Below are 70,702 nucleotides of genomic sequence, written 5' to 3' on the forward strand. Positions count from 1 at the left end.
CGAATGACTATGGAAGAGATGGTATTCAGATGCTACGACCACAGGTACTAAGCCCCTCAGTGGTGATCAGGCCCCAGGGTCCAGAGACAACAGTAGGGACTTCTGCTTTATGGCATCACAGCGGGGGGGAGGGGGTTGAAATTTATGGGGGAGGGGCATAGAAAAGATGTGACCATGTGAGAGGACAGGCTGGTTGGTAGGTATGAGACCTGGCTAAGGTTGCCAATTTTGGTTGGACGTATTCCTGGAGGTTTCATCACATGACATAATCTTTTAATTAAAGATGAATCTTTAATTCCTGGAGACTCCAGGACAGTCCTGGAGAGTTGGCAACCCTAGACCTCGCTGGAATATTGCAACGACAAACAGGGATCTAGCTATTGCGCTGTTTGCTGCTGGAGGAGCCATAGGCACGTGTGAAAAGTGTCCTCGGAAAGTAGGCTGGGGGCAGGGGTGGGTGCACTGAACATCCAGGGGAGGAGGAGAGAGGACAAAGGTGCCTGAGATCCAGGACTGAAAGGGGTGAAGTTCAAGAGTCTTGTGTTAAGGGTTAGTCACCCTATAACATCTCTGCAAATGTGCCACAAGGGACCTTCTGTGATAATCTCAGAGCTCCCTCCTGTGCCCCAGAGGGGTACTACGGCTAATGTCGAGCTACTAAATTGTCCCTGAGATTTAGTCTTTGATTCTGTTTTAGACTTCTTCTTTTATGGTGTTAGGAGTTATCCACAATGTAACCACCATCATCTTGGTCCCTATAAAGGGCTGAACACAGAACTTGTACCACTCCAGGCCTGCATTGCTACACGTTGAGCTAAAGTCCTGTCTCTCCCAGGTGGGCGATGTCGCCGACTCATCTCGGTAATTCGGGCACATACATAACACACCCTGAACAGTGGGTTGCATTAGAAAACCCAGTCCTCTTCTCAACGATGAGTTCACCAGATAGGGCCAGGAAGAAAAAGTCTTGGGCTTGGTAGCCTTTGCTAACTTCCCCACGCAGTCAGTCTTCCATCTTACCCCCATCCTTTACCCGTTTTCTGCCTACTAGGCTGCAAATTATCGGCGGCATAGTACAAACAGGCACCGTGGGAGGTTCTGCCAGACAGCTCTGCCAGAGCACCGCGATCCCAGCGTGCCGTTCCCTCTGTTTTTTGGGGATGGCCTATGCAATCTAATCAATTTTTGTTCATCTCTGATTTCTATAATTCCAGCCATCAAAGCACACAGACCTCAGTCACTGCATCTCAGTATCTCGTCGCACCATCCCAGCCCTACCTTCTACATAGGTGCTGGAATGAGGGGGGCAGGGGTGCTACTGCACCCCCTGGCTTGAAGCGGTTTCCATTATATACAGGATTTACAGCTTGGTTCAATGGCTCTCCACACCCCCACTATACAAATTGTTCCAGCCCCCCTGACCTTCTAGCCAGAGACCCTTTCAAATATCAGATGGTGTCAAACGGCAAGGACATGTGGTCAAAAGCCAATGAGGGACGTAGGCTGAGGCCAGCTAGCATGCTCATCACTGTTGACCTGCAGTTATCAAGCCCCCAAAGGCTGCAGAACATCAGCACGCTGTCCAACCAGTCGTCCCCCCACGAACTCCTGACCGCCCCTTCCATCCGTGGGAAATAACGGAGCCATGAAATCCTCATCAGCCTTACTTGTCTTTGGCGCTGGTTCCTGAATCTGTTTTACGAACTACGAGATGTTTAGATAGTCCCTTGTATTACGTAGTGTCATGGAGTTTTAATGTTACTTATGGCGGGGGGGTTGAGGCGCTGTCTTTAAAATCATGCCCTATTAAATATAAGAGAGTGAGCTCTATAGCAGTAAAAGGAGACAGTGGTGGGTACACACTGTATATAAATGGAGTATATTCGTTGTATATATGAAATAAATCTCAGATAATTTTTGGCTGAATACTGTGTTGGAAGCTTCCAATACTTTTTCTATTTCATTTAATTCTGGGGTTTCTCTATTAATACGTCCCTGCAAAATTTCCGCCCGGTTCACACACACCACCATTGAATGGGTAGGTGCCTAATAAACGATCAACCAGTCATACAGCCGCCTAGCACAACCGTTTCAAGCCATTGCCACAGTACAGAGGTGCTGAAGGGAACTGGCCATTGAGGGCTAGACTAGATGACTTAATGACAACGTTTTTTTTCAATCACTTCTCCCGGCACAGCTTGGAGAACACTCGCTACTGGGGCTTGATCAAGAGAGGCGCTTCTTTAACCTCCAACTCCTACTGCCATCGGGGCCCGGGAGAGGGGTTCTCTTCCCAGACCTGCTTGGGTGTATCCCTTCCCAAAGAGCCAAGGAAGGGATTTCGGGAATGAGGAGTGGGGGGGAAAGTCCATTGCATGGTTCTGGCTCAGAGTAGCCACTGGTCTCAATTCATCATCAAGTCACATGGGCCCATTCGCCGTGCTTTTGGCAGGGCGCTGTTCTCCAGTACTGCAGTAGAACGTGGCGTCCAGTTCTGCACAGTTATCCTGTCTAATCTAAATTAAATCCAACCCAGCAGTGAGATGGTCTCTGCAGAACATCATGAACTAAATAAACATACGGTACAGCGCGATACCAGTCCCGCTTGGGCCAACAGCAGGCCTCAAACCCACAACCTTTGGCACAAGCAGGAGAATCTCATGATTTTAGCATTGCAGAGCTATTCGGTGGAAACAGCAGTAGACTCATAAACCGCATGTGCGAACCGACTACTAGGAGGGGACAAAACCTCACATGGTCCTCGTCTGTGTTACAGAGACACACAAACTGGGGCCTCGATTTATTCTGCCCCAAAGACTGATCAATGGGACACTCCGTGACACTACAATACAAGACCCACGGCTGGCCTGGCTCAGCTGACGGGCTCCCGGGGATCAGGCTATGGGGGTATACATTTGCAGTGTAGATGCTCGGGCTGGAGCCCTCCCCTCTCACGAGGTCTCAGAGCCCAGGCTCCAGGTGAGCCCAAATATCTACACTGCCATTTTATCGTCCCGCAGCCTGAGCCCCACGAACCTCAGTGAGCTGCCCCGGGCTCTGAGATCGCAGTGTAGACATCCCCGCCTAACGGACAATCATTTTAAAACAAACACTACTCCGGGTGGGGTGAAGAGAACAATGAGATAAACATTCCCCCTAGGAAACCTCCGGGCTGGATACAAGTCACACAGCAATGAGCCCCCATAATGTGAGACACAAGTCAGGGATCCAGGCCCTCCTCCGATGGATACAGCCAACCACCGCTACCTGAGTTCTCCTGTCTGCAACGGCATCAGCGTCCAGGCCTGGGTAATTGTGCAGACACGTCTCCCTTGAACAAACGGTAACACTGCAGGCGCTAGGGGAGTTCAAACATTCGCATATGTTCAGTTTCACTGTTTACCCAGCCAGAACACATTAACCGCGCCGCCCATTTTCAGTGGCAGGTGGGAATACAGAGACCGCAGCATGGTGGATGGGTAATGGGGGTAACAGCTGGAGGAATCCGACTATTTCATTATCCAAGGCTTTCCTGGGAGACAGTAAATAACACTGGTTTAAAAAAAAAAAAAAATCAAAGCTGGGGGGTGGGGTGGGGTGGAGCGTCAGACAGCTCCTTCCGCTGGAAACAGAGTGTGTAGCGTTTGCTAAGTCTCCATACACAGTATTTTGGTTCTCCCTGCTCAGGCCCTCAGGTTGCACCAGAGGCTGCGTAGATGGCATCATTAATGCAAGAATAACCTCTAACGGCTCCTCTTTGGGCTTTTCATTATCCTGATACATTTTTTTAACCAAATCACCAAAATCTGAAGGGAATCAACGTTCTCCTTTCCACCCCAGGCAAGAACCGTGTACAGCACTCCCACTGGCAGGCACCATTGAGATGTCTGTGATAAACAAATTAATGATCGTGCAAACTATCACCTAAGTAGTGGGGCAAATCTCCAAGAGGTTGGGAATTCTGCTTTAGTCTGAATCCACCACCTAAAATCTGGCTGCTTCTCTGAACTCTCCAAACCTCTTAGGTTTGTAAAGCTGGACAGGAGATTGCACTAGAATAGGGGAGGTTTCTGGTACCTATTTTTTTGATCCTGGCCAGAAACCTGAATGTAATAATTTTTTTGGAATTCTTCAGACCCTCAGAGGAGGTTTGGCCCAAGTTGGGTTCCAAACCTGGGCAAAAGGTTGGCAGGGAAGATTTTGATTTTTTCCATATGAGTTTGGTGGTTCTTATCCCAACTTCCTACACGTGCAGGATTTTCAGTTACGTTATGTTCCTTCCAATGGCTCTGGTCTGTCCTAACCCACGGACGGGATTGAGTCTGCAATGCGGATGCTGCTGGCTCCATTCACTGTTTCGGTGCCTTGTGATGAATGAGTGAATTCAATCAACTGAGGCCAGATCGGAAAACTTTCGCTTCAGTGCGCAGCTGGGCCTTTTGCTGAATCATTGCTAGAGAGTGACCCATTTGCCCTCTTCCCCGCCCCAGAGCTAAAGGCATGGCTTCTGCAGGGCTCCCAACACCTGCCCCATTGCTCTCTGCCCTTCACGTGACGGTGCTGTCAATTTTCTTAAGCTGAGCACGGCTGGGCTGGCGCTGATGGGACAGCTCTGAGGAAAATTCTAGGGATTCAGTTCTGCCACCTTGCATCATCATTTGCAAATACTTTTGATTTGGCAGCATTTCCCACTCCCTCTGCACCGGTGCAAATGATAACATAAGGTGCAAGGCAGTGGAGGCTCGCACCTTAGGTTCTGCAGGAAGCTGAATGACTAGAGGACACGCTTTCCTCTGAATCCCCGTTGAGCCCAGGACCCAGAGTCCCTGGAGGGGCTGCTGTACTGCTAAAAGCAGTAATCTTCCAGATGAGATGTAAAACCAGATGCCTGGCTGTTTGAATAGCTCAGCCTGAGAAAATCAATCATAAACATGAGAGCTGGTGCGGATCGCAAAGCTATTCCCCCCAAATTCTGGTCCCTACCGTTTAAGACAGAGGTTGATAAATTGGAGAAGGTTCAGAGAAGAGCCACAATAACGATTAGAAAACCTGCCATATAGTGATAGACTCCAGGAGTTATTCATAGATTCATAGATTCTAGGACTGGAAGGGACCTCGAGAGGTCATCGAGTCCAGTCCCCTGCCCGCATGGCAGGACCAAATACTGTCTAGACCATCCCTGATAGACATTTATCTAACTAGTTCAATCTAGTTATCTTACCAAAGAGAAGGGGTGACTAGATTACAATCTATAAGTACTTACCTGGGGAACAAATGTTTAATTATGGGCTCTTCAGTCTGTCAGAGAAAGATACACAGCAGAGCCTCAGTGTTACAAATACCAGCGTTACGAACTGACCGGTTAACCACACACCTCCTTTGGAACCGGAAGTATGCCATCAGGCAGCAGAGACAAAGAAAGAAAGCAAACACAGTACAGCACAGTACCGGGTTAAACGTAAACTACAAAAAAAAAGGGAAAGTTTTAAAAAAAGATTAGACACGGTAAGGAAACTGTGTCTGTGCTTGTTTCATTTACATTAAGATGGTTAAAAGCAGCATTTTTCTTCTGCATAGTAAAGTTTCAAAGCTGTGTTAAGTCAATGTTCACTGTAAACTTTTGAAAGAACCAGAACGTTTTGTTCAGCATTAGGAACGTTTCAGCATTACGAACAATCTCCATTCCGGAGGTGTTCGTAACTCTAAGGTCCTATTGCAATATGATCCAATGGCTGGCAGTTGAAGCTAGACAAATTCAGACTGGAAATAAGGCATCAATTTTTAACCATAAGAGTCATTAACCATTGGAACAATTTACCCAGGGTCATGGTGGGTTCTCCATCATTGACCATTTTTCAATCCAGACGGGATGTTTTTCCAAAAGCTCTGCTCTAGGGATTAGTATGGGGCAGTTCTTCGGCCTGGGCGCTGCAGGAGGGCAGACTAGATAATCACAATGGTCCCTTCTGGCCTTAGAATCTAGGAAAGCCAACCTAGGGGATTCAACCCCAGGACACCACTGAAATAAATAGGAGTTGTGTCTAAATCCCCTAGTCAGCCTTGAAAGTCTCAACCGTGGTGATCCAAAACACACTAAGCTTTTTCAAGAACAGAAAAAGCACCTTCCCTGCCCTGCCGAGTTAGATGTAACACAATGAGTGGGGGTTACAAACAACAGGGTGGGGCTGGAAGGAATTGTAGAATATCAGGGTTGGAAGGAACCTTAGGAGGTCATCTAGTCCAACCTGCTGCCCATGCAGGACCAATCCCCAGACAGATTACCCCCCACCCCGATCCCTAAATGGCCCCTTCAAGGATTGAGCTCACAACCATGGGTTTAGCAGGCCAATGCTCAAACCACTGACCTATCCCTCCCCCCACCAGGGTTACAGCATGAGTAGCAGGTGTTTACTGAGTGTATGTATGTGCAGTTTTTGGGTTTTTTGCAAGACCAGGACTGCTGGCCCAGACTGTAATTTGGCCAGCTCATTATCTCCTGCCATTTTAACTGGATATGGCCCTCGTTTATTCCCCCGGTTCTACCCCAGAAGTAACAATATTCCAGTGGTCGCTAACATGGTCACTAGCTCTTTATGGGCCAGAATCAAACGCAACTGTAGTCAATGGGAGTCTTTCAATCCAAGCTGTACAGAAAGGTTCACATTTTTACCAGGGAGGGTAATTTATCATTGGAACAGGGATGTGGTGAGGGGTTTTTTTCTATCACATGAAAGCTTCAAATCCAAATTGGAGGGATTCCTAAGACAATAGGCTCGGGCCAAATCACAAGATATGGGCTCAATGCAGGAATTACTCAGGGAAATTCTGCTCAGTGTAAAATTCTATGGTCAGAAATTCTATGAATTAGTGGCCTTTGAATCAGGTACGTAAATATCTTTAAGGATCTGGGTCATAAGGCCTAACTGCCACTGGTTTCAATGAAGATCTGGGCCTAGATGCAGAAAGCACTTTGAGATCTTTGCTGTAGAACAGGGGTTCTCAACCGTTTTCTTTCTGAGCCGTGTCCTCCCCACAACATGCTATAAAAACTCCACAGCCCACTTGTGCCACAACGACTGTTTTTCTGCATATAAAAGCCAGGGCCGGAGTTAAGGGGTAGCAAGCAGGACAATTGCCCAGGGCCCCACACCACAGCTAAGTTGCTCAGGCTTCGGCTTCAGCCCCAGGTGGCGAGCCTCGGGGTCCCAGGCTTCAGCCCTGCACGGGGCGGGGGCTTTGGCTTTCTACCCTGGGCGCTAGTGAGTCTAATGCCAGCCCTGCTTGGCGGCCCCCCCTGAAACCTGATCATGGCCCCCCGGGAGCCCTGGTTGAGAACGGCCGCTGTAGAAAATGCCAGATAATCAAGATGTGATCACACTGAGCTGGGTTCACATGCTTTGCGGCTCCTTTTGTATTCTACAGAAGGCTGAAGAGGGTGAAGTGAATAACTAGAGGATAAATGCCTCCTACCCTGCTGCAGAGCCATAGGAAAGGAGGGGCCTTAAAGTGCAGAAATCAAAGTATCAGAAACCATAGCCAGTGTCGGGGGATAAGCTCTCGGAGTTGGGGCCAGACTTGAAAGATCAGCAACCTCTCCAGTCTCCTAGAGGGAAAACCAGCCGTGACATGCCTGTAATTTTCCTGCTTGGTTTAGTCAATGACCTTTTACACTCTGTAGTCTCCTCCCTCCCGTACCACTGACAGGTCCGCGAGCCAATATCCTGCCCTACAACAAGGAAACAGGAATGACCGTCTTTTGCAAAAGCAGGGACCACCACAATAGAAAAATCAAGACTCGGACCCACGGAAAAGGTCATTTCTGTTTCACTCTGCCAAAGAAAGTGGCTTTGCTGAAGTCTGGAAATGCCAGGTGGGAGACATGCTACCCTACACCATGTCCTAACCTAGCGTGCAGCTCCCCATCTGACACCGCATCTTGCCAAGCAAATGAAAAAGTCAGACAGGTGCACGCTGAATAATTACCTCCTCAATTCAGCTGCCTTCCGTAGCAGCCTTCTTCAAAAGGGCCCCGTTATACAATGTAACACTTAAGCTGCTGGATGGGAATAGATCCTGAATTTCTCTCTTCTACAGCAACCAATATAACAACAGCGCGGCCAGCGAGATGTAGTTCAAGCAATAGCCCCGCTAATGAGTCATCTGACCACAATAAAATCAGAGCATAGGTTCCAGCGGAAATTTCTGCTCGGTCGCTTTCCAAGACATTTGCCTGGACCACCGGGGCTTCAAAGGGATTGGAAAGCAATAGCTGTCAAATGATTTCAAGCCAGCTCTATGAATGGCATTTGCTAGCGAGCCGGCAGATCACCCTGCTTATGTCCGAGTCCTACAGAAATGACGGCTGGCTGGTTTTTACTTTAAACTGCTCGGCTACTGAAAGGCAGCTCGGACTAACAGGCCGGGGATATCTCCCTAGCTCCTTCCATGCCCAGGGCACCAAACCTACAAAGTGACACACAGAGGGGTCACGCCATCCCACTCTGGAGGAGCTGAATGGATCTTCATCATAAAGCCCTCAGGGAACTGGATGAGGGACATCCCTGGGCTTTGATGGGGGGAAGAGGAAGTGGATTTAGCCTTGGTCAAAGCAAAGGGGAAAGACCCTTGGCTTAATGGGCTCTTCTGCGATGATGCAGCAGCCTTGTTCTGTTCCTTCTTCTCCCTGGTCTCGAGCGGCATGGGAATGAGGCCAGGCCCCAGTTCTTGGTCCTGCTCCCCACCGCTCAGACTGAGTCTTCTGGGAAAGCAACTTCCTATCCCATCCGCACCGCCACCCGTCCCTCTGGCACCCGGCCCAGCCCACTCCTCCTTGGCCCAAGGGCCGTGGGGGGGCTTTAGTGTTCTTCACAGCAAAGGGCAAGTGCTGCACGGCGTAGAGGCAGAGTAGGACTTTAGCAGGAGTGCGACGACTCCGGCTTACGAGAGCCCTGCAGTTATGCTTTGCACTTAGAGAAGCTTCCATTAGCCAAGGATCTTAAAGCCTGTTACCAATATGAATTAATCCCCCCAGCCCCATAGGAGGCCAGGTCCCCATTTTGCAGGTGAAGAAATTGAGGCGCAAAACGTTGCATGGACTGGCCTGTGGTCACAAAGGGAGTCAGTGGCTGAACCAGAAGCAAACACAGGGCCCTTGAATTCTCAGTCCCCATAAATACCAGATGATGCTCCCTCCTATGTACATAGTACAGTAGCTCTGAAAAGATTGCTCTTCACCTCTCACACAGCAGAGAGGGGAACAAAATGCTCTCCCACGTTCTCAAAGGAAGGTAATTTATTTCTGCATGGTCCAACAGGCTGCAGAGCCCTGACAAAAAGAAGTGCTGAATGTTCGTTCAATTAAAGCCACACATTAATTCTGAGAGCATTCACCACTCCCTTTCACGAGCATTCGTGCGAGCAACATGTTCACAAGGACATCGGTGGAAAGAGAACACGGCACATAGCCTCGTGCAAACGTCCACTCTCATGCAGCCCTGTTCAACACTTAGTGGATTTGGGAATCAGCTAATCAGGGGGCAGAAGCAATAACATAAGATGAGGCTGACCAGTAACACCGCATTGATAGCACTGAGATAGCTAGTGTTACTTTAATTAAACGCTCTATTTATAAACCTTGGACTGGCTGAAAAACGTGTCGGAGAGAGAGGTGGGTTTTCAGTCACAAGAGAGGAGTATAAGGTAGAGCTTGAAAATATACCACTGCAGTCCGCAATAGCAGCTCCCAACAGCTAAACAGGGTCAGGCTGGGTCAGTAGCTCCCAGGAAAAATCTTAGGGGCTGCAGGAAATGGTTTGGTGAAGTAGCAGAGATGGGCCGGTGCTGTGAATCTTGGATTGGGATCTGAGCTTACCCACTGTTTTGGGGGCTGACTGGGGACCAGTTTAGGGCTCGTCCACCCACAAAAGTGCTACCACTTAAACTAAGCCAGTATTATTAAAGTGGTACAACCCCCTCCCCCTGCTCCCCTAAGTGTGGAGTCAGATGCAGTTACATCAATATAAAAGTGGCATATTCCTATATGGGAAAGGGAATAAGCTATACCAGTATAACTGGTCCACAGTCGGGTCCGTACCGTTGTAACTATTTGGATTACAAAACAAAGCCACCCCCCTAACCAGCCTAGTTCTATCAGGGCAAAAATGGTCTGTAGCCCAGGTCTTAGAGATCAGTTGAACAATGACGTTCCAAGCTGGGGGCTTCAGTTCCACAGTGGGTCTCTCTCTCCCCAATAGCTGGCACTACTCCCTTTCGCTAGCACTGAACTAACAGCCCAGAATGGCGTGAAGGGGCAACAGCGTCAGAGGTTTTGTCTTTCAGAAGAGACATATGATCAAGGCCCTGGCACTGGGGTCATTAAAGCCCCATGGCATTTTTTTGCAAGGTTACCCAGCATGGAATATGGCCAAGATATCACAGTTATTACATTCTGCCTCACGCTATCCTGCCTGCACTTGCAACTGGATAAGGTAGGCTTCCTTTTCTATCCTGCTGGGCTACATTACTGTGTGCTGTTTCAGGATTGCCAAGTTCCACCCCAGAGATGGCTGTATTTCAGTGACAGGGGGATAACTCCTAATCTCCCATCAATCAGCTGGCTGCACAATGAACGCAGTTTGGTGGAATCTTTTCTGTAGAGGGAGAAACACACTAGATTTTCACCACCATCAAATCTCTCTCTTTGACAGGCCTTTTCTACAGTACCCGGGTCTGCAGTAACTAAGGCCCAGATTTTTAAAGCTATTTAGGCGTTGCTGCGCTCAGCGTCACAATGCTTAGTTACATTAGGAACGTAAGTCTCGTTTTCAAAAGCAACGTGGGCATTCAGGTGTCCAAATTCCATCGACGGTCGAGCACAGCAGCACCTAAAGAGCTTTAAAAAGCTGGGCCTAAACGCTGACCCTGAGTTCACTCTTCCAGTGCAGACATTGTCCCGGCTCCTCCTTACAACACTGAGCTGCATGTTTTGAAGGCAGCCGCACTCTCTTTTGTATACTCAAATCAAGCAAACTCCACAAGAGAGGGGGACCCAGGTAAAAAGGTAACATTTCTTTAAGAGTCTAAAGGCTAAGAGCGGACTGTCACAAACAGGAAAGGAAAAGGGACTCAGGTTTGAAAGAACAACAAGAGACGTCTCCATCAGGAGCAGCAGATGGGTAGAGACAGGGTGACCTTTGTAAAGCCTTGTTCCAGGCTAAACCCACACACTGAGTTTCTTTAATGTCCGCTCGCTGTCTTGAGAACTGGAGCTGCTTCTCCCTTTTATGGACTTCAGAGACGAACCCATGGCCTGACCTACCGTTCCCAACCTGGAGGGACAAACAAGCCCGGAGGGACATCTAGATCCTCAAAGGTATTTAGATGCCTAACTCCCACTGATTCTACCTTGGAAGATCTGGGTCTGTCCTTCAGTCCACGCACCCAATGGGCCTGGGACTTTATTTCTACTCAAAGCAAAGCTTCCACCCAGAGGTGAAAGTAAGCCGGTACGGTCCGATACGGCGTACCGGCAAGAGCCAGTACACCGTGCCGGACTGCACCAGCTTCCGTGGCAGGGATTTAAAGGGCTCTGGGCTCCCCGGCGGGGAGCCCAGAGCCCTTTAAATCCCGCCTGCAACTCGGCGCCCGGGCTGGGGCTGGGATTTAAAAGGCTCAGAGCTCCCATGGCTGCGGGGAGCCCAGAGACCTTTAAATCCCCCACCTCAGCTCCGGCAGCCGGGCTGGGGCCGGGATTTAAAGGGCTCAGAGCTCCCCGCCACAGCCGGAGCTGCGGTGGGGATTTAAAGGGCCTGGAGCTCCGCGGCGGCCGGAGCCCTGGGCCCTTTAATTTGCCCCTGAGCCCCAGGGGCTTCCAACCATCTCTGCAGCTGGGAGCCCAGGGTTGATTTAAAGGCCCCGGGGCTCCCAGCCACAGCCGGTGCCCCAGGGCCTTTAAATCTTGAGAGGCCCCACCTCTTCTGGTTGAGGCCCCGCCTCTTCCGGATGTGGCCACGCCCCCCTCAGGACTCCGGCAGTACTGGTAAATCCTGTAAGTTAATTTCACCCCTGCTTCCACCCAGAATGCCTTAATTGATTTCCTTCCCCCTCCCACCCTGGAAAGGAGGAAGATGTTACAGTTAGACGGTACAGTCACAGCTGCTGTAGAATGCTAGATTAGTTTGAAAGACTGAGAAACAAGAGAGAAAGAGAAGGTGCCTCTTGAGTGAAATCCACTCCTGTGCAAATGTTCCGCTAACGGTTTATGCATCGCTTATGATCTACTTCAGCTCCTGCTGGCCCTCTGCAAGTTTCCTGTATTACTGGACTGCAGCCAGCATAACTGATAAACTTCGCAGGCAGGCAAAGTGACCCCGGTCAGTAAAATCTGTTGAGCAATTTGAATTCTTTGACGGATACTTGCAAAGCACCTTTCCAGCCGAAAGATTCCAAAGACAGCAGGGCGAAACAGAGTCTGTAAACTCTGGAGTCCCAGCCTCTGGCACGAATCCCAACTCCCGAAGAACACACTAGAGAATTTGTTCCTAGATAAGGTGTTTGCACATGACTGATCTAAACTGAGCAGCGCAGGCTGTTGGCAGTTTGAAAATTCTTCCTCCAGCTAGTGATTCAAAGACTTAGGGCGGGTGGGGAAAAGTTATTTTGTCCTTCAGGTGCTGGAAGGAAGGACAGCGACACAGAGAAAAACCACCAATCCCTCAGTTAAACCAGACGAGGACAAACCGAGACTCAGTTCTGAAGACAGGTGTGTGTATTATTATTAGACTTGTACAGTCTTGCAGAAATTGACCGGAGTACTTTACAGTCAATTATTTGGATACATTGCAATCACTGCTATTATATATATAAAAATCTAGAACTTGAAAAAGGTCTTTGGTTTCAGTGAACACAGCAACATTCAGTGAGCCCAGCTGTATCCCAGAAAACTATGTGCCTCTGACATTCCCCAGTGCAATTCTGTTCATAATAAATAGCTCCTCTCAGTGTTAAGTTATTATATATAAACCCTCCCAATAGGAAAGTAAACCTGAAACAAAACAAAAACAGCTGGAAGACCCAACCATCCCACACAGCACAGATGTGTTGGCAGCTGATAGTCTCACAGTATTGTTCATAGTCCATAGCTACGAAATTAAATAAGTTTTTAACTCACCCACATTTACATATAAAATACAAATATTCCACTCAAAACCTACGTGTAAACTTTGCTTATTACCTTCTAAAAATTTCAAGTACAACAGTCTAGTGGCTTGTTTCACTTCCACCAGTGAAAAAAAGAGATTTCCTTAATACGCTTTGTTCTACAGATTGCTTGGGGAATGCAGGTTAGAATTTGGAGCCTAGGGTAAAGCACCTTGGCTTGCTGTTGACCCTGTATGAGCCAAAGGATCCGATAAAGCTCAGACACTGTCCCCCCAGGAATGATGGTTTTTGTGCAGTGGTCTTCTGCCTTCCCCTAAGGGCCCTGGAGGGGAACTCGGGACACCAGCATTCCTTAGATTATTGGAGCATTCGGCGGATCATGCAGGAGTTTTGCTTAATGATGATTTCCTGCCCTCCCCCACTGCCCAGACATACAAGAGGCAGAGTTTAGACTGAGTTCAGTAAATTTGGAGAGGTCTGAATGGGAGAGAGAGAAAAAGTCTCATGGAGGGATCCAGGGGTATCCGCACCTGGAGAACTCTTGAAAACACATGCCCTTTGGAGCACTTCACAGATAACAGATTTCCTCTTCGTCTCTTTCTCAATGCTGGCCAAGCTATGCAGATTCTTTCATTGGTGCCCATCACCATAGTCTCTGGGCCATCACTGGCAGGGAAGATTGAGCGGTGTCCAGAGACAGAGGTGGACCCTACATGACCCTCCTCTGTTAGCTTGAGCAGGGCCTGTGGATCAGGTGAGGATTTCTGTCTGCCCTATCTCCATTGCCAACTCTGACTTTTGCACTGAGTCAATGGGCTGAGCGCAGTTGTTACCCACGCTGCAGACTTTAGGTGATGGTGAATGTTCACAGGTCTTCACAGACTTGACGCTTAGCGGGGAAAGGTCTGGCTAATCGACAGAGCTCAAGGTTTAAAGGTATCCCGGATGTCGCCAACTAAGCAGCTCCATTGAAAAGGAAAGCGACCAGGTCTCCCGATGCATAGCTCTTTAATACTTAACACACACGCTAACTCGTCCAATGACCGGTTTCTCCTCTTCTATCCCCTCTGAGTCACCGACCTTTCCATACACACAATGTCCTGTTAGCCGAAGGGAGCGTGATTAGGTGCTAGGCTTCTTTTCTACTGCAGGGAACAACGGCTATTCACGAAACCCGGTTCCCTACACAGCCGGGACAGTGGGTTTCTTTAGAGTGCCTAGCGTCCAAGATCCCCCTAGTACTGCCGAAATGTTGGGGGATGGAGAGGGACTTCATTTTTCATTAGGATTCGTAGAGTCTTGTTCATGCTCGTGGGCATCGTATTAAGATTTGGTGGAAGAGTTCCAACCTGAGGAAAACCTGCCGGAGCCAGAGCTCAGCACACACAGGAGACCCGGTCACTGGAGGGATCCTTCCCCCTGCTCATTCTATACACACCTTACACGCTTCCCAGCTAAAAGGCACGGCTGAAAGCAGAGTGGTCAGGGTGGGGCAGGCCTGGGAGTTTTTATGAGCACTGCTTTGGCTTCTTTCCCTCATACATGATAAAACTGCTGGCAGGAGAAGGGCACGGCCTGCCGGATGCCTGACTCCTTCTCCTCAGCCTCCCAGAGGTTGTCGTAACTGAAGTCGCTGTGGAAGCTTTGGAGTTCTGCGTAGTCGTGATATGCAGAGTCGTGCCGCACGCGGCCATTCCCGGGCAGGTTGTAAACACCAGCGCTTCCCTCTGCAAATCAGAGGAGAAAGAGACAAACAAAGCAGTTTACATTGATTGCTACAGGATTCCTACGCTATTATAGTCTCTTCCAAAAATATACAGTGGGGCAGGGTGCTGCAGTGAGAGACCTGGTAGCTGAAGCTCTCAGAGAGCAGATCCACGAGAAGGATCAGCAAAGCATGCTTGGCCCAGACTGCCCTGCCCCGCCCCAGATGGCCCAGCTCCTGGGGAGAGCTCCATCCCTACAGTTCTTGGTCTCGCTGCTGAGACTCCTACAGGGAGTGCAGGCCAGCCACGACTGACGGTGGGTTGTTATCCTTTGTCACATGGCCACTTGTCCAAAGGGAAGCAATGGACCTAGCGAAAGCCCTGTGTCATTCTCTAGCGAGAAGATGAACAAGGTCAGACATTATCCTGGGTCACGGCCCCAGCGCCACCAAATCCGGGGGTAATTGCAGCTAAATGATTTTCCTGGAAAAGTGCCTAAGTATCAAATGCAAACCGCAGCGTAAGCCAGAGAGATGGAGCCCGGGGACAGTGAAGGGGCCTTTTCTGTCACTAACCGAAGGTTGCACACACCAGCCATGCAGCCTGGGTTGCAGAACACGCAGCGGCTGCTGGCAGATTTAGAAAGTGCTGAGATACAGCTGGGCTGGGCTGAGCACAGCTAAGGCCAGGTTAGAAGAGAGGCAGAAATCTAGTGCTGGTGTTGCATTGTACTGGAACCAGACAGTGGTTCTCTCTGGCTCCTGGGGGACTCACCTGAGGACTGCAGTGAGGATCCCAGAAATTCTTCCCTCGAGGAGGGGATCTAGAGGAAAGAAATAGTGATGAGGGGTGTCTCTTAGCATTTGGGATGTCAGTGCCGGGATCTTTCTCACCAAGGAATCGCAGCTCTGTAGCTTCCCACATCCAAATCCTCCAGGCTGTACCCAATCATAAATCCCTGAGGGTCAAATACTTTACACCGCTGCATTGTAACCATCATCTTTCTGGCACAATGGGCAGATCCAGCTGGACCCAGTCCACAACCTTTCTTAGTCACTCAGAGAGGTCACTCTTGGGCATGCGTCACACCCGGGCTGGGAAAGTGGGCTTCTCGAGAGCTGTAGATGTTCCCTGGGCAAGGAGCTGCATCTTCAGCCCCCAGCAGCTTGCGGGAGCAAGGATGCTGCGGAAGGCTGGCTTCATGGCTAAGGCCCCCAACTGGGACTCAGCAATTTGCATTCAACTCCCAGCTCTGCAACAGAATCCCTGGGTGACCTTGGTCAAGTCCCTTAGGGGCTGGTTTTCAGAGTTGTTGAGTATCCATAGCTCCCATTGCCTTCAACTAAAAATAGTGGCTACTCAGAACTTCAGATCTTTCTCTCTGTGCCCCATCTACAGACTGGGGATAATGATACCGACCCTACCTGCGTGGGGACCTGTGAGGATATGTGCGCTACAGGGCTCAGGCTCCGTGGGGATGATAACCGCAGGAAAGCTTACAAATATAGAGGAGAATGGTCCAGTGGTTAGGCACTAACCTAGCTAGACCTGGGTTCAAGTCGCTGCTCTGGAACAGACTTCTTCCGTGACTGTGGCCAAGTCATTTAGTCTCTCTGTGCCTCAGTTTCCCTTTTGTAAAATTAGGATAATACTTCCCTACCTCCCGGGGGTGCGGTGAGGAGAAATCCATTATAGATTGTAAGGCACTCAGACACTACAGTAACGGGGGGCTATAAATGCCTAAGACAGACATAAATAAGGACCTTGGGATTTGACTCCTTATTAATAAAAGTAACCAGAGTTGCACATCCCTTTCCCCACACCCTGGACTGAAATCACACCCAACACTCCTGCAGACTGTAAGCCATAGTGGGGCAGGAGGAGCAAACCCACTCCTATTTTACATAACGCCCCAGTCTGGATCTGGGCAGTAGCCTACTTCTTGACCTACTCTGGCATGTACCACTAGGGATACTGTTCTTACCACTGGCCATGTCAAGGTACCAGCTCAGCATCAAGACATTTGTCTCCTCCTGGTGCAACGCAAGATCACTACAGGACGATGCTGTACTGTCTCTGAAAGATGCTTCCACATCCCGCCAGCCCTGCTCCGTGGTCAGAGGAATGCTCCTTTTGAAATGAAGGGGTGCCCACATGCATAGGCGCCAACTTTTCTCGGCGCCAGTGGGTGCTCTCGGCGCCAGTGGGTGCTCTCTCCCCCCTGCTCCCGTCCCCAGCCTGACTCCACCCTTTCCCCGCCCCATTCCAACCCCTTCCCCAAAGTCCCCACCCCAACTCCACCCCCTCCCTGCCCCTATTGGACCCCTTCCCCAAATCCCCGCCCTGGCTCCGCCTCTTCCCCGAGCGTGCCGCATTCCCCCTTCTCCCCCATCCCTCCCAGCCGCGCGAAACAGCTGTTTTGTGGCGCAAGCGCTTGGAGCTAGGGGGGAAAAGCGGGCACATGGCACGCTCAGGGGAGGAGGCGGAGCAGAGGTGGAGGTGAGCTGGGCAGGGAGCTGCCGGTGGGTGCTGAGCACCCACCAATTTTTCCCCATGGGTGCTCCAGCTCCGGAGCACCCACGGAGTCGGCGCCTATGCCCACATGTGCTTGGCATCAGATTCTGGGCCTTGAGGGCACAAACACGTCTGGTGGCAGTGGGAGCGACCCACAGGCCCCATCTTGGCACTCACGTTTGTAAAACAGGAAACGTTGGAGGGAGATGCCTGCGGGAAGTGACACGAGGTGCCAGGGTTGCTGTATCTCTGCGCGGCGGGTGGCTCTCTGCCACGACTGCTGGGCAACGGGTGGGAGGTCTTCTTCTGCAGCGGAGGGTGATGGGCCCCTGGGATTTCTGCGTAGCCGTTCAGCTGCTCTGAGCCAGTCTGACCATGACGTCTTAAGAACTTAGACGAGAACAAATCCCAACTTGGTAACTGCCGTCCCTGGATAGGGGCCTTCCCTGACTGCCCCCCACCTCCACCCACCCCGATGTATCAATAAAATACCAGAGCCACAAAAAGAGGTTCTGGGTCTAAACTTCAAAATCCACCGAGTTGACACGCAGCCCCTCGATGAGGGAGGGGGAGTAGCCTCACGCCGCTCAGCCATGCCCCCGAGCGATGCCGAGGAACTCCAGAGGGAATCCGGCCAGGCACGAGGATGGGGGGAGGGGACACTGTGCCACATCAGGGGGTAGGGGGGGAGACTGAAGGGCAGCTCAGGGCTCTGAAAAGGGGAGATGAAAGGGAGCCGCCGCTTAGCAGCAAGATAGCGGCTGCTAGTGAACGGCACAGAAATGGCAGCAGCTTATGAGAGATGAGCTCATTGATTTATCTACACGCCCCCTCACAACACCCCTGAAACTCACGGGTTTGGCGAAAGCGGTCCCTAGATCTGAATCACCCTGGTCTGGGGAAACCGAAGCTCACCGCCTCCCCCCACCCCAGTTTGGTGCATTTTTCCTCATCCCTGGGTCACTTGGCACCCTCATCTGGACAGAGGAAACCAGCTCCTCACTGCTTCAGTCCAGAGCCAACAGGCAGAGAACTTTGCTGGTCACCAGAGAGACAGGCACCGTGGAAGACTCGCCCAGGAGAAAAGGCCTGCGGTGCCGGGCACGGCTCTGTTGGGGCCACATGCTGCCAAAGCTCTGCATACTGAGCCAAGGATGCGACTCCTCTTGCCCTGGGCAGCCCCACGGTCACATACATATAGTACCTCTTCCAGGAAGTCAGAGTCTGCAACCCTGCGTCCAGGGGTGGGGGTCGGGGTGTAGGGGTCAGCGTACAGGGGAGAGCGGGGCGGGGCTGGTTTCTCCAGAGAGCTGGGAGCTGCCGGAGTCTGACTTTCCCCCAAGCTCCATTGATTCAGCTGAAAGGAAGAGTCGAAAAGTTAACACCAGGTCTCGCGGACACACTGATTAATTCAGGGGCATGGGGTGGGATTCCCCTGGAATTCTAACTCCAAATGCAACGCGGTCCTAAACAGTGGAATCACAGAGCCCTGGCTCTATAACTGTCCATCAGTGGGGACTGAACTCAGCACGACAGGCATCAGTGGTAACCACTGGAGCTAAAGGGGTAACTCCTTTGCTTGGGAACCAGTAGTAGGCTCTTATCCTTGGTAAGGCTTGATGGAAACAGATATGGAAACACACTGCTGGCCTCTTCCCAAAACAAGCCTCACAATGTACAGAGCCCTAAGCTGCAAGAAAAGGTTACGTCAGTGCTATCCTATCTGTAACAGGAGAGAGAACCAGCCAGTGAGCTACAGAGCCTGCACGGAAGACAGTGACCAATTGCTTTGCTTAGGCTCAAAGCTAGTCCTGCCTCTCTGACCTTCTAGAGACCAGATTTATGTAGGAAAGGCTCAGGAAGAGGAGATGCCATGTCCTCTATCACAATAATGCCCTCTTCACCACGTAAACCCCTCTTCTCTACCAGCAGAGCTCCAGTCAGAGCGGCACTCAAACAGCCTTCAGGCTCAGGGTCCAGGAGCACGTGAGGGGTTAATGAGACCCTGCTCCATCCAAAGCAGAGATGAGCCCATCCCCTTTCTCACTCCTGCCCCCAAAACACCTGCTATTGTGGAAGTAACTTCCTGTGAGTTGCCCTTTAAGGGGCGGTCCTTCTGGAAGCGAGGCAGAATGTAGGGCGGGAGCATGGAGAGCAATATGAATGCCTCTGTCTGCAGGTGACCGAATCCCTTTGGTCCATCTATTCCACTCCCCTCCCCACCATGAGCATGCAGGCGTTGGAGTGGAAAGGGCTCGGCCACGTCATCTGCATCCCAGTGAGACGAGAAGCCCTTACATTGTTCGAGTCCAGATGCAGCGGGGGGACCGCTGGGTGCTGCTGGGAGCTCAGTGGAGAGTAGGGATCGTTGTACACTGGCGACAGTGGCTCCCTGTTGGGGTTTTCGGGAATGAGGCTAAACACAGTCCTTTCCGAGTCCTGGCTGCTGGGCTGCGGCTGCTGGGCAGGTCCGCATTTGCCTTTGGACTTGCGAGCGCTGCCACCCCTCTTCAGTTCTGGTTTGGGGATCCCGGTACTTGGCCAGCTGGGATTTGCCAGGCACTGAAACAAGACAACAAATGCTATGGACCAGCTGTCATAACAGTGAGAGTCCGGACACACGTCACCCACAGGCACACAGACATGTGATTATGCACACACCTACCAGAATACACACACGCTCGTGTTACAGTGAACATGAACTAGCAGGTGACTGTGTAATTAAAGGATGAATTTTAGTTCCTACAGGCAAAGGGGCAGAGTTAAGGGTGTGACTTAATCTTAACGTGGAGATTCTCTGACCTTTCAGTGCCTTCCTATTGTATCCTCACCATTCTTCGAACATAGCTTTATGGTGTGGATTTAATACACACTTCTCGTGTGATAATAAAAACAACAAGGAGTCCGGTGGCACCTTAAAAACTAATAGATGTATTTGGGCATAAGCTTTCAAATAAATCTGTTAGTCTTTGAGGTGCCACCAGACTCCTTGTTGTTTTTGTGGATACAGACTAACACGGCTCCCCCCTGATACTTGTAATATTAATGAGGATACTGATGTGTATTAACTGCTTTGGAAATTCTCTTGCTGATCTAAACTCTCGTTTAACCAAATTAAGCCAGTGCCCCCCATTCCGTCTGGTTAATTGCGTTTAAATGACTTGTTCAGGCCAGTGCATCAATGAGTAACTTTCATTCAGCTTTCCTGGCCAGCAGCGCAACCCCGACTCTGTTGAACCCACCCAACGTCCAAACTGATCCCCTCTGTATCCCCCAGGCTCCCAAGAGACCTCACGTCACTTACATGGACAGGCTGGGCATAGCCTGGGGACAGCGGGTCTTCAGTCACTCTGCCTTCAGGCATCAGAACAAATGATTGCTGGTCAGGGATGGAGCCACTGTGCTGGGAGTGGTGGGTTGAGGTGGTAAGTTTCCCTCGTGACGTCCAGGAGTTTGTCCGGCCATCGGAGGTGAGGGAGCCTCTCCCGCTGCCTGGGAACTACATTGGGCAGGGTTAAAAATACCAATACTTCTCATTGGTAGATTCGGGCTAATTCATTCCCTGCAACATCCCCCAGGCTCCGAAAGAGACCCCCAATGGTCAGCTCGCCCTCAGATCCATGGGCAATGCCACCTTAGCGTCAGCTGCTCTTTTAATGTCTATGTGAATTGGGTGCTGGCCTGACAGCCCAGAGTCCCCTCACTAGGCACAGAACAGGGCCAGCTTGGGTTGCCACGGCAAACTCCGCTGACCACGTGAGACGGAGGTGCTGCCCTCCAGGTGTAGGAGGGTAGTTGAGTGCTTGTGAACTGCGAATCAGGGAGCTATACAAGGGCCAGCTGCGATGGTGGTTTGTGCGGCGGGGACACGTCACCCTCGGGAACTGGAGTGAGACCCGTCAACTCATTGCACATTGGACACTGGCCAGTCATCAGATGGGAAACAATTTTGCTCACTGCCATGCTGGGCTATTCGATAAAAGACTCTGACTCGCATTACCCCACCCCCTGAGACAGTCCACCCCCAGCCTTTCCTCTCCCCGCTCCCCAGAGCAGAGCGAATCCAAGGGCCTTCATCGACCTTTACTCCATCCCTGTAACTTCTAATGAGATGCCTTTGACATCTAAGCCCCATCTCCCCATCAGATACTTCTGCTGGAAGCTGCTGCCCTAATGTTGATCCGGGCATATCAGTGCAGATGCATCTCAGGTGAACTGCCTCTCCATCTTTGAAATGAGCAGCCTGGGATTTAATAATGAGACGCTCAGCAGGGGGAAAAATGACCTCCACTAATTCCCAAGCCCTGAACACATTGGAACAGGATGGGCTGGGGATGAGGGTGGAGGGGTGTGTCACCAGTGCTTAATTTGTGACAGGGCTGAGCCCCGGCGTCTCTAGGCTCGGCAGTTCATAGCCCTGGCACCTCTGGGCTTGCTGCTTCATTTATGAAAGGAGAAAAATTGCGTGAGCCCCGGCACCTCTTCCATTACAAATTAAGCACCGGCTGCCACCTTTGTAAGCCACCATTATTGTCACTGTACCAATGCATCATTAAAATTGCACAACAGATTCATAATCTACGGCCGGGGATCTGCTTTTTATAGGGCTCTAAATATAATCTAAAATGATCAAAGACTTTCATTAGTGCCTTTCAGGGTGGGACTCAAAGCAGTCTGGTGTGTCGAGGTGGTCTCACGTGACTGGAGATACGACAGCTGGGAGTCCTTGGGGACATGCACTGATTACCAGGCAGTCCTGCAATAAATATACATTACCTGGCCAAGGTGTGGTGGCTTTGATCCCGAGAAGCTTTCTGATCCTGAAAGGGAAGAGTCAGCATTTCGAAACTGGGCTGTTTTAAGGCAGTACAGCCACTCCTGGTAATCTTCGTAGCTGGGGCAAATGACCTGGATTGAGTTTATTAGTCGGCCTGGAAGTAAGATAAATCACATGGTTAATGACACAGATTAAGAGTCTATCTTTCTCCCCTCTGAAATCCACTGAGGACAAACATCCCCCGTAGGTGGGGGGTCCGCACGAGGCCCATGCACCAAAACAAAGTGTAAGTAGGACGTAAGTGCTGCACGGACCTTGGCCCTGGGTGAATTTCCCCTGTTGTGCATCTACCCTGGAAAAATCAGCACCTGCATTTCAGCAACGGGCCAGCTGCTAAGCTACCGGTTTTGAATGATTAAAGAGAATTAAATATGTTCCTAAACTTAGTTCACGAAAGCTTGTCTCTCTAACCAACAGAGGTTGGTCCAATAAAAGATATTACCTCCCCCACCTTTCTCTTTAGTTCACAAGACACAGAATTCTTTAAATTTGCTCTTTTTTTAAAAAGTGATAGTTATGTATATGTCATTTCAATATCTACACTACAGTAAAAGTTGTTTTATCCGGTATGTTGGGGGAAGAAGGGGTGCCAATAAGTAAAAAATGCCAGTTAACTAAGAGGGAGGGACTTTGGGTGCGGAAGGGGGCTCAGGGCAGAGGGTTGGGGCATTGGAGGGAGTGCGGGGTGCCGGATCCGGGCGGTGCTCACCTCCGGTGGCTCCCGCAAGCGGAGACCTGTCCCGGGCTCTGGCTGCTCCTAGGCGGAGGTGCAGCAGGCAGCTCTGCGCACGGCCTCCGCCCGCAGGCGCCGCCCCCACAGCTCCCATTGGCCGTGGTTCCCAGCCAATGAGAGCTGCGCAGCCAGCACTCGTGGCAGGGGGAGGGGGAGCAGCCAGAGCCTGGGACAGGTCGTCACTTGCAGGGAGCCGCCCGAGGTGAGTGGCCCCCGGATCCGGCACACCGCATCCCCTCCCACGCCCCCTCCCGCACCCAAACTCCCTCCCAGAGCTCACACTCCACACCCCCTCCCATGCCCCAACCCCCTGCCAGCCCCTCACCAACCAGACTATAAACCAGCATTTCAATGAAGATAAGAAATGCCAGTGTATAGAGCTTTCCGGTTGGGAAGTGCCAGATAAAAGAGCTTTTACTGTACTTAAGTTTAGGCATAAATTAAAAGGGGACACAGTCAAGATAAAGAAACAATCTTAACAATTGTTCCTCCCCAATGTTTAGTCAACTAATGATGCTTTAAAATCACTAGGTGTAGTAGAAGAAAAATAAACAGGAAAAAATACCTGTGGAAGTTGTCCTGAATTCTGTTTTATCCTCAACATTTAGAAATTTGAGATGCCAATGACATTTCTTGTCAAAATTCAAAAATAAAATTTGAGCAGCTCTGCCTGTCATCATGGGGTGCCTGCTGGTTGATTTTTTTTGTATTTCACACAGCTCCGACAGTGAAATTAGGCTAGTAAGTTTCATTTCCTGTTTGTACGGTGTCAATTCATTTTCAATTTCTGGCTTTCATGCAGTAGTAGAAAACGGTTTCTGAACACAGACATTTCACTGGTACAATGTAAATATGTTTCCATGGATGCAAACATGTCTGCCCAGATTAAGTTTTGGAACCCTACCATCACCCTGCTACATAAAAATAAAACTCAGAACCAAAATCTTATTTTGGAACCTAAATTTTAAATGACTGAATCGGATTCCTATAAATCAGTCTGACTGTTCTTACTGCAGTATCCAGCAGGCATCAGTCACGTACCTTCTATTAGAAAGGAGCGTTTTTGGTTTTCTTCAAAATGAACTTGTATTGCATTCAGTGGCAGTTCTCCCTGTTTGTAGAAAGGAACAGGCTTAGAATTCCACAACGTGAGAGCATTCAACATTTGCCCTCTTTTACTTTTTAAACTTCAGGCTGTTCTTGTCTGTATTGTAGCATCTCAACCTGTAACTAGGAGCAGGCTCCCATTGTACTAGGTGATGTACACACACATAAGGAAAGACAATGCAGAGATTATAGTCTAAATAGACCGGACAGCCAAAGGTGGAAGAAAGGAAGCAGTATTATCCCCATTTTACAGATAGGGAACTGAGGCAGAGAGAGACTAAGGGCAACATTTTCTAAAGCACCTAGGCGATTGAGTCTCATTTTCAAATGTGACTCAGGGCTTGTCTGCACAAACTATTAGGCCATGTGCCTCAGTGGCAGTGTAGCACAGACACTTCTTACATCGACAGAAGAGGTGTGAAAAACTCACATCCCTGAACGGCGGAGATAAGCCGACCTAAGTCCCCATGTAGACAGTGCTAGGTCAACAGAATAATTCTTCCGTTGACCTACCTACCACCTCTCGGGGAGGTGGATTACCTACGCTGACAAGAGAAACCCTCCCGTCGGTGTAGGCAGTGTCTACACTGAAGCACTACAGCTGCACCGCTTCAGTGTAGACAAACCCTTAGTCCTCTTTGAAGCAGGACTAGCTCAAAGCGCATTAACTAACTGTTCACACGCATCCACAGGATGCACATGGACAGTTAGAGGGTGGCAGGCTAGTGCAAGGTAGATTCACACCCAACTTGCCACAGTTTGTTTGAGTAGACAAGCCCTTTGTCTCACTGAGAGTCAATGGGATTTAGGCACCTAAATCACTTAGGTGTTTTCAAAAATCTGCTCCTTATAGTAGAATTTTCAGAAAGTATTTAGGTGCCTAAATGCCTTTAAAAATCTGGCCCTAAGTGACTTGCCCAGGCTCAGGCAAATAGTCTGTGGCAGAGTCAGGAATTGCACCCAGAACGTCTGAGTCTGACCCCAGTGCCTTAGCCACAATCCCAGTCTCTCCTATGAATTTTCACATAATGCACAGGGGGAAAAAAGCCTTTAAAATTTTTTTGAATGTAGCTCGAATACCCAAGCCATGTAAATTATTTATAAGGAGTTGCTGAGCTCTGACCTGTGGAAAACATGTGCTTTCTCCTGTGCCACTATTTTCAAATTCTAGGGATTTTCTGGTTGGTTTCCCCACATGGATTGCAAACATTGCCCTGGACAACACTTTGTTTGGTTAGGTGGACAGAATAATAAGATTGATGAAGACATTATCACTAGTTATGGGTTTAAAGATTAATATACCTTGACGTGCCATTAAGTGTCATTGTAGAGATGTCTCTCTAAATAAATCATATACAGTCATAGTGGCATGTGGTGAAATAAAATACCTAGGACCTTCCAGCTTTGCAAACATCAATCCTCTCAACAGGCCAGCCTGAGAAGTGCTATTTTCTCCGTTTAATCGATGAGAACTGAGGAAGAGATGTTAAGTGACTTGCCTAGGGACAGTCAGAGCTGGGATTAGAACGCAACAGGAGTTACCATTTGCCAGGGGTTTGATAGCGTCTTGACATCAGTGGCATGGCCTTTCAGGAGAACTTCTCCCAAGAGTTAGTACAGTCAGGGTCTAAACCCCATTTTCCTTTAGTAGTGATTAGGCCGGGGAAGGGACACCTACGAAACAGGAGATGGGCAGAACTGATTCCAGACAGAAAGGCCAAATTCATCTGTAGTGCGGCTCAGCGCAGTTCAAAATTTTCCAGACCTCACTTGTTCTTTCAGGGCCAGATCTTCCCAGCCTATTTCACTAGTGCACAATTTTTTTCCATACAGCCCAATTAATTGGCTCCTTGGCCTGATTCTCAGCTGCCTTGTACCCTACACAATAGGTGTGAAATGCTCCCAAACCTGAACAGTAGCATTGTACAACACCCACTCTATGCTGGAGTAAGTCACTGCACAAGGCACAGGACAATACAGATCCAGGCTCTGCGCATATATAATTATCATGCATATCAGAGGCAGGCAGAAACCACCATCCCCAATGAGTCTGTAGAGTCAGAACATACACCCCATCCCATTTGGATTCCACACCCCTTTGGATTTGCCCCTCTCGCTGCCGTAAAGAGGGATTTAGAATAGATATGACTATGCAATAAGCAGAAATCAAATATGTTCCCGCAGGTTCTTATTCTGGGCCCTAGTGAAATCAAGGGCTGTTTGTTCACAGCGCAGCGCATGGAAATCACCTGTGAAAACGCGCAGGTGCATGTGGCAATTCCGGCTGGACCATGAAAATGCTGGTTTGTACTGGTACGACAAGTCAGCCTGTGGCTCTGCAGGCTCGCACATTTCATTCTCCTTTGCGAACCTGGCCCTCGTGGGTAAGGTTGGCTTTGGGAACGTGCCTGACGTTTAGGGGAGTTAGGGGACTGACGTGAAAACGTGGGTCTGCTGAAGAATGGAGCTAGAATAGTTTCACGGTAGTTGGGTGCTTCTTTCTACGGTCCTAGGGCCTCTGTAATAGCAGCTAGCCAAACACTATCTCCTGGGGTATTTCTCTGCCACATTAAAGGACAGTGAGCTAGTGATTAGAGCAACAGGGGAGGCGTGAGAATCAGGACTCCTGGGGTCTGATCCTACCCCACCTTGGATCCTAGTCCTGGCTCTGCCACTTGTTCTGTGTGTGACCTTGTTAGGGAAAGTCCAGTCACCGCTCTGTGCCTCAGTTTCCCCACCAGGATAATAAATGATTACATCCCTGCCTGTGAGGCTTTCACGACTGAGTGCGTGTGAAGCGTTGCGAGGCGCTGGGAGGGAAGGTGCTGGGAAAGGGCTCAGAGTGCCGGTACGTTTATTGCTCCAGTACATCTCGGTCTTACTGGAGTAACCACACCCTGATTACTAGTTGCACGGCGAGCCTGCGGCTGGGAAAGCTGCTGCTGTGCGGAACATTCTAAACCCGAGCATGCAGGGAAAGGCTCCCTGTTACCACCCTGCCAGCATAGCAAGTGTGGGGAAATAATGCCAACCCTCAGCAATGCCTGGCATTCCTGCTTGTGGGCAAGCCCGGTCCAGGAAATCAGCTTTCAGGGTGGGGGTGGGGAGCCTCTGGGATTCCCATCTCAGCAGTCTCCAAGGCCCCACCGCATCGGAGTAATCTGCCCTGCAGCTTCGGCCAGGGCACTTCAATGCTGCGTCCTACAGACCCCCTCCTGGCACCGAACCCGTGACTTGTCCAGACGGCAGTGCCAGCTGCCTGGTAGGTGCCGCCTCAGGCCTGTGGCCTGCAGAGAGGCCTGCCTAGCAAGAAGGGAGGGAGGTCGCTCAGCGAGAGCAAGGGATGGGACTATCTGCCTGGAAGCGAGAGGGGCCGTGTCGCCTGGGAGAAAAGGCGCATGATTATCCAGTACTTTCTCCCCTTCCCTCTCCCAGCCACAGGCTCCTCTGGCTCGTGGGGGCAGCTCCAGCTTTGGTCAGCAGCCTCGGCTATTAGCTCTCTACTCCGAAGGGAAGAAGAGCAGTTCTGTTTGCAATCCTGTGCAGTGCAGGCCCAGCGCCGCGAGCTGCTGAGCGCCCAATCCCCCTCGGACTCCTTCCTGTCAGCGGCAGGCCCTAGCCTAGGGGAGGAGCCGTCAGAGCCCGGTTCCTGGCGCACAAGGACTGAGGGGGCATCACCGTCATGGCCTGGGGAGAGCTGGATAGGTCGGAACCCCCGTCAGCCGCCGACCCCTCACTGGGCAGCGAACATTGCTCTTTGCGAAGCCGGGGGAAGGGGCAGAGATCTCTTGCTCGCTCACGCACACGCATGCACACCGTGCTCAGCTTTGCTCTGTGAACGAGGTTAGCAATCCCCAGGCGTGGAAAAACACACAGGCAGGGTCCCACGGCCTCCACCTCCGCTGCTTTGGGCTCCTCTCTCCCTCCTCTGGCACGGAGCTGGCTTCCTCACACGCACAGGCAGCTCCGGCTTTGCAGTCCCAGGCCGAGCCCTGGGGCCTTTTCCCATCAGAGGTGAGTCAGAACCTGCTGCCCTAGGCAAAGGCAGCACCAGCCTGCTCCATCCAGGGGGACCTGACGCTCCCCTGCCCCCCAGCCGCCACCAATGGCAACTCCTGCGGTTTGCAATGGAGCCCAACAGGAAAAGGATCTGGTGCTTTCTTCCCCGCTCCTATTGCCCTGGATCTTAGCATCCGTGCTCCCTCGGCAGGAGGATTCTGTGCCTTGACATGTCTGTGGAAAAGCAGGTTCCTGCTGCAGCCTCACGAGCCTGATGAGTCACAGCCGTTGACTCCGACCCAGAGGAACTGCCTGGGAGCAAAGCCCGGCTACCCTGGGGGGAAGGAGACGCCAAGGGGGCTGGGGGCCTGGTATCACTGGCCTAGGATTTCCAAAGTGACTCGTAATTTCAGATCCCTTTAAAGGGGCCCTATACTCAGCTGGGGATGCTCCGGGCTCTCTGAAAGCCTTTTACGGGGTCTCAAACCAAGTAGCCAAAATGGCTCCGTTGCTTTTGCCAAATGTAGGCAATTCTCTGGAGGGGAGGGGGAGTTATCACTGGATTCCTTCTCCCCTCACCCCAGCCCCAGCCCTCTTCTCCACCCCTGGGGCATCCAGTGTCGGGCGACAGTCACAGCTGATGCTAAGGCTGCGGCTCATTCCTTTTCTGGCTTCCAAAGTATGTCCCCACCCTGCCTCCCAGGGCCAAGAGGGAGACACAGTGTATGGTATGTGAGTGATGGGCATTTCCTGGGACCTTTGTCTTTCTGAGAGGATAGAAATACAGACCCCTCCCAGCCCTCTGTCCCTTCTGCTTCTGTTGACTCTCTTCCCTCCAATGTCTTCTGTAGCAGACGAGCAAACTCCTCCCACTGTAACATTGCAATGGGCCTGGCAGCTTGGCTCACGCTAGGATATCACGGGGTGCTCAGTGTGTGCAAGGTCAACACTGGAATTATTGGGCCCATCAGAATTTCCCCACTTGGCCTCTCTACTCCTCTGACCTCTCTCTCCTCTACAAAGCCAGGCTCGACGGCATGGTGCTTGGAATTTTTTCACACAACGCACAATCGGCCTCCACAACATCCTCTGGCAAGGAGTTCCACAGGTTAAGTCTATAAGCGGGTTCAAAAAAGAACTAGATAAATTCATGGAGGATAGGTCCATCAATGGCTATTAGCCAGGATGGGCAGGAATGGTGTCCCTAGCCTCTGTTTGCCAGAAGCTGGGAATGGGCGACAGGGGATGGATCACTTGATGATTCCCTGTTCTGTTCATTCCCTCTGGGGCACCTGGCATTGGCCACTGTCTGAAATCAGGATACTGGGCTAGATGGACTTTGGTCTGACCCAGTATGGCCGTTCTTATGAATGGCAGCCACCCATCTGCACTGGAGCGCCTGGCATTGGTCCCACCAGTAGAGATGAGCCCAATGTTGACTACAGTAGGGAAACCCCACCAACGTACTCGGTGAAGACAACAAGCAAACCCAACGCACCTAGCAACCTCAACTCCAGCCAGCCAACTCCCTGTGCCCCTCCCCAGAGAAACCCTGCATCACACGGGCCATCTCTGCCTGAGCAATTACAAGCGGATGCTATGTTTAAAGGAATACTAACCCGCTTTCAGCCAGCTAGATGGAACCAGCCCAGGGTGAGCGGAGATTGCTGGGGAGCATAACAGGGTATGTCTCAAGCTGGAGAGGATCGCAGGGTTGCCACCCAGCCAGTTCTGAGCCACAACTAAACACAGAAGCTGCCTCCTCCCAGACACTGAAATACCCCGGCAGTGGACTCCTTCACCCCTGGACTTTTGCAAGGTGGTTCTCATGGGAGGATACCTTACGACATCCTTGTGCCACAGTGTTGGCTTACTGGTCACAGAACAGGGTTGCGGCAAAGGGAGAGAAAGCAAAGAAGCGCAGAGGGGGCGTAAACGAGTGAAGGGAGTTTGGGGGAGAGAAAGGACTTGAAAATGCACATACCTTAAAGTAGAGGCCATTGCGCTCTTCGGAGACAATCACCAGCGTGGATGGGTACAGGATCAAAAGCCTGTCATGCTGCTCCTGAGGGAGCCCAGGGGAAGAGAGTTAGCATCAGAAGAGGCAATGGGAAACAACTAACAGTGGGCCCGATCCAAAGCGTATGGACATCAGTGAGAGGCTTTGCATTCTTTCCATGGTCAGGGTCTAGGTCCGTGAATTATAGGTGCCCGTATTCTTCTACAACAGCCAGAAGTGCAGCTTCTAGACAAGATTCCAGCTGGCTCCAAAATTCTGCCTTGACCCTGCCAACACTTACACACATGCTTAACTTTACACTGAGTGCAACTGCTGTTCTTGTGTGCAAAGTTAAGCACACACTGAAGTGTTTGCAGGATCAGGGGCCTACGATTTTCCTTCCAGGGAATTTAGCGGGTGAGGGAGGGGTTGACATTTCTTTTAGTATATGAATCAAGCTATTGCTTTCCCTTTCTTTCAACACACACACCAGTCATGGATTTGCACGTCACAACCCACCTGGCATCTTGACGGGTCTGGTGCTGCTCTCTAGCTATGCCCAGTGGCTCTTCCGTTGATCCACAGAGGCACAGCCAGCCCGGGGGACACGCAGGCACTTCCTTGCCTGCAGTGCTAAGGCCGGGAGATGCAGGATGGAAGATTTGCTTTAGTAACTAGGACGAGCATGGGAAGGGGTCTGAGTGGGAGGAGCCGGCTGGTGTGAAGAGGAGGAGGGCTGAAGCAAATGGTGTCCCCTATTGGATTCCCATTGTACAGACAGATTTTTTTTCCTGTTACTAGCTCTATTAACTTTTTCCGGGCAATAGCAAGTCACTTCATTTATTCAGGATCTTACCTGGAAAGGCAAATGCTGCAGCTTCACTTTAGAGACGCAGAGGACATCACCTAGGGACTCCCGATGGGTCCCTCTCCATTCTTGGACAGGCATGTTCTGCACAGACCACCTCAGTTCCTCTTTCCCTATGGAGTTCTGCTTCCCGTGGTGCTAAGGAAATAGGGAACAATGAGCAGGCACATGAGAACCAGGTGGCAGGAATGGAAAAACCAAGCCTAATCACACGAGAGCCTTCTCAAGCCCTAGAGCCCCTCCCCTACTTGCTGCCCCCTCCCCTCCAATTCAACTGGAAGCTAAACTAAACCACGTTTTAAGATCTGGAAAATTCCATTAACTGTTTTCTTCTTCATCATTTATCATATTTGCATTGCTGGACTATCGCGGAGAGTTTAACTAGGAGACAAGCTGGTCTCAGGATATATTTCCAGCTTGGCTGGAAGCAGGAAAGAGTAAAAACCTGGAGTGAAAACAAGAGTTCCATCCCACAATTAATAATTTGCCTCAGTTTCCTTGTCTGTAAAATGGGGTTGGAACAGCCTTGGAGAACTATGTATGAAAAGCGCTGGATGCATGCTGAGAGAGAGGAAGTGATTGGCCTAGAATCCCACACAGGGTCAGTAGCAGAGCCAGGAAGAAAACACAGCTATTGACTTTAGTCCTGTTTCCTAACCACCCTCTTCCTTCGAAAGGTTTTGCAGATTTGGGAAATATGCAGAAGCATCCACGGTTTGGGGGGTTTATTCAAGCTGAAGCCAAACCTCTGAACTTCCAGAGGTTTCTCCATCATGACAGTTCATTCCTGTTTTCTTCCATTAAACACACCCACCAATACATCCTTTTAAAGGACCCTACACATTCAAAAGCTCAAGAACTCAGAGGTGTACAAAAAGGAAGTTCCAAAATTAAAACACACACACACACACACACCAGAAGTCCCCCAAGCTTCTTTCAATTCCCAATCATAGATTCTTGGGTCCTTTATCACAGAAACTTCAGGTTCGCTCTGAGGATAGCCTCTTATATGTAGGCCACCCAAAAAAAAGCAAACATGAATGTCCTGTTTTTTTTTTCTGCAGTAAAAAGAGTTCCCAAATGACAACATTGTCCTCATGCAAGTTGTTTGTGTGTCTATCCGGGGATGCTTTGGCAATGATAGCATAAAGGGGAGGAGGCAGAAGAGAAGGTGGAGACTATATATTGCCCATGCACTTACGCTTATTATACAAGCTCATTAACAAATGAGAACAAAGGAAACCAGATCTATGCTCTGACCTGTTATTAAAAGATCTACTGTTACTTGTTTGGGACATTTCACCTGTTGTAAAGATCCATGTTTATCTATGGCACTAGCTAAAGAATAATAAAGAACAATAGTCCAACAAAAGGCCATTGAGGCAGGCAATAAGGGATGCAGGCAATAATAGTCATGGAGTAGAAGGAGGGACATTAGCTACAGCCACTGTGCCCACTCTACATTGATGAATGCTAATTATGAGGCAGTGTCAGCTAATGATTAGCACAGGTGACTGGGAATCTATACCCGCCTTTGCCACTGTGTCACCCCTCTGGTCCTCCCCCGCCCCAAATGTGTAAACTGGAGCTGTACTACAGACCTCAGGATTAATGACCATTTGTAAGTAAAAGGCTTGATTAGCAGAGGCGCGGACAGATGAAAATCCACATGCCTTTCCTAAGCCTATTTTTACAATAGCAACAGGTCCCTGCCTAATAAAATCCTAGACTGCAGCAACCCCTGACTGACAGCACAGCCCACGGACTCGTTAGGCAGGTTCTCTCGGCTGACGGCTGATTTCCTGTCTGCTCCTGGTGACGGGGGCTGAGAGATGTTTGATGGGTGTGGAAATCATTGCTCGCTTTTCCCCTTTGCAGCAGCGAGCGCTCAGCTGTTAGAAGCCGACTGGAAATTATGAGTGGTTGGCCTGTCAGACGGCTCCTGCCAGACAGCCTTGCTCTTCTGTGTACCAGGCCCGATGATTCATGCTGGGAGCAAACTGACGAGGGTGGCTGCGCTGGTGGTTTGGCACGGCAGGAGAGATTTTGCCCAGAAAGAGTTTCTAGGTGAAGGCCTTTGAACGGGCCTCTGATTGGACAGGTAGCTGTGGGAACAGCCAGTCGGTATTATACATTTTATCTCTCAGGTACACATGACGTCTAGCTGTGAGTGCAGCCCAGGCCCACCCAGCTCAGACTGCTAAACCTGATGGAGCAAGGCTTTCCCTTGCAACTGGAAAGGAATCGGACAGCGGTACCATTTCCCCTCTTTCCCCAATCTTTGATGATTTCCCTTCTCTCTACTTTAGCCCCCCTTACCTGATCGCTACAAGTGATAAGTTGGATCAAGGGACTGGGCGTCAGGAGGACCCCTGGGTTCCAGCCCTGGCTCTGCCACTACCTGATTGTGTGACCTTGGGAGAGTTACTTAACCCTGTTGGTGCATCAATTTCCCCCCCTGTGAAATGGTGAGGATAATAATCAGCTGCCTCATAAGGGTGTTGAGGGGCTTAAATAAATGCATGCAAGGTGCTTGGAGGTCCTCAAACGGAAGGTGCTGTAGCAGGGCAAAGTTATCATCTGTCATCACCATTCCAAGCCAGTATTCTCTTCCAAACCTGGCTCGGCACTTCTCCATAATACCAGAAGGGGTTACTACTGAGCAAGGCAAGGCATCTTGCTTTCCCTCCTGCTTCCCCTGTGCTTCCAGCTCCTGCTGGCCCATGGAGAATGAGATCAGAACCGCACCTGAAGCCCAGGTGTCCTGCATATCAGCAGCCTCTGGCACTTGCAATTAATAGTGTACACTAGTCAACGGAAGTGGTTGCATCTGGGGAGGGGAATTTGAGGTGCTCCCACTCCCCGCTGAAGTGCTCAGCTGCTTTACCCGGGTCCCCAGATATCAGGAGTAAACCACTGCGTCATGGTGGCACAAAGGATTCTGGGACACAGAGAAAGATGGGCTCTGAGTGTGCCTGATAGCAAGGCCAAGGTACGCAGAAGGTTAAGAACAACTGATTGAAAGCCTGAGATCATCCGGTTCCCGACCACGGCCCACGTCACTAACCTGAGATAGGAAGGACCCGTCCAGGTTTCCCCCATTCAGCTGTATCTGTTTCTCCAGGTGATAAAGCCATCGCTTGAGCTCCGACTCGCTGGGGCAGTACACGATAAGGGGGTTCAGCAGGGGACCTAGGGACCCAAGGCAGAAGATGATCTGAGTATATACAGCAAAATGCTAAGTGCACCAAAGGGTTAATCAGCTCTCCCTGGTTGCTAGGCAACAGTGTACTGTGCTCAGCCAATGAGAGAGGTTGTTCTGATGATGTAATACTTGTCATTGGCTGAGCCTAAGGTCTCATGTTGCTGGGAGAATTTTGTAAGAGGAGAGTTTTCCAGCTTTGCTAATATAGTTCTTAAAGGGGCCCTGTCAGGTAGAATTGGATCCCAAATGTAGGCAGTATAAAAACACAGCTTTGGTGAAACTTGAGATCGCTGCAAATGTTTTTATTTCGTACAAACATCCAGTCCAAAAAAGTGTTTTTAAAATTCCTCTGCAACCCAAACACTGCAGCAATGTGCTAGTGCATGAGAAATTGACCAGCCAGAGGCTAGAAACAAAAGGGAGATGGAACAGTCTATTTTCACGATCTGAGTCTAAGCTGTACGCACAAAAATTAAAACAAACAATAGGGCAAAGTCGGTCCAATTTTTAATGTTCTTTCCTATGTAAAGATTATAGGTAAAAGAATAAACATTTTTATAGTATTTTTTTAAAATAATCTTAAAGTGTTCCCTTAATAAAAGCAGTTGGGATTTCCTCTGTTGTGGCAAACTTTCACTGCTGGCTGCTGAATTTTTAAAAACCCTCCATAAATGTGAGCAATGTTTCAATTGCCGTTAAAGGCAAATACACAATTGCACCAATCCCAGGCAACATGTTCACAAATTCACCAAATAGCATATTACTGTTAACCCATTTGTTATGTATTTGTCACTTTCACGTTTTTGTCGTAAATTCACATCTATGACTGCAGTAGCTCTACCGAGCTTTTTGCTTATTGCGTTACCAAATAAAATTTGTGCCAGACAATGTATAACTGCTCTCAGACATAGCCTTGCTGTATGGAATGACGCTAGCCACTGCTGATTTTAATATTTCAAGCTGTCATTTGCTTAGTGTGCATACCAAACGTCTCTCTCACCTCTTCCCAGTCACTATGATAACACCCTGGTGACGTAAATAAACTACTTCCGGCTGGCTGCGTAATGTTCGCCACCATTAATAATTAACTAGATGCCTCTCATTAAAACTGTATTAGATGCACTGTAAATAAGATTCTGATTTTAGCGTCTGCACGGCTGGGGAGCATTGAGATGAGCAAATTCACAGTATGCCATCATAAAAAATCATCCTCATCAGGGTGATACTTTGCCCTTCCGTGGAATCTTTCATCTCAGAATCCCAACCTGTTTTACAAGCGTTAATGAATTAAGCCTCTCAACACCCCTGTAAGGCAGAAAAAGTGCCACTATGTTCATTGTACAGGTGGGGATATTAAGGCACAGAGCGGTTAAGTGACATGCTCCTTTAGACTGCAAGTTCTTTAGGGCAGGAACAGCCTCTTTATTATGTGAGTTTACACAGCAACTAGTACAATGGGGGGCCACAATCTGTCTAGGATCTCTGATTTTAATCATGTCACATAATGTGTCGGGACAGGAATAGAACCTAGACTGTCTGGAGCTGAAATGAGATTCATAGGAACTAGGTTGGATTCCCTGTTTGACCTTGTGGCAAGTCACTCAGCCTCGGTGCCTCAGTTTCCCGATCTGTAAAGTGGGGCTAATAGCACTGCCCTCCCTCCCAGGCATGTTATGGGGATAAATACGTGAATGCCTGACGTGTTCAGACTCTGTGGTCAGAGGGGCAACACAAGTACCTAGCCAGATGCCCAGTACCCTGCTCCATGAATAGGGCATGACCCTTGACCTCCCACTGGGTTTGTTTTTACACCTTTCTCAAAGACTAGCCAGGAAAACCGTCCAGTGGCTATTTTTGTTGCCACATCCCAGCTAAGCCTCAAAGGGAGAGAAAAAGAGAAAAGAAATTAATGTCTCAGCCTGAAGCCCTGGGACATATTCTGAGCTCCTGTGACCAGCTGCTCGGGTGGCTGTGACACTAGAGCAGGGAAGGGGGGGCGGTAGCTCAAGGAGTCACCTTCTGCATTCCCCAGCGCCCCAAGAGTAAGTCTGCTCTGGAGTCAGGGTGCATCCAGGTTTATGAACCTTTCCCAGCCCCCGAGTTCCTCTCTTCCGCTCCACATCCTCCGGCTCTCCCCTGGCACTAATGTGGTAGGGCCCATAGGCTGAAGGACACTGATGCAAGCCATTGTGGCATATGGTGCTTTCCTAGATATGACAGGTTTATTACCAAACCAACTCTTGCTGCACTAAGAAACCAAGAGTGGAAATTATTGGGGGGAGGAGCAGGTGCAGGGGTGAAAGTGTCGAGCAGAGATACACTCTGGGTTAGGAACCCAACGCTGGCTGCCAGCCCTCTCGTTCTTAGAAGCCTGTCAGAGATCAGAGGCACTAGAGGACTTCTGCATACATTAGAGAGCTCCGTCCTTACATGGCTTCTCCACTACTGGCTGGCAGCGTCCGATGATGATACCAATCATTACACAGTTGCCAGCAGCTGCAGAGGCTGCAGAATTGCACAGGAGAGGCACAGGAATTCATAGGACCCTGTCAAAGTCACTGGCTTTCAGCAGGGGATGGTCTTGTGACTAAAGCCCTGGACTAAGAGTTAAGAACCAGAGGGTCTCTCCTCAGCTTTGCCACTGATTCCCTGTGTAACCTTGGGCATGTCACTTATCCTCTCTGTGCCTCTGTTTCTCCCTCTCTAGAAGGGGAATAATACTTAATGGCCTCGCAGAGGGAGGTGAGGATTCCTGAGTGCATGTTTGTACAGCTCTTTCCATTTTCAAAGCACTAAGTATCACTATTTCTTCCTATCCCCACCCCCTTCTATATGTATTCATATTATGGTAGTGCTTAGGGGTCCCAGTAATGGATTGGGGCCCCTTCGTGCAAGGCGCTGGACACTCAGAACAAAGAGAAGGTCCCTGCGCCACAGAGCTTCCAGTCCAAGTAGAAGACGAGAGTCAACAGCTGGATACAAAAAAACAGATCAGGGGAGCAACAATGATGTAACGCTTCATAGATTCTAAGGCCAGAAGGAAACTCTGTGATCACCTACAGCGTACACAGGCTGTAGGACTTCCCTGAGTTAATTCCTGCTGGAACCAGAGCAGATCTTTTAGAAACACATCCCAGCTTGGTTTCAAAATTGCCTGCAATGGAGAATCCACCACAGCCCTGGCTAAGCTGTTCCAGTGACTAATTACCCTCACTGTTAAAGATGTGTGTCTTATTTCTAGTCTGAAACTGTCTTGCTTCAACTTCCAGCCATGGGATCTTTTCGTGTGCTAGATCAGAGACACGCCCAGGCAGCAGGATAAGCAGTGGTCACACCAGCTGCCTAACCACACAGTTTGCTTAGTGCAATATATTATTGCATTAATGCATTAAAACGCCTCACTGTAAATTATGTCCAGGTTTCCTGCAACATCTTTGATCTGAATCTCTGGAGGACTGCGCATCTGAATGTGGTTTGAACATCTCACAAGGTACATGGCAGCCCAGGGAGGTGAGTCTCAGAACCTGCTATTTTTATCACCGTAGAGACGGAGTCGGTTGACCTGGGCTTTGAGTCTCACTCCCATGGGTTGCCGCTTGCTGTGGAGACAGACTCACACTGGCCCAAACTGGAGCAGAGACATAGAGGCAGTTTTGCTGCACATGCAGATGAATTGATACCTGAGCACTGGGGCACTGGCGGTGGGTGAGGGAAGAGAACATACTGCCCAGGAAATCCTGAGCCACGAGGCTGTGACCCGCCAAAGAGTTCCCGGGATATCCTGGTTTGCCATTTGGAATATAGCAGCCTTGGGGGCGAGGGAGGTTTCGCAAACCTCAGAATCTATTTCTTGAGCTACTAAAGGTGGCGGACCTTTTCCCTGCAGTGCGAGTTCACATTCCAGCCTCCCCCAAGGGCCAGTCACATTGAACAAGTAGAATCAAACATGGAAGAGCGACCTTGCTCTACATCAGGGAGACCACAGTCATGTGTGTTCGTGGGATGGGCTGATAGCCAGGCCCAGCGGGGACTGGATTCAGGATTTGTATCTGAATTCCTCTGCCTCCCCTGCTGCTTTGTCAACCCCCTTTCTTCAGCGGGACAACAGCCTCGCAAAGTTTGAGTCCAGCTTCCCTACCTACAACATTCGTGGGTGTTTGAAATCCGGCAGAACGAGTCCATCCCTCCCTATTGGGGATGTTTCTTGAGCTCCAAGATGCACAGATCCCCAGCCCCTGAGAGACTGGCCAAAGGGGTTTATGGGATCTGGTAGAATGGAATGTCCCTTTGATTTAGGTTAAAAAAAATGTTTTTGCTGTGGGGTGGTTCTATGACTCATTTTCCAGCCTGGCTCACCTGAGCACGTAGACCCCAGGCACCGGGCACAGATTAGCTTTGCTAGCTCCGTATCTTTATGTGGTTGTTAGTTACCTCTGCCTACCACTCTCGGTGGCTCTGGACTGCCATGATTCAACAATGACTAAGCCCCAGTGAGCCTTCAGCTGCTGGGAAGACAGGTTTGTTATCCCAGGAAGCCTTTTATAATGCGAGATGACTCAGAATAAAATTCAAAAAAAGGACGGAGGACTTTGGCAGAAGGGAAGTTGATTGATGGCTATCAAGTCCTGATAGGGCAGTTCTGATGCTACCGACTGAGGATAAAGAGCGTCTCTCATTGCTATTGTTATTAGTTTTCTATATGAGAGGGGTCCCAATTGGCCCCACTGTGCAAGGTGCTATACATACACACAGCAGGAGACAGTCCCTGCCTTTAAGAGCTTATAGTTGAAACAAACCACACAGCCAAAGGGAGCTGTGTCAGGATGAAACTGGGCACCCAGGATGAAACTGGGCACCCAGGATGAAGCTTATCCCTGTGTCAGGATGAAACTGGGCACCCCAAGGCACGAAGAAACTGAGTGACTTGCCCAGAAACACACAGGACTGGGAACGGAATGCGCATCTTTGGGTCCCAGTCAGCCTTAACCACCAGACCACTCTACCGCTAGGTTCTTTCCTTGCAGTTCTGGACATTGTCCTAGAAGGGAGGTTTGAGAGCAGAGAGATATGGGGGAGATGGGCTGTCAGATAAGGGTCATAATAAGGTTAACACTCTGTGCGGTTCAACCCTATTCTCTGAAGCACCCTTTCCCCTTGGGATGGGGCTTCCCACAAAGCAAGGCCACATCACGACCAACTCCGGCTTCATTCTCTCCTCAAGCCAGAGCAAAGCAGCACTAACCTGTAATGCGGAACGCATGTTCCTCCCGCTCTGCGCTCTTTGCCTTTTCGGTTTCACACACGCTCAGCTCTTTCAGCGGCAGCAGCCCCTGCATAAGCAGAACGCACCGTTATTACCTCGGCAGCTTGCCTTTTGGTGCCAAAGCCCTCCTTCCAAAAGGATCTGATGTCTTCAAACAGGCACCATCAGGCAGTTTGGGCTCAGACTGTTAGCTTGCAAAACCTCCTCCGAAGGGAAATGTTTTGGGCCTGATTCTCTTTACTCTAATACAAGGCCTCGTTCCACTGCAAAGGGACCTATGTATAAATGAGCATCAGACCTTAGTCAACTCCCATTTACTTCAGGGAGGGGATCAAGATTTCATCCTTCGTCTTTAACATCAATGAGAACAGGATCTTGTTGTTTTAAAATGTTCCTCTGCAGTCATGGAAACCCAAACCAAACAGTGCTGGGCTAGTGCAAAAGAATCCGAAAGTGAAACTGACTATAGATAGAAAGGAAAATTGACCAGGCTACTTTCAATGTCCCAACTGAGCAGTTTGCAAAATGTAAACAAACAGCATAATGGTGACGTGTGAATTCAGCCCAAGTGCTCATAGTTAGGCATGTACTTAAAATACCTCTCTAAATCCGAGCTGTGAGGAGCACTGACCACCATAATAGCTAGGTGTCAATACTGATGCATTAATTCTTTTATAATTCCCTCCGTATTAGTCTAAGGGACTGTTAGTAACAGAGACAAAGGATTTTTAAATCCGGTTTATATCTTGACAATGTGTCTTCACACTTGAAGGCCGGTTTGCTGGGTGACTCAAGAGGTTGCCTTGTCATAATGAATTTACCTCAAGTGACTTAGAAGGCAATAAATCATTTCAGAAAGGGCTGGATTCTGCAAACATCTGCAAAACAGCCTTGCACAATTTTACTTGCTGAGGGAGGGGAGTGCTTTGTTTTGGAAGGACATACAAAATCTCCTTTGTTTTTTCCTTATCGGCAGCATCACAGTAAAAGATGGGTAAACAGATTTGGGGCCTGGGGTAAGTTTTCATCCCCATTTTGCAAGGCTGACTTCAAGTATCCTCCCCATACCTCCCCCTCCCCCTGCTTCTCTCTTGTACCTTGTGCTTGAAGGCCAAGATTTTTTTGTTTTTTTAAAGGTGCTACAGTTAGGCTCCTAAAACCATATCCAGGCACCTAAATAAGTCATTTGATTTTCAAAAGTGCTGTGCACACTACAGCTCTCGTTAAGGCCAACGGGACTTTCTGGGCGTTCAGCATTTCTGGCCACTTACTTGGGTGCGTAAGTATTATTTTTATTTATTTGCATTACAGTAGCATCTTCAGGCCCCTGGTGTGCTAGGTGCTGTACAAACACAGCCCCTGGGCTGAAGAGCTTCCAGTCTGCATGGACCAGACAGACAAAGGGTGGGAGGGGAAACTGAGGGACATGACTTGGCTGAGGTCATGTGGCAGATCCAGGAACAGAACCCAGATCTCCTGACTCCCCATCCAGTGTGCTAATAGACCATGCTCCCTCTTGACTGATACCTACCCCTTCATTTCATGGCAGTGCAGAGACACGTTACCTGATAGGTCAATCCATTCGAGCCAACAGACTGAAAGTACAGGTAGGACTGGAACAGTTCCAAGTAGCAGTCGTTCACCTCCTGTGGGAAAAGGACACGGTGAGGTTTGCCTCAGGGGAGATACCTTCCCCAGGCTTCACTCTGCACTGCGGGGTTTACTGGATAATGGGCCGAAGAACCATTTCGGTCAGTAACCAAAGGAAAGACCCATTCTGTTTCCAGGCACAGCTGCTAACCATGAAAGCAAGGCCAAATTCTCAGACCTGGTAGAAGCACCTGAGCCCTAAGTTACCTGTGCACGGTATGGGAACAAAACCTCCTCCACAGCATCCCACAGGCTAGAGGATAAACCTTCCTGAGATCCCCCTATCCCAGAGCAACCCTCTATTCCCGGGCCCAACAGTGGTAGGTTAAGGCAGGACCACATGGCTCAGCAGCCCCAAGTCCCTAAATACTTCAAAGGGCTCCCAAGATGCCAACCCCTCCTTCAAAAATGAATGAAGTTTGTGTTGTGGAAGAGACCCCCAGCATTCCGCCACTCCAAGCCCCACAACCAACCCTCAGAAATATAGGCTGATCCTGCTCCCATTGAAATCTTGCCCTGATTTCAGTAGGGCAGCATCCTAGCCGATGTGAGTGAGCTGAAAGCACCATGTTTATCATTATTCCAGGCACCGTTGGATCCATCCCTGGGAGGAGAATCAGGTTACTTTTCAAACAATCTTTTTCTCTACTGAGATTGATCAGCTCCATCTCCTCTCCGTTACCAGGAGAAAGAGACCTGTGCAGTTACACTGTATGCATCCAGATGCACCGGGGCTTACCTGGCAGTGCTGGAATTTAAATTTGACCTTGGAGTAATAGATAATTTTCCCCAGATTTCTTACAACTGTCTTCCTCCGCCCTTTCTTGAACAGGCTGGGAAACCGCTGGTCCAAGTTTTCCTTTTGATTTTCCTGGTTCGTGATATTCTGTACCAAGGAAAAAAATAATCACAGAGCTGAGTGCTGGTGGGGCCCATCAACATCTGCAAGAGACATTAGCAGAGCTGCCTTTCTTTAGAAAGGGGTCCTGGGGTGAGTGCCCTGGCTAGGTTGTTTGTTGTTAGGTCTCCATGCCAGCCTGGGAGCTGGGATTTTATTACTGCTGCAAGACTTGGTTCCCTCACTATCCAGGGGATATTTTAAAACAAACTCGGATCATCTGGTTGGTTGAAACAAGTTATACATTTTAGGCCTCTCAACTTTGCAGTCACGCTCCACTCACCAAGCTGATTGGTTTAATGTGGCCCGAACCCAGTTCACTTGGACAAGGAGTGACCCAAGCTGTGCACAGCCAAGTGGTCGCAGTTTATAAACCTTTGTGCAGTTTCTTTGGTTCAGCTTTGCCTGGGCTTCCTCCTACCCACCTCTCCCGGCTGATCGATTACATCCCCCTCCTACTGTGTTTTTAAATCCGTGCTGTTTATAGCTGCTAATAGCTATCTGGACACAGGGTTTCATATTTATTGGGATCAGCCCTATGCTACCACACCCATCCGTGTTCTCTGCAGCTTCCCCTGCTCTAATTTCTCCCAGAACACCTTGGAGCTAAATTCCCTCCCATTGCGTGTCTGCTCCCCGTCCAATCCACACCAGAAAGGCACAACAAGAGCCATGCAGGATGCAGACATGGGGAGAAGTCGATTAAAACAAAAAAGAAGCCTCTGGTAACCATAAGAGAGTGAGAGAGAGAGACTGGGCTGCAGCTAGTAGCCACAAGCATTGCTCAGCTGCCCAGTGCATTGTGTCGAAAGCAGGCTGTGTGCGTACCACCTCCACAGAGCACAACTTGACAACTACTGGTCTAGCACAAGGAGCAGAAGGCATGTTGGCCGTAATGCCCGCTGAAGGCAATGGGATCCTGTCCATTGACAATGGCCATTGGGTCAGGCCCCAAATGAACTTGGCCTAACGGAACATGGTGGAAAAGAGGGCTCCTCCAGAAATGGTTTATTCTAGGGAGCTCCTGGTGGCTCAACAAATTCAAGGCTGAATCCCCTGGCTGAAGTTGCCCTCCGTAAAGGCCACTGTGATGCATCCTCTGGAAAAGGTTAGGAGGAGCCGGTGGGAGCCAGAGGGCTGGGAAGAGACAGACATAAAGGCGTGGTCTGGCAATCTCAGGGGATGCTGCTTGCACCATTTCCTGAGTCCCAGGTGTACGGAAATTTCTCCTGTTGTGCAATGAGCTGGGCTGTGAGGTTCACACACTATTCTGTTCTGGTGCCCATCACTGCAGGATCTTCTGAGCCCTCTCCAGCAGGACTAGCATCCAACATACAGTCCCTGAGAATTTCTTTTGGAAAGAGCAATTTCAGTGCATGTTGTTTCGGGGGGATGTGCCTCACTTAGACTCACATCCTGATGCCCTCAGTCGGCTTGTGCTTGAGTCCTGGAGGTCAGATGAACCATTGCAATTGTGCTGCAAACAGAGCAGGCCAGGGAGAGGCTGCATGGGGGCATGAGACACCCTGTGTCCTACAAGGGCCGTGTACACCAAGGCTCACCTTGCCTTTATGGATTATCTGGAAGCAGGGGGCGGAGGGGGGATGGGGTGGCTTCCTTCCTCCACCCCAAATCTCCTTTGTTCTAGAAGTTCTTAAGATGCACGAGCACCCAATCGAGCCTGCCCATAGCCTGTGATCAGGTGGGCATAAGAATTTGCTCTCTGAGATGTCCATGTCCCAGCTCAGCTGGAAGGGAAATCTGCTCCATGAGGAGGCCGCGATAGGGTTTGTATCACATACTTGCCAAGCAGGGAGGTCATCCAGCAGCACCCCCCTCTCCAGGTGGCAGGGCTACCAAACACATGACAGTATTAGATGGGGGGGGGGGGGGGGGAAATTAAGGCTTAAGTGTCAGAAGATCTTTCTTTCCAGAGCAGCGTTTCCAGGAACAACAAATCCAGACGCAGGCGCTGCAGATAGATGGGGGGGTCGAGTGACAAACCGACAGCCCTGTACATACAGGGCAGCCCAAACAGCCAGCGCTTCCTCAGAGCTGATGGAGAACCAGACTAATCCACATGTGCCCATTTGTAATGCTCGGTGCCAAGGAGACAGCTGCAAAAGCCCCATGATAAACGAAGAGCTGCAGCCACTAACCAGACCCATTCTGCTGCCGCCTAGGTGAGCTCACCCATCAGGAAGAGAGGAACTGGTTAACCAGTGACAGGCTGCTAATGGTTTTTGGAGTCCTTTATCTGCAAAAGCCGGGAGTTCCTTTCACAGCTTAATTGAATCTAGTTAATTACTTTTTGTCAGGCCCAAGTAAAATCCCCCAGTGCCCCAGAGGGCTTCATCCGAATGCTTTCCTCTGGTTTCCAACTGCAGACTAATCAGCATCTGTCAGAGAACATGTGACTGGAGGTGGGAACCTGCTAACTGCCAATTAATGAGCTCATGGAGCGGCAATTAAGCGCAGAAGAAAGATTAAATATTTGCTACAGGCCGCGGTGGAGGGCTGACTGATCAGCTGCCAGTCCTGGAAGCAATAAAGAATACAGGCTGATAACAACAAAGCTGTTCAGCATGCATGGTGTCCTGAGGGGCGTTAAGACATCGGAGCTCTCATAGGGACATGGACAAGTCGAATTTGGCTCCAAATTTCAGTCCTTGTAAAAATAACTTAAAACCAACATAAATTATCCAATTCGTTTCTGCTTTTACTTCCACCCCATTCAGCTGTTCATTTGCATTTTCATCTAGAAATTCCCCGTCCAGTGTTTGCCAGCCAAATGTTATTCTTTTGAGATCTGATACGTGTTGTGGTAGTGCCCCCCAGTAGGCCCAGTCGTGAACCACAGCCCCATTGTGCTAGGCCAGGGGTTCTCAAACTGGGGGTCAGGACCCCTCAGGGGGTCACGAGGTTATTACATGGGGGGTCACGAACTGTCAGCCTCCACCCCAAACCCCGCTTTGCCGCCAGCATTTATAATGGTGTTAAATAGATAAACAAGTGTTTTTAATGTACAAGGGAGGGGGTCGCACTCAGAGACTTGCTATGTGAAAGGGGTCACCAGGACAAAAGTCTGAGAACCCCTGTGCTAGGCGCTGTGTAAATGCAGAACCAAAAAGAGCCCCTGTCCGATAGAGCTTACAATCGACGGATAAGATGAGAGAGAAAACACAGCGCGGGGGAGGGAGCACAAAGTAACAAATGAGATGATTGTGAACAGTGTGAGAAGCAGTGGTCCCAGCAGCCCAGCTGCCTAACCAACACTGCAGTCTTGTGCTAGCACATGAGATCGAGAAACAGAAATTGACTAAGAACATAAGAACGGCCGTACTGAGTCAGACCAAAGGTCCATCCAGCCCAGTATCCTGTCTACCGACAGTGGCCAATGCCAGGTGCCCCAGAGGGAGTAAACTTAACAGGTAATGATCAAGTGATCTCTCTCCTGCCGTCCATCACCACCCTCTGACAAAGGGGGCTAGGGACACCATACCTTACCCATCCTGGCTAATAGCCATTAATGGACTTAACCACCATGAATTTATCCAGCTCTCTTTTAAACCCTGTTATAGTCCTAACCTTCACAACCTCCTCAGGCAAGGAGTTCTACAAGTTGACTGTGCGCTGCGTGAAGAACTTCCTTTTATTTGTTTTAAACCTGCTGCCCATTAATTTCATTTGGTGGCCCCTAGTTCTTATATTATGGGAACAAGTAAATAACTTTTCCTTATTCACTTTCTCCACATCACTCATGATTTTATATACCTCTATCATATCCCCCTTTAGTCTCCTCTTTCCAAGCTGAAAAGTCCTAGCCTCTTTAATCTCTTCTCATATGGGACCCATTCCAAACCCCTAATCATTTTAGTTGCCCTTCTCTGAACCTTTTCTAATGCCAGTATACTAGAAACAGATGCTGACCATAAAGTGAAACTGACTTGGGCCCTCCCGTTCTACATCGAGCCTTGTTAACTTCAGTAAGATGCTGTACAGGTGCTGTGCTCCACCAGCACAAATTTCCTAGCAGGTTGGGGACCACAGGGAGAGAAATTGTTAAGAGTAAGAAGTCAATTGGATTTTTAAATTTATTTCCATTTGAATCGCCTAGGGTGTCGCTTGTAATAGCACCAACAAGTTAGGATGATTGAATCTAGGAATTGTAAGCAGTGTCCCTTTAATTGCTTGCCCTTCTGCTGAAGGTCCCAGCACACCCAGGTACAAGGCACCAGCTGTGCAGCCACAAGTCCTAGGTATGTCCTTCCATTCCATCGGTATCAATGGAAGGTTAATGGATGGGAGTGGCAAGTGGTCGTGGAAGGTCTGTGCTTAGTGGTGAATTATATTTTATACCTTTTTGGTCTCCTTTCGAGAACCCCTCCTGCTGCTGAATTGTATATAATATATATAAACAGCAACAACATGGCAGCATAACAATCTGGAATCTCATTTAAACAATTCTAACATTAGGAAGCTACTTGGCATTTCCCATGGCCAATCAGTGCATTATTTAAGACACCAATGTGGGAGCACTTTAACGACACCAGTCTAGTTAAATGCTACAACCATCACCAGTGTGGACACAGTTATATCAGTATAAAAGGTGCTTATACCGTTATAGGTATTCCTGAAGGGGAATAAGATATACATTTATAATGGTGTAACTTCATCCACATGAGGGGTTGTATTACTATGTGTGTGTGGGGGGGGGGCGGAAATCATCACACTAATAACTAAACTCATCAAGTTGGAATGAAAAGTGTGTGTAAAGCAGCCTGTATTCAAATCACTGTATTCTCTAGACCTGCTCCTCGGTTAGCGCTCCAGCCGCTGCCACCCTCAATAGAGCTGCAACGCTGGCATATTACAAAAGGTTGGCTGTAGGCACGGCCAGCATGAGCCCGAAACAAGAAAAGTTGTGATGAGGGGCAATTAGAAGACAGCGAAAACTGCAGTGATTGATCCAACTGACTATGAATGGGAAGGTCAGATTAAAATTCCAGGATCCGGACCCACACCGTTTGGTTCTGGGCTGGATCAAAACCCAGAAAGGGTCTGATTTGTTTGTGTGGGTATCAGCCAAGGACTGAGAGTGGGATTTCTGTCTAATGGGGAAGTGCATTTTTGAAGCTGTATTAGTCACATGACTGATGATCAGCTGCTGATATGTAGTCAGGTGGGATGGCCTTGGGCTGCTTTGGTCAATTTTTACGTGGTCTCTCCTGGTGTTTTTCTGTTTTTTAGCTAGCGGGAGCCCTGGACTTTGCCTGGGTGCCCTTTGCTGAGGCGTTTGTATAAAACCAAAAGTGAAGTAACTAATGGACCGCTCAGAAGAGACTGAGGATTCAAGGAAGGGCTGGGCTCATGAGAGTTTAGATCCAAAAACTCACGAAAGCACCAAAAGAAAGTTTGGCACCATTTAATCCAACCTCAGACCCTAGCTCTGATTGCACCCTGAGCTCCACTCCCTGTCTAACTCTAACTGGAATTGAGGCTTCATCCCCTACGCCCGTCTGGAGCCAGGATGTACATCCACCACAGCATAGCTAGGATGACACAATCCTTGGCGTAGCTTCTTATCACTGCACCCACACTCCAGATAGGTCAAGTCAATGGCTCTCAAAGGAAGTTGACATCAGGTCTGCCCTATGCCCCTCCCACCGCAGTTGTGCCAGCTATAGCCACCACTGCATGTGAGTGAGGTGTTTGTGTGGACACATGAGTTAACAGGAGCACTCAGACTATCCCTGGGGGGAACTCGCCTAGTGCAGGCAAGCGCTGTGTGTTTGTACAGCACCTCACGCCGTAAAAATAGTAATGCCTAGATCTTATCTAGCACTTGTCATCAGTAGCTCTCAAAGCGCTTGACAAAGGAGGGCGGTATTGTAATCCCCATTTTACAGGTGGAGAAACTGAGGCACCAAGGGGACGTGACTTGCCCAAGGTCACCCAGCAGGCCAATGACAGAGCCATGAACAGAACCCAGGTCTCCTAAATCCCAATCCAGTGTTCTAACCAGTAGGTCACACCGCACACACTCATAGAGCGGGTCATATTTCTCTGTGGGAGACTTAAATCAAGACTGCACAAAGCATCAGCAAACATCCTGCTCTGGCCACAGAGGGGACCACGGGGAGAGCGAGATGTTACCGCATCTATTTTGCCCATCTGTGATTTCCTCTGTCCCCAGTTTTAGAGAAGGAGGCTGACTAACCCCAGCTCAGGAGATCTCACTCTGCACAAGGAACAAGAACTCTTTGTAATGCTGTCAAATCTTTCCCATCAATCTGTGATCAGCTGCCCCAGTGTGAGAGAGAGACAATGTGATCTCTCCTATGATGTGATGGGGATGACTAAAAGACAAACCCAGACTGAGACGACACTGCCTTCATGTTTGCAGCATCAGCTTCAGCTCTGCCTTCTCTGGGACAAGCGTATGGTTGCCCCATGGCTCCATTATACCTGTGGAAAGGGTCTCTAAGGCCACTGAGAAATTCCTCTGCGACATAGTGAATCCCCACGTGACATAGAGCTGGTATGGCAGGCTCTGTTATTTTCGTGGCACACACAAAGAGAAGTTCATTAAAAACACAAATACTCTTGCTGGAAGGTTGTAAGATAACATTACTTCATTTCTTAGAATTCAGAACAACAACACACAAAACCAAAAACCAGAGAGAGACAAAGCAGGCTGCTCCCTAAAAAAAAAAAAGAGAGGCTCAACTCTCCCCACCTTACTCTAGGCTGGCTGGCTCAGACTCTCTGATCGCACACTTCCCTACAGAGTGCCCCCATGCCTGCAACAAGACTAGGAAACCCCTTACAATTTGATGTGTCAGTTTACAATTCCAGCACATTTTTCAAATATGCCACACTGTCCAGCCCCTTGGGGCACTTGCCAGCATAGGGGAGGTGTTTGGGGCATCCCTGGGGGAAAGGAGGTGTGACCAGAGGTCTGTGGCCTTCTGGCAATTCCTGACTGCTGAACAACTCGAAGGAGCTGTGCGCAGCCAGGAGAAAGCTAGGTAGTGTTATCTTACAACCTTCCAGCAAGAGAAATTTGTGTTTTTAACGAACTTCTCTTCGTGTGTGCCACGAACATAACAGAGCCTGCCATACCAGCTCTATGTCACGTGGGGATTCACTATGTCGCAGAGGAATTTCTCAGTGGCCTTAGAGACCCTTTCCACAGGTATAATGGAGCCATGGGGCAACCATACGCAGCAGGGGGAACTTGGGCCAGAGGTTTGTCTCCTCCCTCCCGCCCCCCACCCCCCACCCCAGCTTAATTATTTATTACAACCTTTCACTAGCTCTTTGGGGCAGAGACTGTGTTTTAGTTCTACGTCTGTACAGCCCCTAGCGCACTGGGGCTCATTGGTGCTACCATGAACAATCATGCTAATAGTAAATAATCATGCTAATAATAAATTAGAGCTGTCCTTTGCTGGCATGTTCCACTTTCACCGCTTTGCAGACACACAATTGTCCAAAGGCAAGTGAGAGCAGGGAACCCTCCACAACCTGCAATAACGTATGTAACCCAGGGCCAGACACCAGAGCTATCGCAGACGCTGGTGTCTCGAAGCAGCACAAGGCACTCGCTAGGACCTCAGGGAGTTTGTGAGCAGCCTGTTATCAGCCCCAACCCAGCTGGGAGGTCAGCCCCATTTTGCAGCACCCCTGCCACACCCAGATTTAATTGGAGGAGCCCCCAGGCACAAGTGACAACTAGGTTGCACCTCTTCTGGTCCCAGGCTCTCCTAGCCAATAGGAACACAGCACTAACCGAGCCATATGTTACCTCCCTGGGCTAATTAACCCTGTTCTGCTGGATCCTAATAACAGCTCGGACTAGACTGGGATCGAAGGAGTTTTAAATCCGACACCGTGGCTGGCAGACCAGAAGCACACTTTAAACCCTAGGGTAGACAGGGCAAGTTGTAGTTTAACATGCCTTAGCTGGGGGAGGTGAAGCCGTCCTCACAGTGAAAGGGATAGGAGACGATTGCAGAGTCTCACCCTTCTCTCAGCAGAAACCATGGGAATCCTGCCGATTGCAGCCCAGATAAAAGGAACCGAGAGTTTCGTGCTTTGTCATCCTTTCGCAACTCTCATCAGCTGGCTGTTATTTCCCCGGGACTGTTTATATTTGTGGCTCGCCGCCCCCGGTTCGCTGAACAGGGCTAGTTTTTGTTGCCTCCGTCAGGGAGTTTGATGCATCACAGGGATTCGGAAACCGAGTTCCTCTCTCGGGATTTGGCAGAGCAGCGACGGGCAAGTCTAATGCAGCGCAAATGCCCTGACATGTTCGCTGTCTGTCTCCAGTGCCTCATCCTACAGGTAGAGTGAGTTAATAACTAACCCCCTCGCCCCCTCCAGACCCTCAGCGGAATGTCAGTGACTTACAGCTGAATCACCAACCATGGCAGCAGCAGCCCCCCAGGCCACCAAGGCTCTGAATGCTGCTGGTTAATAATAAAGGGACCGAGGCAGCAGATTTGCAATTGGGCTTCTCCCTCCCTCCTCCAGTTTGTTTTGACTCCACAGTGGCCTGGATTGGGAAGTGGCGTAATTAGTTCCGGGGGTTGGAGGCATCAACAGCAAAATAAGATGGAGGCTCTTCCGTATGCAACTTGCCTCGGGTTGGGTCGGCAGCAGCGGCCCTCATTTCTAGGGTCAGCCCGTTTCTAGGGCCTACGTTCCCAGGCATCCACAAAGCTCTGAGGTCCCCATCACTTCTATTGGGGAAGATCCTGGGCATCAAGACTAAAGAATCTGAGGTGCTAGAATCTATCCCTGTGCTATGCAGGAGGTCAGCCTAGAAGAGTCCAATGGTCCCTTTTGGCCTTAGAATTAATTATCTCCATTCTGCAGATGAGGCACTGAGGCCCAGAGAAGCGAAGCAAAGCAACTTGCCCAAAGTCACTCAGGGAGTCAGCGGCAGAGCAGGGATTTGACCCTGGGTCACCCATGTCCTAAGTCAGTTCCCTAATCACTGCACCATCCATGTAGGGGAGAAGCCCACTTCATTGGAAGTTTCCTTCATGAATAAATTGGTGTGTGGCTCATTTTTGGTCCATGTCCCACATTTGTGTCCCCGCGTTTGGGCCTTAGCAGGTTGAGGGGTGTGATCAGCTGGGGTTGCACCCGAGACCTCTCCCACCAAAGGACAGACATCGACCACTTGGGTGAGACGGCAAAGTCCATTAGCTGAGGGCAGCAGCCGTCAGCTGTCTTCTGCGGATCAGTCACAGAGGGGGATGCGGAGACATCTGCCAGTGCACGGACACACATACTGTTGTCCTTCGGGATCTTGCGCTGCTCGTGGGTTTCATTTTCCCGGCCTGTGCGAATGTGGCTATTCGTCGTCTTGCCTCCTTTGGGGAAGTATTGCTAACGTTGGAGGAAGCCAAGCGTAGGTCCTGATCCTGTGATGTGCCCTCAGCGCTCAGAGCACACGTGGGTCCTCCCAGCTCCTCCAGGAAATTATTTCTGTGTCCATCCTGCTGGAGGCCTATTGAGCTCAGTTACAAGACGAGCAGGTGAGGAATGATACTTAGCACTTCCATAGCGCTTGTCATCTGTAGAGCTCCATATGCGTCCCAGACATGATGAAGCATCATGTTCCTGATTATACAGATGAGGAAACTGAGGCACGGAGAAGTGAGGCATGTGACTTGCCCAAGGTCACACAGTGAGCCAGTGGCAGAGTCAGGAATAGAACCCAGGAGTCCTGCCTCCTCCTCTGGTGCCAGATGATGAAAGGTAAAGTCGTAGGGGCTGGCAAAGGGCCCAGCCACATGGGTAGGGATCCAGTGTGGAATCAGGAGCTTTTCCCTACAAAAAGGTTACAGCAACCTAGCGTTTGTGGGTGGAAAGCAGAGTGGTGGCTCTGGGTCCCTGCCCTTCTCCAGGGGCTGCCTGGAGCTTCAGTGAACCCGAGGAAAGAGGTATGACCCTGCCCAGGGCCAGGGCTGATCGAAGGGCAGACGGGGCCGCTGATGGACATAAACCAGGTATTCTTCTACCTTGCACAGCATCATTAAACTAAGCCTGTCTGGTGGATAAGGCACTGGGCTGGGTCTCAGGAGACCGAAGTTCTACTCTCTAGCCTTGTCACTGACCTGCTTGGTGAAATTACTTCTCTCTCTCCAGCTCTGGTTCCTCTCCCACTCGTCTTGTCTATTTGCACCGTGTTCACTGGAGGTAGACTAGTGGGCATCAAGACCAAAGACTCAGGAGTCTGAGGTTATAGAATCTATCCGTGGTATTGACATGGTACCCATCACCATAGCAACTGGGAACCTCACATTTATGCTCCCCACAGCCCTGTCAGGTAGGATAGTGCTCTAGTTCAAACAAGTAGATGGACAGCACCTAGCACAATGGGGCCCTGATCTTGGCTGGGGCCTGTAGATGCTACCGTAATACAAATAAATACTACTACTACTAATATAAGCTCTGCTTCCATTGACAGGCTGCTGGGAATGGGCGACATGGCTGCAAAGTTTGTATGTAGGACAGACTTGCCCCTACCTTTCACCTTCCCACGGCCTATTGCTAATACATTGGCAGCTCTGCCTCATTCCAGCATGGGAATGAATCATTCTCTCTTTTGTACGCTCTCTCTAATTTCCCCTTATCCTTCCTCGACCTAAAAACAAAATAACTAAGTAGCAGAGGGAGTGCATCGGAGTCCCTGCCTGCCTCCCTGCCAGCGCTGCATCTCAGATTCCAGATATTCAGGTTGATGACAGGGCTTCGTGGTCCCCACCCATGGGATGCTGCATTAGAGTCCTGGAGTGGCGAGCTAACCTGCCTGGAAGGAGATAGGTCTCAGCTCCTGATCCCTGCTCTTGCTACAAATGTCCCCACGAGCCTCTAATCTCCTTCGCCCAGACCTGCGCTACCACCCCACTGTGCAGAAACCCCTGCCCATCTCATGCACAGAGGTGTCCCTAGGTATGTGAGCCCCACAGCTGAAAATAACTTCTCCTAGTTCAAGGGGATGGCTGGACGTGTTCGTACTTACCTTCCCAGGAATATACTGCAATATTTTGTCTGTGGTCATGTCTCTCTCCTGCCCTGACTCAATACCAAAGAGGCTGGCCAGTTTCTTCTTGCTGTCTTGTCTGCAAAGAAACAAAAACATGTAGGCCAAAGCTGGTATATTGCAAACCCCAGCTCAGAAATAAGGAAGCGGGCGAGCCAAACAAGCAGTTTGCCACTAGCCTCCTAATCATCCCAGCCCAATAAACGGCTGATAATCAGCCTGCAAGAATTTTAATGGCTTTTCCAGGCACTTGTTGGCTTGTCTTTGTTTTGTTTACTTATCTTTGCATAACCAAAATGCTCAACAAGCCCTGTCTGCATCTCTAGCTTGGCCCTGCATCTATCTCTAGCTTGGCCATGCGTCCCAGCTTCCCCAGGCAAGAGATGGAGGCTATGCTGGGGATGTCTTACCAGCACTCACCCACTCCATTTTATTCCATCTTTGTGTCTTTCCTGTCTCTGTCCTCAGAATCCCAGGACTGTTCTATCCCGACCCCTTCGGACGCACCCTCATGCCCATGTTAATGTGCCCTGCTGCCGCTACCAGCTGTAATTTACCATTTGGGTCATTGGGGCTGCTTTTGCCAGGATTCCTAAGCAGTTTTCTCTCTTTAAACCACATTGCAACAGTTAACGCTATGGGGACCAAATTATCATCTGCAATGGACTGAAGACCCCATCCCGCAAGCTGCTGACTGACCTCAAAGCCCAGCAGTGCCAATGGGAGTTACAACACACAGGATCAGGCCTTTACACGGCGAGCTTCTTGGGGCCGGCGATCTTGTGCCCGATTCTCCTCTCCCTTACATCTGTTTTACCCCAGAACAACTCCATTGCAACTGCCTTCCTTCGGCGGAATTATTGCCGACTTACACCGACGTCAGGGAAAAGAGAAACACTCCTGACATCTTGTCCATTTGTTTGTAAACCCCTGAGCCTACAAGGTTTAGGAATGATCTCCTGAAGCCAGCTGGTGCATCCCATCAATAATGCAATGATTTTTTTCCAGCTTCAGACAACGTAAAAGGAAACCACAACCTTCGAGGAAGGCTCGGCTCCCCGCTGCAGCCTAGAACATGCCTGGTAGGCAGCACTCTTGGAAGGTCCCCCTTCACACACACACCCGGGGGTGGGGAATAGCAGGAAGCAATACAGATTACGTCCTTGTTATCATGGGGCTTAACAAGTGGGTGGGGGCTGCAGAGATCTGCAATATTTCTGCTATTTGCACGGGACCTTCCTAGAGACTCAGTGTAACACTACTATTATCCATGTATCTCCGGGGTGCCGCTGCTGCCCATCACCGTAGTATCTGACTGTGCGCCTTCCAGGACAAATTGATACCAATAGCAAAGTCCCTACAAGACTTCCTGGAGTCTCTGGCTCGTCTCCCTTTTCAGGGTGAAAATGCTGTTCACATTATGTAGCTAAAAATGCCTGGCTCTGGAGCATCTCTCTCTCTCTCTCTCCGAGCCTGGCTTTTACAATCACTCACTTTTTTGGACTTGTGACCCATCAGTGTCAGAACCAGGAATCACTAGCGCCACCAGTAAATCCATCTGCAGCCCCCCGGCAAGTCTCGTGGGAACGAGTTTTCAGTTTCAAATCCAAATGAAAGAAACCAACCAGCCCTTTCTCCCAGGGGCAACGTGACCGGGCAGTTCCCCCGCCAGAGCCTGAGAAGCCCTCGCTGCAAACTGGGCTCGCTCCTGGCTGGCCAACCCCACGCGAAACCGGGCAACAGACACATTTTGCTCAGCCTGTCTGCAGCCCCCAGGGATCCAGAGAAGGGCTGGGGCTTGCACAGGGCAAAGCCGGCTGGGAATAACTTTAAAACAAGCCCGGATCAAAGCGACGCCCATCTACTTACTCTTTCTTCAGGGAAGGTTTCCTGCTGAAGGAGTGTCTGAATCTCCCCGGCGGCTGGGGAACACACGTTATGTTCCCCATGTTGACAGCGGCTGGGCTAGTCCAGGGGCACCAGGGAGCGGAGGGAGAGGGACTGAGGAGCTGGGGAAGTTTGCAAGCATGTGTCATGCACACATTCCATCCCTACTTCCGTCTGCGGTGACTCTTGTGGGTGTGAGCTGTGTGAGCAAACAGCCTTTTGGCCGAGGGCCATTGGGTTCTCTCCCCTACCCCCGCCTGGGAGCTCCGGAGCGTTAGGGGAGGGATTTGCGCAGGTGAACCAAAAAAGTCCCCTTTGGCACCACCTGGGATCTTTGATACCGGGCTGGGGAAGAGGGCAGGGGGCTGAGCAGTTTGTGCTTGGCGAGGAATTTTAATCACTGTTAGATAAGCGGGATTCCAGCCACGGAAGCATTTAGGTCTCACTGCTGCAATCTGACCCCACAGGCAGCCCCCTGCAGAGCCCCAGGAAAGCCAAGGAGCAGAGGTACAGTGTGTGTGGATCCAGTTGCAGGACTGGAGCCTTAAAAGGACAAGGTTGGGGTTTCAGGGCTCCTATCCTGGCGTGTCTTTATTTTTCTTAATGGCTTGGTTTGCAGAATCCATCGCCTTCTTATAGAAGCTGTTCCAGATATCTTTTTTCTAACTCAAAAAGTGCTGCATCCCACCCGGGGGATTTCTGCCTTAGCCCTCATCTTGCCAGCTAAAGAGGAATTAACCGGAGAACAACAAATTAGTGGCTGCTTAGCCGCAAGGGCTCCTAACTTGAGTACATTAGTTATGTACCAGCATCAAGTCCAGGCCAGCCATGTATATATTTGGGGCTTTAAAAAGGGCCAATTTCACAAAGCTGAAAACCATTATGAGCCAAATCAGCAGGAAGAAAGAATTTGAAGCGAGAAAGGCGGATGATAATTGGGGACTGTTTACAAACATTTTACTAAGATGGCCAAAAGACAGGCAAGAAAGAATTGAGACTGTAAGCTGTTTGGGGCAGGGACTGTGTCTGCACAGCACCATGAGGTTCTGGCCCATGACTGGGGCCTGTAGAGGCTACGATAGACACAGACTAAATAAATAATAGGGCTACAGTGATTAAAAAAAACAAACCAGCTTAGGGGGAAAGTGAAAGCAGCTATAAAAACAAAACAAAAACAACCCCCCAGTATATAACAAATGGAGAAAAAGGGAAGATGACAGCAGCAATGAATCTAAATTAGAAGCTAGGAAGCACAGAAAGACACAAGGAGGAATCTTTGGCCAGCAGAGGAAAAAGACACTAAAGAGGTTTTGGAGTCCTAGCAGGAGTATTGGTTCATTGCTGGATGGAAATGGTAGAATTGACAATGATAGTACAGAAAAGACAGAAATGGTCAATAAATATTTCTGTTCTCTGATTAGGAAAAAGCCAGGATGATGAAATGTTTTTCATTTCAACAGTAACTAAAGAGAATGTTAAACAGCAGCTGTTAAAGCTTTCAAACATTGACATTTTCAAATCAGCAGGTCTAGGTAACTTGCATCCAAGAGTTTTAAAAGAACTGGCCCAGGAGCTTTCTGGACTGTTAATGTTGATTTGCAATAAGTTTTGGAATGCTGGGGGTGCTCCAGAGGACAGGGAGAAAGCTAATGTACTTATATTTTAAAAGAGTAAATGAGATGGCCTGTATAATTATAGGCCTGTCAGCCTGACATCGATTCCAGGCAAAATAATGGAACAGCAGATAGGAGAATTGATTAATAAAGACTTAAAGGAGGTTAATATAATTAATGCCGAGGAGATTACAGGTTTGGTTGATAAAGGTAATAGCATTGATGTAATAGTTTTCTGTAAGGGGTCTGACTTGGTACTGCTTGCTATTTTGATTCAAAAACTAGAAAAATATAAAATTAACATGGTACACATTAAATGGATTAAAAGCTGGCTAACTGCCAGATCTCAAAATGTAATTGTAAATGGGGACTCTTCACTGAGCGGCTGTGTATCTCGTAGGGTACCCTAGGGATTGGTTTATGGCCCTTTGCCTTTTTATCAGTGACATGGAAGAAAACATAAAATAGGTATCTGAGACACTTTGTAGATGACACAGAGTTTGGGAGAGTGGTAAATAATGCGGAGGACAGGTCCCTGGTACAGAGCGATCGGGATCGCATGGTAAGCTGGGCGTAAGCAAACAATATGCATTTTAATACATCCATATGTAAGGTCGTAATCAGCTGAACACGAGCTCCTGGGAAGACGCTGTGGCCAAAAGGGCTGACGTGGTCCTTGGATGCAGGGCAATCGTGAGTATTCCTCTGTATTTGGCGGTGGTGCTACCGCTCCTGCAATGCTGTGTGTGGTTTTGGTGTCCGCTATGCACGATGAGGATTGACAAGTCAGAGAGGAGCCATTAGAATGATGACGGGATTAGCAAACCTGCCGTGTACGGAAAGACTCAGGGAGCTCCAGCCGTTCAGCTTAAAAGCATGCAGTTTCTAGGTCCCTACATGGGGAACAGAAATTTGGTAATACAGGGCTCTTCAGTCTAGCAGACAAGAGATCTCACGAGAGCCAACGGCTGGAAGCTGAAGCTGGACAGGTTTAGACTAGAAAGAAATTATAGATTTATAACTGCGAAGGTAATTAACCAGTCGAACAACTTACCCAGGCTTGCTCCGTCACTGGCCATGTTTAAAATCCAGAGCCAATGTTTTTCTAAAAGAGCTGCCGTAGTTCAGATAGGAAGTAATGGAAGGCCGTCCTATGGACTGTGCTATGCAGATCAGACTACGTGATGATATTGGTCCCTTCTGGCTTTGTCATCTCTAAATCGTATGTATTTAAATCAGTCCCATATTGTCCTGCCATTCCAGAGCAGCCCTACAATAACAAACCAGCATGTGCTGCCCATCTCTCAGGAGACATCCTCTACTAAACCCCCTCATTTTTTTGCAGGGCAGGTCCTGTGGCTGCAATGTGTGCATTGTCGATTCCCTCAAACAACGAACCCGTGTGCAAGCGTCGCATGGAAGGGAACAAAAATTGTGGGAAGGAAACAGGTTTCAGTTGCAGTCTTTCAGGTGCAACTATTCTTACAGTCAGTAAAGGGACTGTTCTCCTTAAAGAATATTGCTAATGGAAGAAAACAAACCTACCCCATTTTTTTGTAGGTCCTGCAAATAAATATAGCCACGCTCACAGGGACGCAGCCAATGAATGGCTAATAAAGTGAACCTGTTGGAGCCTGGACTGAATGGGATGTGTCAAAGCAGCCCCTGCCATGGGATTGCTGCGTATACGTCATTTGGAGACCCCAAAGTTTGTTGGATTACAGAGCGGCCCCTTCCCCCCACCCCTGCTTGCTCCACTGCCAGTAATCGGAGAGGCTGCACCGGGGTTGGGAGCAGACGGGCTCTGGGCTTTGGGAAGCTTTATGCAACTGGCAGTTATTTATAGAAACCTGAGAGCGGGGTGAGGGCCTGGGCAGCAATGCAGAGCAGGTGGGAAGCCCTTGGAAAGCGAATACCACAGCGTACTCCAGCATTACTTCTGCATGGGGTGGTGGGCCCTGGCTGTAAGTGGCAAAAGGGGGAAAGGTTTCTCCTCTTGAGTCCTCACTGGGGGCAGTTACAGCTCTCAGTCCCCCCCTCCTGCGAAAGGAGCTCAGCATTTCCCCCTAGGCTGCAGTGACTGAGTGCAGCTGGCGAGGGCGGCTCTGATCCGTAGCAGGCTTCCCCTGCTGCTCAGCTGAGCCAACCAGCCACTCCTGCCTCTAGGCAGGACCCCCGAGACATTCCTAGGTGAAAGCGGGATGTTTCTCAGTCTGCTTCTCATTTCCACCCCGGGGCAACAGCTGTCAGCAGCTCTGGGGCTGGGGACTCGCAGGGGGGCTAGTGCTAGACTAGCCTTCAGCCACAGGGAGAGGTGTAAATCAGCAGATTAAAGCCCCTCGAGTTTGCACTACTCGGCCCAATGGTGTTTTTCTGCACCTCTAGCCGACGCTCGTGGCCAGTCGCAGCGCACCCCTGGTGGGACGTTGAAGAGGCAGGTGTTGTGGGACCCTCTTCTGGGGCATGGGAAAGGGCCATTTTTAGACAATTAAATCACAGCAGAGTCATGCCAACCTGCCATCGTAAGCAGCCCACGAACAGCCCTAGCTGAGGAGTGGGGCGAGGGGCAAGTACGACAACGAACAAGGGGTCTTGGGCCAGCCAAGCTGCTCCCTTAGCGCACCTGGACTCTGCGTACCAAGGTGCAAATACCATCAGGGCAGCCGCCCTATGCCCTGGGCTCATGTGACTCCCACACCCATATACACTGGCCGGAGAGATGGATAGAGCGTGTTCTACTTATGCTGAGTTCACCTCACTGAGTAGGTGCAACGCTGGCCCAGGCCCTGGGGTGACATTTGCAATGGTGAGTCCAGGGCAGTCCTGGCTGCAGACATCCACAATGGCTCCGTTCCCATTGCAGCCTGCGGGAGGGTCAAAGGGTGGCGTGTTCTAAGCAGAGGCCCAGGAATTCCCAAGTTCTAGCCTCAGCGCCTCCAAAACTGAGCAACCTGCTCCACCTTGCCAAGCACTTGGGTGACTCGCTTCCCTGGCTCAGTTTCCCCCCTTAGCAAAACCTAGCTGGGAATAGGTCGCCTACCTGAAGCAAGGTGAAGAAGAGCAATAAGTGGCTGATGGGGCAGGATCCAGTAGTCAAGAAAACCTCTTTATTTTACACATTGGCTTGTATTGCTTGTTTCCCTCCCCCCGGTGTAGTGCAAAAATCGAGAAAAAAAACGAACAGAGAATTCCTCATAAATAAATCATAACTGACATAAATAAAAAGGACATTTGGACAGGGGGGAGAATCAGTCGCCTCTCAGCTAGGTCAAGCGTATCCCTCCGCCAGGATGGGACTAGAGAATCCCCTCCCCCACCCGACCTTGGGGCAGGCTCCAGTGGGCCAGCAGGACATGCTCCCTGGGCGACACACGGCAACCCATGCTGCCGCTCAGCCTTGTGCCCCCCAGAAGGGAGCCTGCCGTTCAGCGACGCTGCCCTGCCGGGAATACCTGCTCGCGGCCGCTGTCTTATTAACAATGCTGTGTGTTAGTCAGAGCCCACGACGTCAAACGGGACGAGAAACGAACAGTTAACAGCGCCCCTGCCCACTCAAATCTCTCTCTCACACACACACACACGTTCCAGCCCTGGATTGTCACTCCTTGTGCCAGTGGCAGGCACCCTGCACCAGCGCTGTCGCCCCCTGCAGGCTGCTTTTCCAACCGGGGCCACAGCTTTTTCCATGTCCAGCAAAGACTCCATTGGGTCTGAACTGCATCACAACTGGGGTAGAGCGACTGCACCCTCCACACCTGAGGCGCTGCTCCCTGCCCCGCCAGCCTATCCTCTCAGCTCCAAGCCCCCCTGATTCAGATGAGTACAGTACTTAGCAGCAGCGTCCCCGTCACGCCGCAGTATTGCTAGCGTCCAGCTGGAGGGGATGGGGCCATTGCTTTCAAACCGGCAGCTACTGGATTAACCGAGGTCTACTTCCTTCCCTCAACAATGTCTTCCTGGCCCCTCCACTTCCCTTCCTCTGGCGCTAGCTGGTTCCCTCCCAGGGGGTGGGGAAGAGACTGGCCTATGGTGCCCCCACTCCCTCTGCCCAATCATGGGCCACAGCAGAAACCCCAGGACTTCTGCCAAGTCATAGTGGCTGGCACCTCTGCAGCGCTGAAATGCCCATGGAGCTCTAGGCTCGCCTCTTGGGCTCCCTCCCTAGGATTCTCTTCTGCCTCCTTGGAAGGGAGCAAGAGGTGGCGTGCACACAGACACAGACATACACACACACACACGACTGCACCACTACTTTGGGTGAGACGGCGTCTTGTGACCTAGTTAACCCAAAACAGTGGCCACGAAATAGGTCGACGCTCTTGCCGTGCTAATAGGGAGCTCATTTCAATCGGGGGCGTCGGGACGTCAAAAGGGCATCGTCGGCCGCATACAGGAATGTGACAGCCGTTGAACTGCGGCTGGCTGCTTCAGGGACTTGGCAAAAGAGAAAGGAATGAAAAGATTTAAAATAGATTTAAAAGCCTAGTTTGGCCCGAAAAGCCGAGAACATGTCTTTGGGTAGAGGGCGGGGAGAGCAGCCAGTGATTTTGGGTGCCCAAGTTCAGGCTCTGGAGCTGGGCCTGTTTAACATGCAAAGTATGCGTCTTGGGGGGAAAACTGGCCCTTTCTAAAGTGTCTCAACCTGGGCACCAAAAAATCTCCAGTCACTTCTGGAGATATATGTCAGCGAGTATTTTCACAAGTGGAATCTAAAGGATGATGAAGTGGGGAGGAGAGAGAATCAAGGGAAGAAAGTCACAGAACATCCTCCCAGTGCTATTGAGGTATCAGTGGTTTAGCCATTCCTATGCACCATAGGGAACACCTGTTAACCTGTCTTCATGCAAACCACACACACAACATGGCATATGCAGTGAAACACATCTTAAGCCACCACTCAGGAGGTTCTGTGGTACAGGTGGGTCTATACGGCCAACCGTGAGCATTACAGTACAAGATGATTCAACCGTTTGAGTGGTAGTTTAAGACAGGGAGTTGCTAGCTGCAAATGGTCCCTTCTGTGCTGGTTTCACTGTACATATGGCCTCTCTCACACACTTACTTCTAGGCCATAGGCATTGTCCAATAGATCATTTAAAAAAATGCCGCTGGCTCGTTCCTCTCATCCCTTCCCACGTCGGCGGAGAGAATGGGATGGGGTGGGGAACACCAGAATAATTTAAAAAAATAATAAAGTTAATAAGAATTAAAATTAAAAGATTAGCATCATAAATACAAATGGCAGACACATTAAATAAATAACACAGTGCGACCCTGCGGCCTGTGCCACCTGCCAGGTCGTACTGTTATAGGGAACCAAGGGCCTGGCCCAAGCCTAGATCCTTCTTTGTGGACAGGGAAGCAACGTGTAGGCTGGATTGTTCCCAGCCGCCGGGTTAACACAATGACACAGACACGTGTGCAGCGGGCGGCAGCGCAGTAATTTGTAACAGTGGGACGGCGACTGCCCCCGAGCCGGTGAGCTCGTTAAATCCATCTGGCCGGCTGGGGAACCTCCGTAGCGATGGCAAATCGGGATTGACAGCGAGCGGGACGGGGTCAGCGGAGGATGGAGATGCCGGAGGGCTCGGGATGCTCCACAGAGTTTTGTGGCCTTCTTCCCACCGCATCCCCTGGCTGCGGTTTTTAAGGCATCGATCAGACACCCGTGCGCCGGTCTCGGAGGCATTAACAGTGCGCTGGAGGCTCAGTACAGAGAGTTTGGCTAAGGTAGCATTCCGAGGAGCGGTGGTACATTCAGCGGTTTCCTGGAGAAGCACCATACGCGTGAGTCACCCACCCCCAGCGCTCCCGTCCGCCTGGATCCTTCCTCGCATGGCTGTCCAGCGTGCAGCACATGTTGGGGCATGGTAAATCCTAAAAGCAGCAATGGTTTCGGCTGGGCCTGGTCGGCCCCAAAAGTCAGTTGAGTCATGGGCAGGTTTGCGGATGGAGCCAAGAACTCCCCCCACCGTACACGCCGGCAGAGGGGACTCTTGAATGGAAAGTGCCGTTCTGACTCTCAGCACGCTGATCTGAAGTGTGCACCAAGAGAGGCAGAGTCCCCGAGGGGCCCGCGGAATTGCAGTGGGCCGGGGCTGGAGGCAGCAGCCGGGACCCCCCCACTCCGGTCTACAGAGACTGGCTGCTACAGGGGTCAGGCCAGGGTGGCCTTGCGCTCCTCCATACGCTGGTGCCCCCTGGAGGTAAGGTACGACTGGATTCTTTGTCAAAGGCTCGTCGAGGACACGGAGAGGGTGGGCGAGGAGGGGGGCGGGAAGTTGAGCAGTTCCAGCACCGCCACCCCCACGCTGCTCCGCCGCGTGAACATGCACGAGGCCGCCACCCACTTGTTGGTGCGGGGGTTGTACTTCTCGATGGAGTTGAGGCTGGAGCTCCCGTCGTTCCCGCCCACCGCGTACAGCCACCCGTCCATGGCCACCAGGTCGTGGGTGCTCCTGCAAGCGACAGCACAGAGGACGGCGTTAATGAGCCAGGCTTTGGACGTCCCTCGGCAGATCCCCGACCAGGGTTGCGGGGGCTTGGCCCTCCGGAAGGCAGGCAGGAGTTGGGGACCCGAAAAGGGACGCATCAAAATCAGCAGAGCCTTTTGGCCTAAGTGATTTGCCCAGGGTCTCAAAGGGAGTCAGTGGGAAAGCCAGAAATAGAACCCAGGAGTCCTGGTTCCCAGCCCCTGGTTCTAACCACAGTTTGGGCCGTAATTTAGGCTCCTAAATTACATTATTTGAAGGTGATCCCTCTGCTAGCTGCAGGAAGTGCCAAACACCTATGTTTAGAAGGCCGAGATACTCCCCCAGTGACCATGTCGAAGGCCATGTGCTTCCTGTATGCGGGACTGGCGAGCGGTAAGTCGGGAATCATTTATGCCCATGTAGGATTGTTAGGGCGGCAAAGACTCCGCAGGCTGTCCCCGCTCGCTCACGCCTACGTGGTTCATGCAACAGGCACTGCTGATCCTGCAGCATTGACAGGTGAGCACGCAGCATGGAGGGCCCTGACCGTGCAGTGACAGCAGGCCAGCTTGCTCGGTCAGCCAGGCTATGCCTGGCCATTGCTACACCTTGCTGGCTGCAGAATGACGTGCTCCAGTGGGTGATGGTTCTCTCCAACCCAAGAAATCCCCCTGGCCGGTGTGACAGACTGGAGCACAGCCTGGGTCCGCCTCGGACTGGTCTCCCCAACTCCCCAGTTTAGATGGGAGCCGGAGAACGGGGGGGAGGGGGATCCCTACCTCCGAATGTTCATGGGGGCCACGCTCTCCCAGGTGTTGGTTTTCGGGTTGTAGCGCTCCACGGAGTTAAGGCAGCTGGTGCCGTCGTTGCCGCCGGCCACGTAGAGCATCCCTTCCAGCACGGCCACCCCGGCGCTGCTCCGGCGGCTCAGCATGTTGGCGATTGGGGTCCACGTGTTGATCTTGGAGGAAAGGGGAGAAGCGCCCATGAGAGCACATCTGGGTTAGCGAGCAATACCCGCGGGTGATTATCCTCCCACCCCAGCTGTTCAATGGCGACACCACCGTCCGGTCACACTCCAGACCCTGCTCTCTCTGCTCTGCTCCCCGTTCGCAGCTTGTAACACGACAGCCCTCCAGGAGGAAGGACCCCTGTAGGACCCACCACCCACATTCCAGCAGGGGGCACCAACGACTCAGCAGCTAAAGATAGCTCAGTGGTTTGAGCATTAGCCTACTAAACCCAGGGTTGTGAGTTCAATCCTTGAGGGGGCCACTTAGGGAGCTGGGGCAAAATCAGTACTTGGTCCTGCTAGTGAAGGCAGGGGGCTGGACTTGATGACCTTTCAGGGTCCCTTCCAGCTCTATGAGATAGGTATATCTCCATATATTATTAAAGCAAGTTCTGATGACCCCGGCGGAAAATCTGACCTTGGTTGCAGCAGGTTAAATTAGTCAGCCGTCAGCCATCCTGCCTGCTGTTATCAGATAAAGGGCAGAGGTGATGGAAGAGGCTTTTGAGGGAACACAAAGGCCCCCCAAGGAGAGGGCAGGAGGGGAATTCTCCAGGAAATGGTTTTCTAGGCTGCACCGTTCCACCCCAATGCAGCTAGATCCAGCAATTACTCTTTGTTCACTAACACGAATACGTATGTCTCTCTCTGCCCCCACTGCATGAGAAGCTTACAAACATTATCAGCCCAACTCTGTGCTCAGTTTTACGGGCACCCTCCTTTCCTAAAGCATCAAACACAAAACTGCTTTAAAATCAAGAAAGAAAAAAAAAAGTTTAAACCCCAGAGAATTCACACCTCTATTTATTTTAAAGAGACCTCTGCCGGCAGGTTCAAGCAACTTCAGCTGTTAACAACAGGACCCTGGTCTCCGGGTCCCTAAAATTTGGCTTAACTATTGGGAGCTCGAGCTGCCCATCAGCTCCAGGACAGAGCCCCAAAGTGGCCATGCGGGTAGCTGTGTCTATTTCTACGGCTCTGTCGGGGAGTCCCAGCAGTGGCCCCACAGTTAGGGGCTCCGTTCAGAACCTTGTTTCTGACCCTCTTTTTCCTGAGCCAAGCCTTTGTAGGGGAGCCTACCACACCCGTGAGCCCACAGCGGTCCGCTGGAGCTTGTCAGCTTGCAATAATGGCCGCACACAAGGTGGCAACACAGCTGCACGTGCTGGGAAAGGGGGAGGGGTCCACCATGAGACCCCCACCCCAGGTGGAAGGGATCTAGAGAATTGAACAGAGAATTGTTAACGGACCTACAGAATTCCATAGCAGGGCAATAGACAGCTAGGATGGTTTATACCCACCCCCGCCCCCCGAGAGGATCTCGCGCTGTTAGGTTCTGTAGCATTTAGAGTCATTTCTGTAGCTCCCTGTTGTGTTTTCCTCTGTTCACTTTCTAGAGGGCTTGGCCACAGGGTCCTTTTCGGAGAAGGGACGGGAAGGAAAGCGTTAATTGCGCTCGCTTGCCTTTACCTGCGGCTCGTACTTCTCCACCGTGGCTAAGTGGGATGAGCTGTCATATCCCCCGACAGCGTAGAGATTGCCATCTGCAAAACACCGTCATGCACAGAGTCAGCCGTGGAGCCCTTCACGAGGGCCGTGTTACCGGCCGGGATGGATCCCGGCCTTACGTGCCGCGGGTCTGGGCAGCCAGGAACACAAGGGAGTGGCAGAGCCGCCGATAGGCAAACCTACACCAAGCAGCAGAACCACCGCCCCCCCCCGGGGAGGATGTGCTCACAGAGCAGCTCATGCGACTTCCCCCCCTCCCCCGCCAAGCCTCCGCTGTATGGGGGCCGCATCTGGCGCGGGGAGTCGTTAAATATTCACCAGGCCATTTCTCTCCTGCGCAGCGAGGGCTCCGTGCCGAGAGAGCAGCCTGGGGAGCTTGCTCGCCTGCAGCCGCCCCCGACCGGCTCGTTACGGGCCGTGCGAGCGCTTCCCGCCGCCACAATTAAGCTTTATTTTTAGCCAGCGAGGCAGCGGCGGCAGGAGCAGCAGGTTGCCGCGGGGGCTGATCCATAACGCAGCGCCAGGCAGAGAGCACACCACGGGGGGAGAAGGAGCGAGCGCGTGCGAAGGAACCACTGAGTCAGCACGGAGTAAGCGAAAGAGCAGAGACGAGAGGGGATTAATGTACGTGCAGCACAGAACCCAGCACAGCGAGGAGCTGCTCCGGCAGCTGGTGCCATTGGCAGCACTGACACGCGCCATGGTGAATGCGCCGGGCCAATTAGAGACTGATTTGTGCACGGGTGATTATCACCGCCCAGCTCGCCCTGTACGGCGGTGCTCTCTGTTTAGCCACAGAATAACCCGTAGCTCTTACATAGATCATCCCTAGCTCTCAAAGCGCTTTACAAAGGAGGACAGTATGGGATTATCCCCATTTCACAGATGGGGAATACTGAGGCACGGAGCGGTGAAGTGACTTACCCAAGGTCACCCAGCAGGCCAGTGACAGAGCTGGGAATAATACCGTGGTCTCCCAAGCTCAGTCCAATGCTCCATCCTCTAGGCCAGTGGTTCTAAAAATTATTTGCTCTTTGTGTCTGTCGTCGTTTATGCCCTCCCCTTCCCCCCCGCCACACAGGTACATCACTTGAATCAGTTTCAGCGTCTCATTCGAGGTTTATTTTTTTTGTTGCACAAACGAGCCAACGAGCCATTGTAACTAGAGCAAAAGCAAAAGGGCCATTGTGGTCCGGGCATTCAATGAAGTGTGTAACAAACGGATTAACGTATAGATGACAACGCCTTCGTATAATGCTAGGCAAGCGTCACAGAAATCCGTCAAAATGCGCAGCGCCAGCTGAGGACGTGACACGTCTGGAGGAATCGGCGTTGCTAGTTATTTGTTGCTGGGGGTAAGATGTGCGCAGGAAGTTTCTTTTTCCTAAAACTTCTCACCCCCCCCCAAAATATGTTCTGCGCCTAGAGTGTGAGAACCTCTGCTCTAGGCCAGTGTTTCTCAACCACCAGTCTGTGGACCGGCGCTGGTCCTGGAGATCTCCCTGACAGTTTAGGAAGGCAACAAGCTGGTCCCTGGTATCACAAAGATTGAGAAACACTCAGGAAGTGAGGGGAACCAGCTGTGACCACACCTCATTCCACACGGGTCACTGCCCAGCTGCCGGACTTCCCAGGCAGGATTGCTATGGCCTGGAGGTGAAGCAAGGGGGAATGGGGTCCAGAGTGAAAGTCAGAGACTGGGCTGCATCCCCGATTGTGACGGGTTCTCTGGGTGACCCTGGGAAGTCATTTCCCCCCACCCCTGGGTGCCTCAGTTTCCTCATCCATCAAATAGCGATTGTGATGCTGGTCTGCTTTTGCAAAGCGCTCAAATCTACGCTAGGCATGTGCAAAATGTTGGTACTTTTGACCTTGTGGGGAAAGGCCCAGCGTCCCATTACAAGGCTCAGCGTGCGTATAGGGAGACATTTCAACGGAAAGGTACATATGATATCAGACCACTGTTGTTATGTTATTTTGACCACTAAAGCCGGCCATCTCCGGACGCGGGTTATTATTAGATTTCTTTAGATCAACGATGCACCCACTCCCTGTCGGGTCATCAAGCCGCTGAGAATTTTGCTGCTCTAGAAAAATCAGTTTTTTCCTAGGCTGCAGGGAGTGTTTTTGACAAAAACCTTCCAAACCCAGCCAGTTACTGGTCTTTGCACCAAATGTTATTTTAAAGAGAACAATGCTACTCGCATTCAGTTGGGCCATCTGGTTTGGGCTATGCCATTTCACAGCCCCCGCTACACCTCCCCAACTCTCGCCATAGGTTGACACGAAGGCACGGCCCATGGATTCCAATGTTTCCAATATCCAGTGTCCCACCTCGAGCCCAGAACCCCTAGGTGGATGCAGAGAGATGGCCTGACTTGGAGCAAAGCTTGCTAAGATCTGTAGCCCATTACCATTATTAGAGTAGCACCGAACTAGAGGCCCCAACCAAGAAACCTGTGGTAGTCCAATACACGCAGTAAGAGACAGTCCCTGCCCCAGATCATCTGGTCTGTTTAGCCTATAAGTAAATTAAATGACTTGCCCTCGGTCACACAGGGGGTCTCTGGCAGAGCTGGGAACTGACCCCCTTTCTCCCCAGTCCCGCTGTAGGGCATTAACTCCACCCTCCTTCCTGTGCATGGAGCAGAGCTGCAAACCTGCTCCATTCTGTGCCCGGTAGGCAGTGCCCTTTGGCTCCTGGCGCGCAGTCAGTGTGGGTCCCAGCAAAGCGCGGTGGCCTGTCACAGGCAGCAGTCAGAGAGTGGGGCTGCAGCTGATGGGAAGCAACGTGCAGGACTAGGCAGAGGAAGGGGTGAGAGGTGACAGAGCCTGGGAGAGCCAGGCAGATTCCACCGCGCTAGTGCCCTACCTAGTGTTGCCACCCGGACGTATCGCCTCCTGGTGCTCATGGCGGCGATCGAGGTCCAGGTGCCCGTCAGGGGGTCGTACCGCTCGGCGCTGCGGCAGGCAGAGACACAGGAACATTAGCAACACTGGAGGGTCTCTGGGGAAACCCTCTGATGCAGCCCTGAGAGGTGACCAAGGACACCAAGGGGACCCGGAGTGAGGCAAAGAGCTGCCATGGATCAGAAACCGGCTCAGGGATGAGAGCCAGAGGGCAGGAACAAAGGGCCGATTCCCCATCTTGTCACAGGGTTAAGACCAGGGGCCTCCGAGGGGCAGGGCCAGGACCAGTGGGGTTCGTGTCTCCACCAGGGATGGAGAAGAGGGGGCCGTATTTGCAGCGGACATGCCACGTACTTGTCCAGACTGGACGAGGCTGCGCGGAGCTTCAGGAGGACCCAGGGGTGCTAGATGAATGGGCCGATGGAGTTCACGGGCCAAAGGGCAGGTTGGTCTTTCCTGGAGGGCCAGGGAACTAGGATGGGGTCAGGGTTAGAGACACCCACACAGGACCCTGCTGCGAACAGAGAGGGGATCCCAGCCCGGCGGCCCCACGAGCCTTGGGTCCCTTTGGCTGCCGATGAGCCATCAGGCCTCCAGGAAACCTAGGCTACGCATGGCCTGCCCCCCCGGAGCAGACCTTGGGGACAGCCGGGGTGTCTCAGCAGCCCAGGGGGGCACGGACCCAGGAAATCCCCCTACCTGTTCAGACAGGAGGCCCCGTCATATCCCCCCGCTGCGTAGAGGAGCCCGTGAAGCGCCGCCACCCCCAGACAGCTGCGCCTGGTGCCCATGGACACCTCCGGCTGCCAGGAGTTGGTAACCGGGTCGTACGACTCCACTGTGGCCAGGTCGGAGGTCCCGTCGTAACTGCGGGGGGATGGGAGAGCGTTGGAAGGGTGGGGAACCCAAGCGGCAGGGCTGGGAGCCGGGACTCCACCCAAGCCCTTGGGCTGAGCACAGCTTAGCCTCAGGTCGATGCCCAGTCCAGACGCGGGCCGCGCTCTTCTCCCTCGCCCAGCTCTTGCCGGCAATCAGGCCCATGCAGAGCGTCAGCTAGTCGCTGCATTTCTGGCGGGTTCGCTCCCCGTGTTCCAAACCCGCTCCGCCCGCCTGCCCTTCTCACCCCCTGCAGGGACGATGCAGCCCCCGGGGGGTTCCCAGCCGCCTGACCGAGTCTGTGTGAATTCACGGGACAGGCTGAGAGGGCCGGGGGCCTGGGTCGCAGCTGAGCCAGGCAGTTACTGTGCATTGAACATGTCCCTGAGGCGGCATGACATTAGCAGGGCAAGCTTCCCTTGCCAGCTGCCTCAGCCCTAACTGAGCAGGGGGAGAAATGCACCCGCAGGCGAGAGCAGCCTCTGTCCCCTCCGCTGGGGCCGTGAACAAATGGGGTCAGTTAGCGGCCAGGCTGCCACTGCACAGAGACCCAGCAAACTCACTCCACTGAGCAGCTGTGGGCAGTGGAATGGCTTCCAGTCGCTGCTCCTCCGGGCTGGGTTTGAACCAGCGACGTTTCCCGTTCCCACTTCCCTGGGCCAGCCAGACCCCCGACACAGCTGGGGGCAGAAATGCCCCCTGGGCCCAGCCTTTGTTCTCTGACCCGAATCCAGAGGGGTCCCACCCCAGTGCTGCCATTCCCCTCTCCGCCCAGCTCAGCGATCTGCTCCCCTCCTTACCCGCCCACCGCGTACAGCTTGTTTCCGATGGCAGCCACGCCCACCCTGGCCCTCCGGGTCGACATGGAGGCCACCATGTGCCACCGATCCGTCCGCGTGTCATAGGCTTCGCAGTCTCCGTGGATGGCGAATAGGCTCCCCCCACCTGCATGGGGGGGTCACAAGCAGAGCGAGTGAAGGGCAGGACCTCTGGAGTTTCCAGGGAGTCATTGAGCAGGGGGAAGCCATGGACATACCCCTCTCTGACCCCCAGCTCTGCCCAACATCCCAGTGACAGGCCCTGCCTGCAGCCCCTTCCCCGAGGGTGGGACAGATGCCCCATGGGAGGCAGGTGATGGGCCCCTCCCCCAGGCTGCACAGCAGGCACCGTATTCAGCCCCCCCGGCCTGGCTGTCCCTTACCCACGGCGAAGAGCACGGTGCTGGCCCCCTCGCACCGCCGGGGCCTGGTCCTGCTGTTGCCGAGGACCCCTCTCTGCTCCGGCATGAGGTGGTACTTGAGGGCCTCGATCAGCAGGTCCTTGCACTCCGAGTGGTGCCGGACCAGGAGCTCCGTGTCCACGTTGCTCATCAGGAAGTCCCGGCTCAGCAGGGGCAGCCGGACGCACTTCATGAGCTGCAGGG

At 50.9% G+C, this 70,702-nt stretch overlaps 2 protein-coding genes across 2 annotated transcripts in view; both read right to left on the minus strand.

Annotated features, from left to right (window-relative positions):
* Positions 1–12,779: 12,779 nt before the first annotated feature.
* Positions 12,780–54,974, minus strand: PLEKHN1 (pleckstrin homology domain containing N1). Its single transcript, XM_024201655.2, has 16 exons — positions 54,869–54,974; positions 52,979–53,078; positions 41,779–41,925; positions 40,955–41,035; positions 39,369–39,456; positions 33,989–34,113; positions 30,910–31,059; positions 30,039–30,119; positions 23,990–24,059; positions 22,155–22,309; positions 20,683–20,877; positions 19,677–19,940; positions 18,583–18,735; positions 17,556–17,768; positions 15,639–15,687; positions 12,780–14,885 (listed from the first exon to the last, which is right to left on the minus strand). The coding sequence occupies exons 1-16, from the start codon at positions 54,946–54,948 to the stop codon at positions 14,695–14,697; spliced, it is 2,142 nt and encodes a 713-aa protein (XP_024057423.2). The 5' UTR covers positions 54,949–54,974; the 3' UTR covers positions 12,780–14,694.
* Positions 54,975–62,464: 7,490 nt separating this feature from the next.
* KLHL17 (kelch like family member 17) overlaps positions 62,465–70,702 on the minus strand; it is a 16,484-nt gene continuing 8,246 nt past the window's right edge. Inside the window, exons 5-11 of the mRNA XM_026659991.2 lie at positions 70,481–70,694; positions 70,080–70,224; positions 69,103–69,270; positions 68,366–68,454; positions 65,455–65,528; positions 63,752–63,933; positions 62,465–62,957 (exon numbers count right to left, since the gene is read on the minus strand). Coding sequence (XP_026515776.1) covers positions 62,729–62,957; positions 63,752–63,933; positions 65,455–65,528; positions 68,366–68,454; positions 69,103–69,270; positions 70,080–70,224; positions 70,481–70,694 — 1,101 coding nt within the window. The 3' untranslated portion in view covers positions 62,465–62,728. The remainder of the gene's footprint in view (positions 62,958–63,751; positions 63,934–65,454; positions 65,529–68,365; positions 68,455–69,102; positions 69,271–70,079; positions 70,225–70,480; positions 70,695–70,702) is intronic.

The sequence above is a fragment of the Terrapene carolina genome, unplaced genomic scaffold (assembly GCF_002925995.2).
Source record: "Terrapene carolina triunguis isolate 2854851 unplaced genomic scaffold, T_m_triunguis-2.0 Scaffold714, whole genome shotgun sequence".
Lineage (NCBI taxonomy): Eukaryota > Metazoa > Chordata > Testudines > Emydidae > Terrapene > Terrapene triunguis.

What these genes read in the sequence shown, in the direction of transcription:
- PLEKHN1 (XM_024201655.2), bottom strand. Translation starts at nt 54,948, where the DNA reads ATGGGGAACATAACGTGTGTTCCCCAGCCGCCGGGGAGATTCAGACAC. An exon ending in TGCAGTATATTCCTGGGAAG is followed by an intron (nt 41,926 to 52,978) that starts GTAAGTACGAAC and finishes TCCTTGGTACAG; the next exon opens with AATATCACGAACCAGGAAAA. An exon ending in CGAATGGATTGACCTATCAG is followed by an intron (nt 39,457 to 40,954) that starts GTAACGTGTCTC and finishes CTGCTTATGCAG; the next exon opens with GGGCTGCTGCCGCTGAAAGA.